Source organism: Toxorhynchites rutilus, chromosome 2, assembly GCF_029784135.1.
Source record: "Toxorhynchites rutilus septentrionalis strain SRP chromosome 2, ASM2978413v1, whole genome shotgun sequence".
NCBI classification, from domain to species: domain Eukaryota; kingdom Metazoa; phylum Arthropoda; class Insecta; order Diptera; family Culicidae; genus Toxorhynchites; species Toxorhynchites rutilus.
Window position 1 is genome coordinate 321498754 of NC_073745.1, and position 72089 is coordinate 321570842.

Here is a 72089-nt window from a genome sequence, read left to right on the forward strand (position 1 = left end):
CAGTTAGTATCATATTTCCTACACACAATTAATGCTCTCTGTACTAGATTTAATTTTTTTCCCCCAACCGTGAATCACAATCTCCCCTCCACTGCCACTTCTCTGCGATCGACTTTCGGTGGACGTGATCGCGATTCGCGCGCGAACGCGGCAGAACTTTCAAGTCGAACCCCGCGCGCTTACCGCCGTTTGTGGCTCGAAACGGTGCGATAGAATGTGGCAGTGGCACGACGGCAGGAGGCCGCGGTCGGAGATAAATTTGCCAACGCTCTTGGCGGCACAAGAGGGCTGTTTTATGCAGCCAAAGACATCCGAAACCTGTTTCCAAGTGTATTTAGAAAGGGAAAAAGATCATTTTGAAATACGACACACACAAAAACAAAGATCGAATTGAAACTGAAGCGACATTGCTCTATCGAACAGAGGTGTTCTGTGCGGCCGAACACACAAATGGGTTTTTGATCTGTGAAATATATTTAATAAATTATCGCAGTTATTACCTGTTCTGTGTTTTCGTTTCATGCTGGGCGCGGAAAGTGCCCAAGCGCGAATGTCTTTCCAGCAACAGCAGTAGCAGCAGCTAGTGCTAGTGATTGGTGCAGCTAGATGGACTGTGTGTTTGTTGGGTACGCTAAACGACATTGTCACGATTGCATAATATTTAAGTTCTGTTTTTGTTTTATTGGTTTTGAAAACCGAAACACTTACATGACTTTCGAGGGTAGCATGATCTATAATTATAAATGGTGCGTTATTGAAAGTTTTATGTTTACAACATGCATCTTATCATGTATAACATTGACTCTGAAATAGAAATCTTGAGGAACTCGAGCATTAAAATTCTTGGGAGCAGTGCTTTTATTACTAACTAGCTGACCCGACGAACTTCGTCACGGCCAAAATAGATTTTGACGTAGGACTACGTCTTTTATTTCTATACTGGAGTGTAAGTTCAAAGTTTCGAAAATGAAAGCGTTACGCCGGAGCAACGAGATTTTGAGCGTTAATACCTCCTAAACAACTGAACGAAATGGTATGATAAACACTCATTCGAAAGATAAAATGTCTACGCGTTATATGTTTGTCACTTTTTGATCCAAAAACTTGTTTCAATAGTCTTAAAATTGCTTTCAAAACAGGCTATTGAAATCACCAATCGGTATAAAAGCGAGTGAAGCTCGGAAAATCCACTTAGTTATTATTGCGCAACGATTAAGGTAGGATCGCTGGAATGAATGGATGTTTCCTTAACACAGACTTCAAACCCATGGAGCCTGAGGAAACCGGCTTTGCAAAATAGATGCAAGGAGTGGGATTTTTTCTACCCGCGTGCATTTCTGCGAGTGAGTTTCTCGAACACAAATATTAAAAGCAATGACCCAGGGGAAATCAGCATTGCATAATAGATGCATGGTGCGGGTACTTTTGTATTCTCATGCATTTCTGCCGAACGGAATGAGTTTCCTTAGCACAAACTTCAAAACCATGGAGTCTGGGGAAATTGGCATTGTAAATTATATGCAAGCTGCGAGTACTTTTGTACTCGCTTGCATTTTTGCAAACCGGAATGTGTTTTCCCAACACAGATTCCGACACCAAGAAGTTGGGAAAATCAGCATTGCATATACAGAGTTTTCTATTTCGGGCTTCCGAAAGTATACAGCCCTGCGCTGACAACCGTTTGACATAGCTGTCAACCAAAGCGTCATATCGTTAGTTGAATGTCTGCCATTTTACAATATGGATCGTTTTAGCATCGCACAACGTGTTAATTTTGTTAAATTATACTATAAAAATGATGAAAAACCGGCAAATGTTTTTCGAGCATTACGGACGGGTTTTGGTCGTCATGGACGACCTACAGAGCACACAATCGCTAATGTAGTGCGTAAATTCGAACAAACTGGATCCACAGCGGATATTGTGAAACCTGTGCATCATCGTAATGTGCGTTCGGCCGAAAATATTGCTGCTGTTGCTGCCAGTGTGGAGGATGACCCGAATGTTTAGATTCCACGGCGTGCTCAGCAATTGGGTTTGTCAAACACATCATTGTGGCGAATTTTGCATTTGGACTTGCACCTACATCCATATAAAGTCCAACTGGTACAAAAATTAGAGCGTGGTGACCATGGAATGCATCGGGCATACGTCGATTGGGTGAACGAACAACAGCAGCAAAATGCTGAATTTTCGCATCAAATTTTCTTCAGCGATGAGGCACATTTCGAGCTCGGTGGCTATGTGAACACCCAAAATTTCCGTATATGAGACTCAGAAAATCCACACGTGATTGTTGAGAGGCCATTGCATTCGCCAAAAGTCACTGTTTGGTGCACATTATGGTCTGGTGGAGTCATCGGGCCGTATTTCTTTGAAAATGAAGACGGCGAGACGTCAACTGTGAATGGTGAGCGCTATGGCCGCATGTTAACCGATTTTTTTTGCCACAAATTGAAGATATGGATACGGATGACATGTGGTTTCAGCAGGACGGCGCCACGTGCCACACAACACGACCGAACATGGCCATATTGCGAACGAAATTTGAGGGACGCATAATTTCGCGTTTTAGTGATGCCAATTGGCCGTCCAGATCATGCGATTTGAACCCGCTAGACTTTTTTTTGTAAGGTTATGCGAAAGACCGTGTCTATGCCAACTCTCCGCAAACTCTTGATCATTTGAAAGACAACATTCGTGACGTTATGACCGAGATACCGACCCATATGTGCCGAATAGTCATCGAAAATTACCTGTTCCGGATCAAGGTGTGCGAGGAAGCCGTAGGTGGACATTTGAATGATGTTGTATTTCACACATAATGGCATAAACCAAACTTTAATTTGAAATAAAAGTTTCATCGAAATTCGAATTCTAAGTGTGTTTTATTTCAATTTACTTTCGAAATTTAAAGTTGGAAAACCCTGTACATGCAAATCAGCAGTACTTTCATACCCCCATGCATTTTTACACTCCAGAAGTCGTTTTGCAAACACGATTTACAAAAACGGGTACAAATGCAACGCTTTGGCTCGATTATTCTAGACTGCATGTGGCTCATGTGACTTATGTGACATACCGTTTGATGATTAGGCAAAATGTTGATAACTATTTGTTGCGATAACCACTACCATAATGCATGAATTGACCTAAATTGGGATTGGTTTGCCATTGAATTCGTAAATTGTTTCATTGATTCACTAGTTCAATCAATAATTCAGTCAATACAAAGATAGCTCTGCGCAGCGGCGATATCCATGCTCAATGAGGAACCTCCGAGGTGAGATTTTTTTTATTTAATGAAAAAAACACAAATGATTACTAAGCCAAAGGCAGTCAAGCTTGCGGTCATATCATAGGTATAACCCACACAAAAATGGGTAGGTTATGACCCATATTCTGTATTTTGATTTGAATACTTTCGAACATCCACGTTTTCTTACTAAGTGAACGTTAGTGAGTCCAATCACTGAACTCTTCATTAATTGATTACCCTTTGACCCTCTACAATTTCCTTTTACTATAAATTGTCTAGTACTTCTACAAAAATTCGTCCTTATAATATAAAATTATTTTCAGACACAATTCTCGTTCAAGATTCTTCAAGCATTTGGAAATAACATGTTTCTCCGTTGCATGGAATACATTTTTGATACAGAGAATATCACAAAATGAAGACAGCTCAAATCGGACCATTCCTTCCTCGGGTTTAGGGTATGCCAACACATTTGGCCTTCCATTTTTGTTTATATGGATAGAAGATATAGGAATGCGTTATTCCGTCTGAAAATCTTTTTCCACTTTCGAACAAAAATCAATTTCGTTAGCGCGAACATCAAATGGATTAACAACGCTTAGGTAATTGTAGAACATATGGGAATTCAATTTTCCGAATTTTCCGATTTTTCTCCCCGCTATATTGATCTACGGGAAGAGACGAATACAACGAAATATAGATAACTCAAATTGAACTATTCCTTCCTCGGGCTTTGCGCTTACCAACACATTTGGCCTTCCATTTTTATTTATAGATATAAGATATGGTCGGTGTTAAGTCAGAAGGGACCAAGTCGCAAAATTCAAATTTTCGAGTTATTGATTACATTTGGTTAAGTATTATGTAAGCTACATACCACATTTATCAGATTTGGAAAAACACGCATGCAGCAGGAATAACGGATCGAAATTGTTATGATTGATCAACAAAAATCCCTCATAGTATGCAGTCAGAGCGGACTATGTACCATTTACCATGGCGAAATGTCTCTATATCATGTGCAGACAGAGTGGACCAATGTGACAATCATTTGTATATTGAATTTAAATAATATCCCAGCGCTGAATTGAAACCAAAACCTTGTCGAAATGTCCTTGAACCCGTTAGTGTAAAATATGCACATTCTGAGTATATTGAAAAATAAGCTTGGTCCACTCTGACTGAACGGATCAGTGAAAAATGCTGGTCTTCAGTGTGAATGATCGCAAAATGTACTATTTCAGAGTGCGATTCAGGCTGTAGGGACGACAATGAATTTAAATTTGACGATTCTATTGACGAATACTGTCTTTGATGATTGAAAATGGTAAGTTTATGCTTAACTTGTTTACTGTGCAATCATATTCAGATGGCAGAGACTATTATGCTGAACGCAAACAAATGTTTATGCAGTTCCTCATAATCCTTCTCGCTCTAATTTTCATAGCAGAATGACACACTTTGACTCACAACTGTTAATTGATTGAAAAAAAAAATTTTTTTTATCCAAAATATATATTTTTATTAAGGCTCATATGGCGTCAACCTGACGGGGCCGGGAGTTCAATATTTCGACAATGTTTGCCTTATAACTATGTTAGTAATATGTAACCGATTACTCGCGGTTGGCTCGAGGTTAGTATTACAAGTGTTTTCGTAATTGTGATGTTGCTGTCTCCAATGCTCTGTACCTGTGCCCGACACGGGATACTTCCTTTTGGGATGCAGCTGACCATTAATCAGCAACGCCCCCTAGTCTGTACCCCATATCTAGCGTGGTGCGTCTTCTCGACTCGAGGAATCCAGGATAGAATGGTCACTAGCCGGCGCAAACATCAGCTCGTGTAGAGTTGTCATGAGCGGTACAACCTTTGGCTCTTGTTGAATGATCAGTGGACTGCACAACCTTCGGCCCGTGCATCTGTAAAGAGTGTGTGTATGTATTGCCGCGACTAAGTAAAAGTTTATCGATCGGATAGGAGGGATATGAAACGGGGACACAACGAAGGAAACATCATTAAACGTTGACATCGGCGTTTCTGAGGAACAGGTATAGATGAAGCAGAAGATCAGGATCACGGCTACCTAAGATATCCCGGCCGGGGATATCCGATTGTCTCTTGAGAGCTGAGAGCGCGCAGCATGGAATCGGATACACGACCAGACAACATGCTCGATGTCGTGGTAGCCATCGCCACAATCACAAAGATTGTTTGCTGCGAGCCCAATGCGATAGAGATGCGCGTTTAGGTTGTACTGATTGGACATAAGCCGAGATATCACGCGAATGAAATCACGACCGACATTCAATCCCTTAAACCAAGCTTTCGTCGAAACCTTAGGGATAATCGTGTGTAACCAACGGCCGAACTCATCTTCACTCCACATGCGCTGCCAACTAACGAGTGTGTCCTGACGAGGAATGTGAAAAAATTCGTTATAATTTTCCTTTCAAAAAGTGTGCCTTCTGAAGCGCCCACCTTAGCTAGCGAGTCCGCTTTCTCATTCCCCGGAATCGAGCAATGAGAGGGAACCCATGCTAAGGTAATCTTGAATAATTTTTCGACCAAAACACTCAATAGATGTCTTATTCTTGTTAGGAAATAAGATGACCGTTTATCAACTTTCATTGAACGAATTGCCTCTATTGAGCTGAGACTGTCTGAAAAAATAAAATAATGGTCGATGGGCAATGTTTCAATGATCCCTAATGCGTAATATATCGCACCCAGTTCTGCGACATACACGGAACAAGGATCTTTGAGTTTGAAAGAGGCACTGGAATTTTCATTGAAGATGCCGAAGCCAGTGGACCCGTTTATGAATGAACCGTCAGTAAAGAACATTTTATCAGATCTAACTTTCCCATATTCTGCCGAAAATATCGGCGGAATAGAATCGGAGCGTAGGTGATCTGGGATTCCATGGATCTTTTGTCACATGGACAGATCAAAATTGACAGAGGAATTGCAAAAGTATGGGAAGCAAACTTGGTTGGAGATGCCCGGTGAAGGGTGCACGTCGTGGGTAAGGTACTCATGGTATAAAGACATAAAACTTGACTGAGGAGTCAGTTGGAGTAGATTTTCGAAGTTATCAATCGCCAATGGATTCATGATCTTGCAACGGATGAGAAATCTGTAGGATAATTCTGTGAACCGAAGAGTGAGCGGGGGTACTCCTGCCAAAACTTCGAGACTCATCGTATGTGTCGAATGCAAACACCCCATGGCTATACGCAAGCAACGATATTGTATTCTCTCCAGCTTGAGAATATGAATCCTGGCAGCTGATCGGAAGCAAAAACTGCCATATTCCAACACTGATAATATCGTTGTTTTGTACAACTGAATGAGGTCTCCTGGATGGGCACCCCACCATGTTCCGGTAATTGTTTGGAGAAAATTTATTCTTTGCTGGCATTTCTGTTTCAAATACGCAATGTGTATTCCCCAGGTACATTTAGAGTCAAAATATACTCCAAGGTACTTGAAAAACATCGAGTGCCTGGTCGCTTTACCGGATAGGTGAAGCTGGAATTGGGCGGGATCGTGCTTCCTAGAAAAAACGATTATTTCGGTTTTCTCCGTAGAGAATTCGATACCCAGCTTGAGAACCCACGCGAACAGGTGGTTCAGGGTATCTTGCAAGGATTTTTGCAGAATGGCGGGATTAGTACCCGTGATGGAAATAACTCCATCGTCTGCAAGTTGTCTCAGCGTGCAGTCTCTAGTTAGACATTCATCCATATCATTGACGTAAAAACTGTACAAGAGGGGGCTTAGGCAGGAGCCTTGCGGTAGGCCCATAAAACTGTAACGAGAAGATTTTGAGTTGCCATGAGAGAAATTCATGTGCTTTTCTGACAGTAAATTGTACAAGAAATTATTCAGAATTGGTGAAAGTCCACTATTATGAAGCTTCTCTGAGAGAATTTCCATGGAAACTGAATCAAATGCCCCTTTGATTTCGAGAAAAACGGAAGCCATTTGTTCTTTGCGAGCAAATGCGATTTGGATTTCAGAAGATAGCAGCGCGAGACAATCATTTGTCCCTTTACCTCGGCGGAAGCCAAACTGCGTATTTGACAGCAAATTGTTCGCTTCAACCCACTTGTCCAAACGAAGTAGAATCATTTTCTCTAACCATTGAGATTGAGAAATATGTCGAAATTGTTCAGTCATAGTGATCCAACTCTTAAAAATTGCTTCATTTGGTTCAGTCAGAGTGGACCATGTACCTATAGGCTGCCAAATAACTGCCTTTTTTGGCATGATACTTGAGGTTTTTTTACAACTATCATACGTCAAAGTATTGCCAGAGAGTAGCTAACATTTCTGAGAACTATATTGGTCCGGTCTGACTTAAGGTGAAGGTGGAAGCTAGCCACAAATGGCTGCCACAATGGCGCTCATTTCTTTCATCTCCCTCCCTCACCCCTCGCCAGAAAATCAATAACTTTGCGAAACAGTGTGAAGAAAATGATCATTTTCGCACACTTCCTATCAAATAATATCAACCAAACTCTAATCGATTACTCACAAGATATTAAATTTTCATCTGCTGTCGCACTGTATAGTGAAAAACGTCGGAAAACTCGAGCAAGTGCTCTGAAAGTTAAATTTTCATCTTTCAATCTTCGGCAATGGTTTTGTTTGTGTTGGTGAAAGCATCGTTATTTTTTCGACACTGATGCCAGACAACATCAGCGAAACTGCTATAGAAACCACTCAATAAAAGACGGGTGGGTAATGTCGGGGACATAACCGGAGTGACGTAGGACTATACAAAGGGGACATCTTTTGCTAAATATATTTTTTAAATATATTGTTTTATTTTCTTCTCCTACGTGAATACCCACCTATCTACCTGAAAAATAGATTAGTTTACTGTTTACTCTATTTGAACATGTTGGGGGTTCTGAAAAAAACCTTTTGTGTTGTGTTTTTGCTTTTTTTTTACAAACTTTCTCAATTTTTTCTCACTATCTCATAGTTGATTCTTGATTTTTTTCTGAAGGCTTTGTACTTATTAAATGTTCAACGCCGGGCATCTTTTGGCGTATACACATATCGTACAATCAAAATGATGGTTGTGATAGTGAATGCATAGGTGGTCATCAGCTCATTCACTATCATATATTTCACTATTGAGCACATTACCGTACCTTAAACTGTGGTTTCGGAGACGAATGAATTGTAAGATTTGTATCTCCGCAAACAAAGTAAATAGAAATGAAAAAGAACTGAGGTTTTGGAGACGAACTCTACGATCTGTCGAGAAATAAACGAGCTAGAAGCGTTCTGAAAAACCAACAGTAAATTAACACAGGATTCCTTTAAAATAAGAACAGAGCAGCAGGAAATACATAGCTCATCATGTTGCTCCTTAGTTATGTTTCTATACAATGCAGATGTAACGTCAGTCAATTTTCAACATAAGTTATCAACCAAAGAAAGCAGTTCTTGCTACCGAGAAAATTCGTTAATGCCATCCTGCATACAATGTGTTGTAATTTGAAGCCACTTTTAATTCGGAAACCATGCATGGGTTTGTGAAAACTGAATGATCAATTTAAAAGACCCCAAACCAATAAGTTCAAGAACAAGCATAAACAAAATAAATCAGTTTATATTATATGTCATATTATGTCACTTTAGAATGCATTGGTATTGTGAAAAACTTTTAATAACTCTTCTTTGAAAGGTTTAATGGCCCTGAAAAGCGCCGTGTTTTACGGTGGCTGGTTTTGCCACCAAAACAGTGTGTATAAACAAACTTTTTCCTTCTTCTACCTGCTGCCGTTTTGCGATTGCGTTTGCCACTCGCTGAAACTAGTTGTTGCCATCGAACCGAATGTGCTCTGTTCTGTAGGCTGGTTTTCTTATTGTCGTGAGCAGCTTCGCAAGCCAACTCGAGCCAACTCGAGCACAACCACACTAATTTACGGTTTGAAAGAGAATGAGATATTTTTCAGCGGATCCGCGCATTTTGTACTTTAGCGGTACACGGTCACAGGATAGAGACAAATCGGCAGACTCAGTCAAAGGGGCGAGTCCAACGAGACGAACAAAAGAGCGTTAAAAGGCAGCGATGGCAGAAAAATACATTCATTACGATTTGTTCGCTCGTTGGATTCACATGCAGGCTAAAAAGGGTCCTTTTCAGGATCACAAAATTATCTTTAATTTAAAGAGTTTATTGTTTTGTTATCACTCGATATCCCCATCTTGTTCGACTAAACCTTCCTGTTTAACGATTGCGTTTACCACTCGCCACAGCTTTCACAGTTGGAAAATTTCTTCTCTTCCAGCTCGTGACATGTTGTACAGTAAATTATATTTAATGCGACGTGCCGAAGCACACCTCAGTGTCGCATTGGAGGCGATTTTAACCTGTAATTGAACATTTGCGATGACAGTGGTACAGTGTCGACTTTCAATGTGGGGTCATAATTTGGATCTCTATGTTTACAAAAATGTCCAACTAAATAAGTCACATTACATGTCCGTCCAATTAGCTAAATTTCGAACTAATTGTAAATTACTGTACTTTCAATCTGGAAACAATTTAAGAATTGGTGAAAATTGAATAATCAGGAAAGTCCCCAACTATCAATAAGCTCAGAACAACTGCCAAATTCACATACTCATCAGATCCTGGCAAACAAATTATGAAAAAATCAATTTGTTTTATTATTATTTTAGATATTATTTTAGAAAGCATTGAATTGTATTTCCTAAACTCTTTTTTGGAAGGTTTAACGGCCCTGAAAAGCGCCTTGTTTTATGGAATGGTTCCAATTTAGAAAACTTAGTATTCGTGGTTTTGAAAAAAAAACCATTTCGAACGCCCTCGATGCCGCCTTGTTCTGGATTTGCCACCAAAGCAGTTTGTATAAAGAACAAACTTTTTTCTTCTGCTACCTGTTGCCGTTTTGCGATTGCGTTTGCCACTCGCCACTCGCTGCAACTGCCTGTTGTCTTGATGTCCACAGAACCGAATGTGTTCTGTTCCGAATGCGGGTTTTCTTATCGTCGCGAGCAGCTTTGCCAGCTAACTCGATCACTTCGGCGGCCGAAACTATATAACGCCGGCTAGGTGGACTGGTGCACTGGTACTAACGCGCTCGGCCTAGCTACCCTTGCGGGGAACTCCAGATCAACACGGTTCGAGCGGGATTTTGCTTTTCCCTTCACTTTTCCTCCTTTGTCATGTCCAGACTTGGCTGCTTGGGTTGGTTTGTTGATATGTTGTGATGCGAACTGATGTGGTGTACGGTTTGAATGAAAATGATCGTTACGGCAGCGGAGCGGGGATTTTTAAGCTGACTGGCTGGCTCGAGAATTACGCATGAGTGAGACAGCGACCAATGTTTCCTTCATTTTTTTTTCTTTTTCCTTTCCAATCGTGCTTCATTCTATTTCGCTGCTGCTCTGGTTGCCCATTTTGGTCGGTACGATTTGGGGAGCACAAAATGGACCAATCAAAAATGGGCACATAGTGCATTTTGACAATGCTTGATATTTCACAATTATTCAATTATTTATCTCAAGAAAAATGAAATGTTATTCGTTATGATAGACGCGTAGATATATTTCCTATCAATTGATGCCAAAACCTTTGCGATCTATTGAGAAATGCTAGAGTTATAAGCGTTTCAAATCTTGCATTTTTTCCTACTTGTTCAGTGCCTAGATTTCCATTTCACCCCCTATATCTTCCGGTTAGACGTAGTCCTACGTCAAAATGTAATTTCTGAGTCATAGCGTTTCATGTCATGAAAATCAATAGAATAAAATTGTGTTGATATCAATACATTTTTTTTTTTTACGTTTAATGGGTCCATAATGTAAGTTTTAGAAACTTTAACATTGGATAAGAAAAGTGTATTGCAGAGCTCGGAACACTGCCACGGCTGCCTATGCTTTCAAAAGCAGTAAACGGAAAAGTATTACATTCAATCAAAATGCCACGGCCAACGAAGAGAGGGGTCATGGCTCTCCAAAGTGAATATGTGAAAACAATACCAAAAGAGCCCCAATTCGTATGTTTTATAAATTTGCTCATGTTACGCTCCCGTATAATCAGAATTTTACTTCATATGCAAATGCACCTTCTATATATATATTTATGTTTGCAATTGTTCATCGGAACATATCGTTCATACATTCTACTTTAGTATTGAATTGTTATTTTTTCATCAAATGTATTCAAGACTCGTGTCAATGATGCCCCACACAGTCTGATAAGTAGATTGATCTATTTACGTGTGCTTTGCTCTTCTCTCACAAACACTATTACGCCATTTTTACACGTGGGTTTACCTATACTACTACAATGGCTAGCTTCCACCTTCACCTTAACACCGACCATATGGAAATGCGTTATTTCGCCTGAAAATCCATTTCCACTTACGAACAAAGATCAATTTTGATAGCGCAAACACCGAATGGACTAACAACGCTTACTATGATGTAATTTTCGAACATGTGGGAATTCAATTTTCCGAATTTTCCAATCTTCCTTCAGGATTTTCCGAAAATTTTTCGATTTTACTCTCCACTATATTGATCTACGGGAAGAGACGAATACGACAAAATAAAGAAGGCTAAAATCGGACCATCCCTTCTTCGGGTTTACATTTTTATTTATATAGATATAAGATATGGAAATTCGTTATTTCGCCTGGAAATCCATTCCCACTTACGAACAAAGATCAATTTTGATAGCGCAAACACCGAATGGACTAACAACGCTTACTATGATGTAATTTTCGAACATGTGGGAATTCAATTTTCCGAATTTTCCGACCTTCCTTCGGAGTTTTCCGAAAATTTTCCGGTTTCTCTCTCCACTATATTGATCTACGGGAAGAGATTAATACAAAAAAATAAAGAAGGCTAAAATTGTATCATCCCTTCTTCGCGTTTTCCGCTTACCAACAGCCAGCCTTGCCTTACATTTTTATTTATATAGACTTCTTCTTTGGCCTACCAAAATTTTTAGATTTTCAATATCCAGTTCAAGTATTGTTCTATTTTACCTTACGTTGTATTGGATTTATTTGTGGTTAACGAGGTACTGTGTGGATTAGTGTTTATCAATTTTTTTCTGGTTATGAAAAAAAAGATTGGGTTACTAACAAATATGCACCCTTCAGGTGGTGCTCTTCCATAGCAAAATCAAGCTTGACACTAGGTTTGCTCTCAGGATCGGTCCTTCGCTGGAAAGATGTGTATGCATTAAATCCATAAGATTTTTTTTCTTTTTCTAACATAACTTAACCCTTTCCGTGCAAAATCGAGTCTCACTCATGCTGTACTTGCATAACATAGGGCGCTAGAACTCTCAGAAGAGTAGTGAATTCACTTGATATGTGACGTATTAAATAGTACGAGAAGGGTTTAACCTGTAATGGATCTGTGTGTCAATGTCAGGTGTGTCCTCCGATCGGGTTCCGTTCACTGAATGCTGGTAACAGCTGGTAATTACGCTAGACGCGAGTTCAATTCCCTTCTTCGGTTTTCATATGAAAGTGTGACATAACTTATTTCCTATTCCTGTCCAAGGCGCCTCTCTATATACCAGGTGAAACAATCATATGAAATGCATTTTCAACCATATTGAAATTGCTGTCGGTATTGTTTACAAACAGCATCAGAACGCTGCCGGCGGCTCTCTACGAACCGCTGCGACCAGCGTTGCCAATGTTCCAGTTTAAACTGGATTCTTCCAGTTTTTTTTCTCGATCCAGTCATCCAGTTGAACCCTAAAATCTTCCAGTTTTCTGGAATATCGTCCAGTTTTATCCAGTTTTTCATATGTATGCCCTAGTTTTATCCATTTCAAATAAAATAAATTTACAGTGATAAATATTATCTGTCCCTCTGTCCCTATTCCTTATGTAATTTTATTTTCTGACATTTATCATTCGACCTTGGATCGATCTCTGGCGAGGTTGTAATTCGGTTCTTTCCATTTTGTTCAATCCGTCGGTGTTTTGATATGAAATTTGATAATACCAAAGTAATACTTGAGCAACGTTGTTTGTGGTTATTTGAGTATTGAAATAACACTATTGAGTTGTTTATGGTATTTTTTTTTATATTTTACCTCGTATCTCATTCTGATCCGTACCTTTTTGAGGTATCGAACTATACGCAGTTTTGCTACGCTCTTCTATCAGCGATTTCATGGATTTTATGAAGCGATAATTACGAAACTCTTCAAGTTTTGCCCAAATAAAATCATCCCTTTAATATTGTTTCACAGTAATTACAGTTACAGTTTTATGAACAACATACAAATATTACACGAAGCATTCTATTTCTCAAGCATTAAAATTGGTAAAAAATTTATTTAGATAAATCATAGCCGGTCTTCATAAAAAATAAAAAGGTTTTACAGGATCCAGTTTTCTTCCAGTTTTTTTAAGAGCAATCTTCCAGTTTTTTCAAAAATATTATTGGCAACCCAGGCTACGAAGCTTATTCGAACGATGCCTACCATGTTCGGCTTTCGCGAACTTATGTGAAAAAGAAGGGATGATTTTGTAGAATTTCATTCTCATTTCCACTACTTTTGCATGTGAAAATGCAAAAAGGGCGTATCCTAGCAATAACAAAACAAACAACCCCCGCTCCACTAACCGTAATCCCCTTTTTGTTGAAGTGATGATGTTGCTTCACCTATTATACATTGATATAAGCGCCTTGTTCCTATCTCAATCAAGGTGTGTATATATTAGGATGCCAATGAATGTATGGGAGAAAATCGACCCTAAAATTTCGAAGTTACCCTATACAAAATGTTTATCACCTCGAAAAAACACCCTTCGCCAAATATCAGCTCAATCGGACTTAAGGGAGAGTGACGCAAAGCGGTCAAAGTTTGAATTTTTTTAAAAATCGAAAAATCACACAAGGGGGGAGTAGAGGAAATCGGGATTTTCGAAAAAAAAACTGTGGATGCCAAATGTCTTAAAATTGCATGAAACGTCGAGATCTAGTGTTATCTAAAAAAAAAATTTGTCAAAAATCGACACTCTGGGACTTTCGGTTTGATTTGCACGATAATATACCCTATGCAAAATATCAGCTAATTCGAAGTTCATTTATTAGTGTTGCAGGCATTAAAATTTGAGTTTTTTGAAAACCGAAAAATCATCGGAAATCGGAGTTTTCAAAAATTTTTTGATGCCAAATTTCTTAAAATTGAATGGCACATCAAGATTTACGGTTATCTCAAAAAAAAATTTTTTTTTAAATCGTCTTTTTAGGCGAAAAAACCACAAACTGCCAAAAAAAAATTTTTTTTCCATTTTTATTTTCGATGTAACAGTAAATCTCAACGAGTAATGCAATTTTAAAACATTTGGCATCAATAATTTTTTTTGAAAAGCCCCGCAGATTTTTCCTTTTTTCAAAAAAACTCAAATTTATACGTTTGGGACACTAACAAACGAAGTTTGAATGAGCTAATATTTTGCAAAGGGTATATTATCGTCCAAATCAACATTTCGCAACAAGTTCCGATTGAAAAATCGAGATAACTATTTCCATTGGTACCCAAAATCATACGTTTCGTTTCGTATTCCGAATAAAAACTACGTCCCAGAGTGTCGATTTTTGACAAAAAAAAAATTCGAGATCCCCGATTTCCTTACTCTCCCGTTGGGTGATTTTTCGATTTTCAAAAAACTTAAACTTTGACCGGAGTCTGATTGAGTTTATATTTGGCATAGGGTGTTTTTTCGAGGTGGTGGACATTTTTTATGAGGTAACTTTTTTGAAATTAGAGATGACCATTTTCATTGGCACCCTATATATATACTAAAGGTGTAACCGTGTCGTCAATAAGTACGCGAGGGGAAACGGTATAAATATACAGAGAATTGTGGAAAGGGATTTGACTACAAATAGAGATGTCTAAATTTTCCGTTTATTCGATTGACGAAAAATCGTGAGGTCATTTTTGAATATTCAATTCATTCGAATAATTGTCTTTCAGTTTTCGATTAATCGAGTGAATATTTATTTCTTGTAATCAAAAAGAACAGACATTTATAATAAAAAATATGATGTCATAATTATAAAAGTTACATTAAATATAATTTTGAAATAAACATGGTGCAGAATAATGGTATTTGAATGAGATGGTATTTCAGTATATAGATAAATTTACCATTTCATTATTTTTTGAGGACGATTGAAAAAAGAGCACAACATGAATATGATGTCCAATATTCTCAGTGTACCAACATAAATTTTTTCTGTTCAAAATTACCCGTTCTTCGAATGTTGTTGAAATAGCTGATTTGTTGGAATATTTCTGCTTGGTCCCTGTATTTAATTCAAAAGAAGTATATTTATAGAATCATTGACCACTAGTATGGTATATTTTCCTTGGCACTCTGAATTTGAATACTACTATTTTAGAACGGGAGCTGAGACCACCTTCTTCAAGTCCGCATTTTACTCCTGCAGACCCTGAATTCTTCTTCCCAGTCTCCTCCACCACCAGGGAATCATTTTTATGCTTCAACCGTAAATAGTTTAGCACATTCGATTAATTTCAACGAAACACCATGACGGTTAACACTTAACACTATACTCGTGCAAAGGTCTGAGAGACCGAGAAATCAATAATTCGTTCATTTCTCAGGAAACATCAACACTACGACATTGCGATTCTCTCTAGCTTCGTCATTCGTTGTTCGTCATCGATTAGCGTATCGTATGAGTTGGTACGAAGGGGACGTGTATCACTTTTTCACCACTTTCGGTCTGAGACACCGACGCGAGTATAGGAGTAACTTTTTTGAACAAATGACTTTTTTCCTATTTTAGAATATTGTTCAATAAAATGTATAAATTAATGTCAGTGGCGTGGAATATTTATTAAATATAATGCATAATATCATTTTCGGACTATTCTTATTTGATTTTAGTCCTTTTTGTCACCGGATTGAACGGATTCATATATTAACCAGTCGTCGATATATCCATGGTTAGATTCATACGTGTAAAAGTAAAGTACAAATGTTTCACATTCGTATAGTTGTACACTAAATCCAATGCTCACACATATACATATTTGTGAAATAATTACACTTGCGGAAGAATTGTAAACTGTAAACTATAAATTAATCGGTGGCTTATGGTTATTTTTACAGTTACAGCTTCGGTTTTTTTTTTCTATAATAGGGGAAAGAAGGTAAAGACGGACACCCTAAGGTGTAATCTCAATTTTTACACATATTCGCAGTTGTTGTACAAATTGAAACTTCAGGTCCTTTTCTATCATAATTACCGTTGATACTAGTAAATTTATTCCAACATTGATGTATTCTAGGTCATTGAAAAAAATGCATCGAAATACTATTTCTTCACATGATCGGGAAAGACGGACATCTGGAATGGGTAAGACGGACACTAAGGTGGGAAAGATGGACACTTACGGAAAAGTTGTAGTTTTTGTACGTATTTTAGTGTTTTCAGCATTGGGGAGTGTTCTTGAATTACGCTACGATTCGAAAGGCTGCTCATGTTGTTCCTGGACAGTTTCATCCTTGGAAGGTAACGACAGAAGAGGTCAAATACATACACTCCATGCAAAAATTTCTGGATTTTTGCGGGCCATTGTCCTCGCAAAGGAAGGAAAAGGATCTGAAATAGCCAACAACCTGTCCACGCATATTTTAAATGACCTCCTAGGAAGACGATAATTCATTTGTAAAGTTTAATGATACACTTAAAAATATTTCAAAACGAAAGTTTATTTATAAAGCGTTAAAAAAAAATCATCGATGGTTTAAGTTCATTTGAGTATTTAAATTAATTCAATTTTCAGTGGGAATAAAAAAACAAGAAAAAAAGAAGAATCAAGAGCAGATTACCTTAGCATGGGTTCCCTCTCATTGCTCGATTCCGGGGAATGAGAAAGCGGACTCGCTAGCTAAGGTGGGCGCTTCAGAAGGCACACTTTTTGAAAGGCAAATTGCCTATAATGAATTTTTTCACATTCCTCGTCAGGACACACTCGTTAGTTGGCAGCGCATGTGGAGTGAAGATGAGTTCGGTCGCTGGTTACACACGATTATCCCTAAGGTTTCGACGAAAGCTTGGTTTAAGGGATTGAATGTCGGTCGTGATTTCATTCGCGTGATATCTCGGCTTATGTCCAATCACTACAACCTAAACGCGCATCTCTATCGCATTGGGCTCGCAGCAAACAATCTTTGTGATTGTGGCGATGGCTACCACGACATCGAGCATGTTGTCTGGTCGTGTATCCGGTTCCATGCTGCTCGCTCTCAGCTCTCTAGAGCACTGAGAGCACAAGGCAGACAATCGGATATCCCCGTCCGGGTAGCCTTAGGTAGCCGGGATCCTGATCTTCTGCTTCATCTATACCTGTTCCTCAGAAACGCCGATGTCAACGTTTAATGATGTTTCCTTCGTTGTGTCCCCGTTTCATATCCCTCCTATCCGATCGATAAACTTTTACTTAGTCGCGGCAATACATACACACACTCTTTACAGATGCACGGGCCGAAGGTTGTGCAGTCCACTGATCATTCAACAAGAGCCAAAGGTTGTATCGCTCATGACAACTCTACACGAGCTGATGTTTGCGCCGGCTAGTGACCATTCTATCCTGGATTCCTCGAGTCGAGAAGACGCACCACGCTAGATATGGGGTACAGACTAGGGGGCGTTGCTGATTAATGGTCAGCTGCATCCCAAATGGAAGTATCCCGTGTCGGGCACAGGTACAGAGCATTGGAGACAGCAACATCACAATTACGAAAACACTTGTAATACTAACCTCGAGCCAACCGCGAGTAATCGGTTACATATTACTAACATAGTTATAAGGCAAACATTGTCGAAATATTGAACTCCCGGCTCCGTCAGGTTGACGCCATATGAGCCTTAATAAAAATATATATTTTGGATAAAAAAAAAGAGCAGTTCTGACAAATAGATGCAGCAGAAGTAAAGCATTCAGCGAGGAACCATGAAAGGCATTGTAAGTATATTGTCCAACCTGTTCCGAAATCTGAATCAGAAAACTGGCTTCCGCATTTCTTGCATAGATTATCAGATGAGGTGTCCCCTTTGCCCTTATTTTGCTTGGGCTTCTTCGAAGAGCGTTGTGTTTGTTCTTTTTTGATGGATCTAATGTCTTTCGATGCTTTCGCCTTCTTCAAAGTGTCAGCGTATTGAGCAGACGTAGCCGCCTTGATGAATGCAGGTTTCATGTCCGGTTGCGGACATGCACATTACTGCCGTAGCTGTTTCTCCGCGTTCCGCAGATGTAATACCACCAACCTGTTTTTTGCCTTTCAATGCCGCTACCTTCGACTTCTTCGGAGGAACGAAAGTATGAATAAAAAATTAAACTGATTTTTAAACTAACTACAATGCCAAAACAAATACTAACGGTACAAACACTAGTCTCATCGGCGTTCAAAACACGATCTGGCGTCAATTTGGGATCTTTCAGCGCTTCTTCCAGCAAATCGTAAAACGCAGATACTGCTGGCTTATTGAAGCCTCTGGCTCGGGCGGCAGAGGTAGCTTCAGGTTTACGGAACGATAATTTGGGATTTCGTTTCAGAAAATTGCTTAGCCAAGCTTTTCAAGCCATCTTGGTAGACTTGTTGAACAGGTGTGGCAATCCATTTTTTTCGGCCAGATCAAAAGCAAGCTTTCGAACATTAGTCATCGTTATTCCATAGAACCTCTTTTCCAAATCCAACAGATGTTGTACCAGCTCCTCTTCTTGTTGAGAATTGAATACGGAATCAAGAGGTCCTAGCCGAGTTGATACAGTTGGACTTGTGAGGTGGCGAATCAGTGTGGATCTTGGAATTGCGTAACTTCTTGCTGCTGTCTTCACCGGCGATCCACTTTTTACAGCCTTAATGGCCAACTGCTGAGCGGTCAATGACTGCCGGTTACTCTTGCGCTTGTAATTTGTAGGCATCTTTATAGTAAAACCAAAAAGTTTTGTTAAATACCCTAGGAAAATACTAGTGTCCGTCTTTCCTTACCTTAATGTATCCGTCTTGCCCGAACTGGCAGCTTTTTTTTCGAATGACCGTAGCTCTTCCTATAAGCGTTGAAAACCCTCTGATTTATCACAGGATAGTTAATGATGGACTAAATGAACACTTACCCGTTGGAGGAACACGTAAAAAACAAAAAATCACGAACTTTTCGCTATTTTCTACGGAGTAAAAATTACATCGAATGGTGCACCCGCGAAGATAATTTTTGTTTTGTTTACAAGCTTGACAGTTCGCTCGCTGGAAATCAACAGTGTGTCTCGAAAGTATTGATACACTTTATTGAAAGTATTTACAAAACTAAAATATTTCAAAAAATTTTAGTTAATGAAATATTAAAAGTGTCCATCTCACCCGCAGTGTCCGTCTTTACCTACTTTTCCCTATATGAGCTGAACAATATCGACGATAAAACAAGTCGCAGGAAGTTCCTAGAAATTTTTGTTAACCAAGAACACAGAAACAATGAACATTAGATATAGGAAAACTCGAAATTCCAGAACTGGTAACTGGTAACTATCTAGAAGGTTGTTATACGTTATTTTCTTCAAAAAAGACCCAAAAACACGCTACAACTGCAAATGTGAAAAATATCTTTGTCTCAAGCACGCAATTATGGTATGTTCTGATTCTTACTCCAATGAAACCACAATCGATCAATACGTTTTTATGTTATTTATAAAACTGAATTCAAACGGAGAAAACATATGTTCTGGAGTTTTTTTTTATTCAATTATACCCTTTTTTTCAAATAAATTCAAATAATAATGATTTTGCACGCGAGTACAGGAGGGTTAAGAGAGTTAAAGTAGCGCAGCGCCAACAAATCTTACCCTAGTAACTGTGTGAACTTTTATTGCGCTCATCAATGCCATCTTATGCCATCATCAGCGCCGAATTATTTTGCAAAAACTATGCTCAATCTTATAATTAAATACGGGAAAAATGACGAGAACACACTAAGATTGAAGGATTTTTTCAGACCAAAAACACAGATTTTATTATGGCAACCCTGACTCGCACTTCCCCTACACCAGTAGTACATTTCAGAATCAATTATGATATTCGGTTTTTGTTTCCCAAATTTAGGTCAGTCGTCATTGTTACCGTTTTGTCTCAAATTCCGACCACTTAAGCTTTGGTGGCCATTAAACAGTGTCTCATTCCTCAAAATGGTACTTTATCGCGAAATTGATTTGATTTTTGGATACAATAGAGCCTTCTTTTTCGTTTGACTTCAAAAAAAATGATTCACAAATATATTTTCATGGTGGAAATCTAAAACTTACATTAATCACATTTATCTCAAATCCCGAACAGCCAAAATGTATTTGTTTAAAAAATTCATAACTTTTGAACTACTGAACCGATTCAGATGATCGATATATCGAGTTAAAGTGAATAAGCTAGTCTTTCGTAGAAAAATATTTTACTCGCAAGAAAATTCGATTTGGTTTTCGTAATTTAGATTGTGTTCGATTTTTCTTGTTTACATGGTTTCGGGACCAAGGGTGCAATATATTTTTATATTTTTTCTTGAAAGCTGAGGAGTTTTTACATAACATATCCAAAAATTAGAGGTGTGTTTTTTTATCGCTTTCGATTTATTATTTTTCAAATTTAACATGATTTAGTCTTCGTTCGATATTCCTATGCGACTAAACGAGATCTATGCGAATAGGATTCCATTTTTTTTGCAAATTGAATATTTTTTCAAAGAAGACTAGCTCATTGACTTAAATTTAATATGTCGATTATCCAAATCTGTTAGGTAGTTCAAAAGTTATGAATTTTTGAAAAACGTCATTTTTGGAAAAAAAAAAAAAAAAAAAAAAAGGGAAACATGAGTTTTAGGCCAACGATTAACTTTGAAAAATTATAATTCAAAAACAAAAAACAACACGATTTTTGGATATGTTTTATAAAAATGTAATATAATAATCGAGTTCGCCCTGTTACTTCAGGACCCCGGTTTTGTTATTGTGGTTTTAGTTGAAGACCTGGCTAATAAAATCAATTTTACTCTCGTTGGTTTGCACCTGCGACCTGCGTTTTGCAAGGAAAGAGCATGCAAACATTTGTTAACAAATGTTGTTTTTATACTGTTGCACCAGAATTGGATTGTCCTTGTACCCTAGATTGTGAACTATCGTTGTATTTGCCGGAAAAAAAGAGTTCAAACATTTTCTTTCGAAATTCGATTCATATGTCGAAACTTGATTCAAATTACGAACACTACTTTAACGTTAATTTTAATAAAGATTTTCCCATAAAAGATTTTTTGTAACAATTTATAGTAGATTCGTAACGAGATTCTTACCGAACGAACATATAAACAGCAATTCAAATACAAAAATCGAAAAATTCACGATGCTTGCTTTCGACGGAATTTGCTAATGCAAACATTTTATCACTGGTTTTCGATAGTAACTTTTTTTTGTAAATGTTTAATATCATAAATTAAAGGCAGTATCTATACCTGTAAATGAATTTTAAAATGAAGCCTACAAACCAAAGAATGTTAGGGTTTTGATTAGGAAATTATTTATAACATTGAAATTCCCATTTAAAAATGATGTGTTCGGGATTCGAATCGAAACGTCGAAACTCGATTCAAATTACGAATTCTACTTCAATACTTATTTTAATAAATATTTCTGTATAAAATATTATTTTTTTTCATCCATTTACATTCTTACTTTTCTAGCACTTAACAGGAAAACAGCAAACAAAATAGTTGAAAAAACAACAAAAACTGAAAAAATAATGGCCTTTGTCTTTTACGGAATTTGCTAACGTAAACATTTTATCATTAATTTTGACTGTCACTTTTTTGCAAATGCTTAATATTATAAATAATAGGCTTTATCGATACCTGTAAATGATGTTAAAATGAAGCCTATAACCCATAGAATGTCAAGGCTCTCATTATTCAATTATTTGTACCAATAAAGTTTAGTAAATTTACATTTAAATGAAGTGTTCGGAATTTGAATCATGCATAGAAACTTGATTCAAATTCCGAACACTACTTCAATGCTAATTTTAATGAATATTTCTGCACAAAATGTCTTTTTTTTCATCCATTTATTGTAGATTCTCACCTTTTCTAGCACTTAACATGAAAACAGCAAACAAAATAGTGGAAAAAACTACAAAAACTAAAAAAAATTATGATGCTTGTCTTTTACGAAACTTGCTAACGCAAGCATTTTATCTTTGGTTTTGACTCTCACTTTTTTGCAAATGTTTAATATTTTAAATTATAGGCTAAATCAATGCCTGTAAATAATGTTAAAATGTAGCTTTTACATCAAAGAATGTCAGGGTTTCATTGTTCAATTATTTATAACATGAAATTGTAATAAATTTACATCTAAAAATGAAGTGTTCGGAATTTGAGACTGTTCGGAATATGGGACAAAACGGTATACGGGTTCAAATTAAATACACTTTGAGCATTCCCTACTCTGCAACACAACGAACTATTCACATGCGTCGCATTTAGGCGATGCGCAACAATCGAAGCACTCGATGCGACGTTGCAAATAAAGCGTTCCTTGGATACAAAGCAGGTTGCCTTTGTATTAGTTTTGATGGCCGAACAAGTAAGTATTTCGATGAATGTAGGCTCGCTGATAAGAAACAGCTGTTCGTTTCATGTGCTCAGATTCAACGGTTTACGAGGAAAATGACAGAACGTCATCTTCATTATCGCCCTACACGATGGTGATAACACTTCATAAAAAGTGAAATACAACAGATGTGTTTCAATATAGCCTTGTAAATCACGATTTTTGGAACATGCGTACCTTTGACATTCAGCTTATTCTCAACAATGAACAAGAGTTCCTGGCTAAAATGTAGCATGGAAAATTTAAACCCGTTGAAAATTTTATTAGAAAGCTTTGTGTAAAATAGACGACAGCTAAACTAATAAATTCAATAGAGTTTATCTACAATCCAAAATTGGCAATAATCGTCATAGGAAATGATAGCAATGTTTTGTCCAGAGCCTATATTCATTCAATCAAACGAGAATAATATGAATGAATATGCTCTATTATTTGTTGCCATAGTTTCTAACGTTTCTATCCATAATGATTCCAAGATAACGAATTACCATGTGTAGCAGAGTGGCGCAGTGGAAGCGTGCTGGGCCCATAACCCAGAGGTCCGTAGATCGAAACTACGCTCTGCTAATTCTCTTTTTTGCTACAATTCTCGTGCTACAGGAAAACCTTGTTTTTTTCTTAAATTTCCCTGTTTAATGCAAAAAGAGTCTTTCATTAACTGAAATTATTTTCAACTGACTCGGCAACGACAAAGCTTCAATGAGCCGTGTTTATGAATAGGGAAAATCTTCTGTGAGTAGAACTATGCAAATGTTGTTTCTCAAAAAGACATAAAAACCGTATCATCTTTCGAATAATGGTACAATATAAATAATCATATAACATTTCATAATAAAATATTATTTGAAGCTTCTTCTTGTCGATTTTTTGATAGAGATAATCACCTCCTACGAACTAAGGAATTATGAATTGCGTGCATCTGAGTATTTTTGAGTTTTGAGGGAAATCGTTAAAGAAAAAAAAGACGGGTGGGTAATGTCGGGGACATAACCGGAGTGACGTAGGACTATACAAAGGGGACATCTTTTGCTAAATATATTTTTTAAATATATTGTTTTATTTTCTTCTCCTACGTGAATACCCACCTATCTACCTGAAAAATAGATTAGTTTAATGTTTACTCTTTTTGAACATGTTGGGGGTTCTGAAAAAAACCTTTTGTGTTGTGTTTTTGCTTTTTTTTTACAAACTTTCTCAATTTTTTCTCACTATCTCATAGTTGATTCTTGATTTTTTTCTGAAGGCTTTGTACTTATTAAATGTTCAACGCCGGGCATCTTTTGGCGTATACACATATCGTACAATCAAAATGATGGTTGTGATAGTGAATGCATAGGGTGTCATCAGCTCATTCACTATCATATATTTCACTATTGAGCACATTACCGTACCTTAAACTGTGGTTTCGGAAACGAATGAATTGTAAGATTTGTATCTCCGCAAACAAAGTAAATAGAAATGAAAAAGAACTGAGGTTTTGGAGACGAACTCTACGATCTGTCGAGAATTAAACGAGCTATAAGCGTTCTGAAAAACCAACAGTAAATTAACACAGGATTCCTTTAAAATAAGAACAGAGCAGCAGGAAATACATAGCTCATCATGTTGCTCCTTAGTTATGTTTCTATACAATGCAGATGTAACGTCAGTCAATTTTCAACATAAGTTATCAACCAAAGAAAGCAGTTCTAGCTACCGAGAAAATTCGTTAATGCCATCCTGCATACAATGTGTTGTAATTTGAAGCCACTTTTAATTCGGAAACCATGCATGGGTTTGTGAAAACTGAATGATCAATTTAAAAGACCCCAAACCAATAAGTTCAAGAACAAGCATAACCAAAATAAATCAGTTTATATTATATGTCATATTATGTCACTTTAGAATGCATTGGTATTGTGAAAAACTTTTAATAACTCTTCTTTGAAAGGTTTAATGGCCCTGAAAAGCGCCGTGTTTTACGGTGGCTGGTTTTGCCACCAAAACAGTGTGTATAAACAAACTTTTTCCTTCTTCTACCTGCTGCCGTTTTGCGATTGCGTTTGCCACTCGCTGAAACTAGTTGTTGCCATCGAACCGAATGTGCTCTGTTCTGTAGGCTGGTTTTCTTATTGTCGTGAGCAGCTTTGCAAGCCAACTCGAGCCAACTCGAGCACAACCACACTAATTTACGGTTTGAAAGAGAATGAGATATTTTTCAGCGGATCCGCGCATTTTGTACTTTAGCGGTACACGGTCACAGGATAGAGACAAATCGGCAGACTCAGCCAAAGGGGCGAGTCCAACGAGACGAACGAAAGAGCGTTAAAAGGCAGCGATGGCAGAAAAATACATTCATTACGATTTGTTCGCTCGTTGGATTCACATGCAGGCTAAAAAGGGTCCTTTTCAGGATCACAAAATTATCTTTAATTTAAAGAGTTTATTGTTTTGTTATCACTCGATATCCCCATCTTGTTCGACTAAACCTTCCTGTTTAACGATTGCGTTTACCACTCGCCACAGCTTTCACAGTTGGAAAATTTCTTCTCTTCCAGCTCGTGACATGTTGTACAGTAAATTATATTTAATGCGACGTGCCGAAGCACACCTCAGTGTCGCATTGGAGGCGATTTTAACCTGTAATTGAACATTTGCGATGACAGTGGTACAGTGTCGACTTTCAATGTGGGGTCATAATTTGGATCTCTATGTTTACAAAAATGTCCAACTAAATAAGTCACATTACATGTCCGTCCAATTAGCTAAATTTCGAACTAATTGTAAATTACTGTACTTTCAATCTGGAAACAATTTAAGAATTGGTGAAAATTGAATAATCAGGAAAGTCCCCAACTATCAATAAGCTCAGAACAACTGCCAAATTACTCATACTCATCAGATCCTGGCAAACAAATTATGAAAAAATCAATTTGTTTTATTATTATTTTAGATATTATTTTAGAAAGCATTGAATTGTATTTCCTAAACTCTTTTTTGGAAGGTTTAATGGCTCTGAAAAGCGCCTTGTTTTATGGAATGGTTCCAATTTAGAAAACTTAGTATTCGTGGTTTTGAAAAAAAAAAAAACCATTTCGAACGCCCTCGATGCCGCCTTGTTCTGGATTTGCCACCAAAGCAGTTTGTATAAAGAACAAACTTTTTTCTTCTGCTACCTGATGCCGTTTTGCGATTGCGTTTGCCACTCGCCACTCGCTGCAACTGCCTGTTGTCTTGATGTCCACCGAACCGAATGTGTTCTGTTCCGAATGCGGGTTTTCTTATCGTCGCGAGCAGCTTTGCCAGCTAACTCGATCACTTCGGCGGCCGAAACTATATAACGCCGGCTAGGTGGACTGGTGCACTGGTACTAACGCGCTCGGCCTAGCTACCCTTGCGGGGAACTCCAGATCAACACGGTTCGAGCGGGATTTTGCCTTTCCCTTCACTTTTTCTCCTTTGTCATGTCCAGACTTGGCTGCTTGGGTTGGTTTGTTGATATGTTGTGATGCGAACTGATGTGGTGTACGGTTTGAATGAGAATGATCGTTACGGCAGCGGAGCGGGGATTTTTAAGCTGACTGGCTAGCTTGAGAATTACGCATGAGTGAGACAGCGACCAATGTTTCCTTCATTTTTTTTTCTTTTTCCTTTCCAATCGTGCTTCATTCTATTTCGCTGCTGCTCTGGTTGCCCGTTTTGGTCGGTACGATTTGAGGAGCACAAAATGGACCAATCAAAAATGGGCACATAGTGCATTTTGACAATGCTTGATATTTCACAATTATTCAATTATTTATCTCAAGAAAAATGAAATGTTATTCGTTATGATAGACGCGTAGATATATTTCCTATCAATTGATGCCAAAACCTTTGCGATCTATTGAGAAATGCTAGAGTTATAAGCGTTTCAAATCTTGCATTTTTTCCTACTTGTTCAGTGCCTAGATTTCCATTTCACCCCCTATATCTTCCGGTTAGACGTAGTCCTACGTCAAAAATGAAAACGTTAAGAACCATAGATCATTTATCAAAAATAAAATTAAAAGCATTATAAAAAAGACGGGTGGGTAATGTCGGGGACATAACCGGAGTGACGTAGGACTATACAAGGGGACAGCTTTTGTTAAATATATATTTTAAATATATTGTTTCATTTTCATCTCCTACGTGAATATCTACCTATCTACCTGAAAAATGGATTAGTTCACTGTTTACTCTTTATGAATATGTTGATGGTTCTGAAAAGAACCTTTGGTGTTGTGTTTTTGTTATCACTCGATATTCCCATCTTGTTAGGTTAAACCTTCCTGTTTAGCTATTGAGTTTGCCACTCGCCACAGCTTTCACAGTTGGAAAATTTCTTCCCATCCAGCTTGTGACATGTTGTTCAGTAAATTACATTTAATGCGACGTGCCGGAGAAACACTTTGCCACTCACTGAAACTAATTGTTGCCTTGATGAGCGCCGAACCGAAGCTGCTCTGTTCTTGATGCGGGTTTTCTGATTGTCGTGGGCAGCTTTGCAAGCCAACTCGAGCACTCCGATGGCCGAAACTCTATAATCGCTGTTAGGTATACTGGTGCTCCGGCACCAATCCGTTCGGCCTAGTTACCCTTGCGGAGCAATCAGTGAATGCGACCAACAGGGAACTGGAGACCTGCACGGTTCGAGTGAGACTTTGCCTTTCCCTTAACTTGTCCTCCTTTGTTACGTCCACGATGCCGATGCCGTACAACCACACGGGTTTACGGTTTGAAAGAAAATAAGATATTTTTTTGGGGTCCGCGTGTTTTATACTCACAGGATAGAGACAAATCGGCAGACTCAGCCAGAGGGGCGAGTCCAACGAGACGAACGAATGAGCGTTAAAAGGGAGCGATGGCAAAAAAATACATTCATTACGATTCGTTCGCTCGTTGGATTCACATGCAGGCTAAAAAGGGTCCTTTTCAGGATGACAAAATTATCTTCAATGTAAAGAGTTTATTGTTTTGTTATCACTCGATATTTCCATCTTGTTCGGCTAAACCTTCCTGTTTAGCGATTTGTTGCCACTCGCCACAGCTTTCACAGTTCAAAAATTTCTTCCCATCCAGCTTTGTGACATGTTGTACAGTAAATTACATTCAATGCGACGTGCCGAAGCACCACTCAGTGTCGCATTGGAGGCGATTTTAACCTGTAATTGAACATTTGCGATGACAGTGGTATAGTGTCGACTTTCAATGTGGGGTCATAATTTGGATCCCTATGTTTACAAAAATGTCCAATTAAATAAGTCGCATTACATGTCCGTCCAATTAGCTAAATGTCATACTAATTGTAAATTACTGTACTTTCAACCTGGAAACAATTTAAGAATTGGTGAAAATTGAATAATCAGGAAAGTCCCTGAGCTTATTGATAGTTAATAAGCTCAGAACAACTGCAAAATTCACATACTCATCAGATCCTGGCAAACAAATTATGAAAAAATCAATTTATGTTTTATTATTATTTTGGATAATGTTTTAGAAAGCATTGAGCTGTATTTCCTAAACTCTTTTTTGGAAGGTTTAATGGCCCTGAAAAGCGCATTGTTTTATTGAATGGTTCCAATTTAGAAAACTTAGTACTCGTGGTTCTGAAAAAAACCATTTCGAACGCCCTCGATGCCGCCTTGTTCTGGATATGCCACCAAAGCAGTTTGTATAAAGAACAAACTTTTTTCTTCTGCTACCTGATGCCATTTTGCGATTGCGTTTGCCACTCGCCACTCGCTGCAACTGCCTGTTGTCTTGATGTCCACCGAACCGAATGTGTTCTGTTCCGAATGCGGGTTTTCTTATCGTCGCGAGCAGCTTTGCCAGCTAACTCGATCACTTCGGCGGCCGAAACTATATAATGCCGGCTAGGTGGACTGGTGCACTGGTACTAACGCGCTCGGCCTAGCTACCCTTGCGGGGAACTCCAGATCAACACGGTTCGAGCGGGATTTTGCCTTTCCCTTCACTTTTCCTCCTTTACCATGTCCAGACATGGCTGCTTGTGTTGGTTTGTTGATGTGTTGTGATGCGAACCGCTGTGGTGTACGGTTTGAATGAGAATGATCGTTACGGCAGCGGAACGAGGATTTTTAAGCTGACTGGCTGGCTCGAGAATTACGGATGTGTGAGACTGCGACCAATATTTCGTTCATTTTTTTCTTTTTCCTTTCCAATCGTGTTTCATTCTATTTCGCTGCTACTCTGGTTGCCCGTTTTGGTCGGTACGATTTGAGGAGCACAAAATGGACCAATCAAAAATGGGCACATAGTGCATTTTGACAATGCTTGATATTTCACAATTATTCAATTATTTATCTCAAGAAAAATGAAATGTTATTCGTTATGATAGATGCGTAGATATATTTCCTATCAATTGATGCAAAAACCTTTGCGATCTATTGAGAAATGCTCGAATTATAAGCGTTCCAAATCTTGCATTTTTTCCTACTTGTTCAGTGCCTAGATTTCCATTTCACCCCCTATATCTTCCGGTTAGACGTAGTCCTACGTCAAAACAAAAAAGTTGGAGATGTAAACAATAAGATACACACATACCTATAATCGAAAGAATATGGACTTGAGAGAATAAATCAACGAAATAGCATCGAGATTACGAGTAGTCAGATTTTGGGTGAAAACCCATCAATAACTTTGAGTAGGATTAATATATTGACAAGTTCTGCATCGCAAAATGTTGATCTTGATAAGCTCTAAAAGTTGTCCGAAGACAATTTTGATGTAGATGATTTAAATATAGTAGTTAGAGCAATGCAACTTAGAAAAACGACGCTAAATCGATTATACTCAAAGATAGAAACATAAACTTTGTTCTAGAATGTTCATTAAAATAACTTGGGCTACAACATTGTCGAACTATGTTTATTGTGGAAAAATTGATTTTTTGCACCATCGGTTAAATTTGAAAAATTAAAACCTAAAAAACACCTCTCCGATTTTTAGATATGTTATGCAAAAAAAACCTAAATTTAAAAATATATATATTAGACTGTCAAAAAAGTCCTGCGGTATTTTTAGAATTTTCATTTGTTCATAAAATTAGTTACAATCATCTGTTTTAAGTCGAATATGCGCCGTTTTGTTCGATTACTTGTTCCCAACGAGATGCCAACTTCATAATACCCCTGTTATAGAAGCTCGCTTCCTTATTGGCAAAAAACTCGGATAGCCAATTTTCACAGGCCTCTTTTGTGGCTAACTTCTGACTACCTAGCTCGTTCGCCATGGACAAAAACAGGTGGTAGTCACTTGGTGCAAGGTCCGGACTATACGGCGGATGCAAAAGAACCTCCCATCCGAGCTCCCGGAGCTTCTGGCGCGTCACCAAAGAAGTGTGTGGCCTGGCGTTGTCCTGATGGAAGACAATGCGGCCTCTGTTTATCAAAGATGGCCTCTTCTTCATGAGTGCTACCTTCGAGCGGTCCAGTTGTTTGCAGTACAGGTCCGAATTGAGCGTTTGGCCATAGGGAAGCAGCTCATAATAGATTATTCCTTGACAATCCCACCAAACACACAGCAGAACCTTCCTGGCCATTAATGAGGGCTTGGCCACCGTCTGAGCCGCTTCAACGGGCTTCGACCACGACCGTTTGCGCTTCACGTTGTCGTAAGTGACCCACTTTTCATCGCCAGTCACCATCCGCTTCAGAAACGGGTCGATTTTGTTGCGATTCAGCAGCGATTCACATGCGTCGATACGGTCGAAGATGTATTTTTGCGTCAACGTGTGTGGCACCCATACATCGAGCTTCTTTGTGAATCCAAGCTTCTTCAAATGGTTAATAACGGTTTGATGACTTATCCCCAGCTCTTGGCCGATGCTACGGCTGCTACTATGCCGGTCTTTCTCGGCTAATTCAGCGATTTTGTCGCTATTTTCGACGACCGGCCTTCCGGAGCGTGGCGTATCTTCGACGACCTCTACACCAGAACGAAAACGTTGAAACCATCTTTGTGCGGTGGAAATGGAAACTGTATCGGGTCCATAAACTGCACAAATTTTATTGGCAGCTTGAGATGCATTTTTGCCTTTGTCATAGTAGTACTGTAAAATATGTCGGATTTTCTCTTTATTTTGCTCCATATTTGCGACACTATAACTCACGAACGACTTAACCAAACAAAACACTGTCAAGGACTATATTATAGCGCGCAAAAATACCTTTCCAACAAGCTATAGTATGACTCGATACAAGGAATACAACTAGAACTACGCGCTTACAACGACACCTCGCGGAAATACCGCAGGACTTTTTTGACAGCCTAATATAAAAATATAACCCCCATTGGTCCAAGACCATGTAAACTATCAAAAACAAACACAATTAATACGAGGGTCGTTCAAAAAGTAAGTTTCAGTGCCTCAGAAATCGCGGAAAAATAAAGTTAGAACAAAAACCAAGGTGATTGTCGTAATCTACATTTTATTTTCTATTTTTCTACATAATAGCCGTAACGTTCGAGGCGTTTTTCAAAGCGTGGCACGAATTTTTCTATTCCGACGCATCCAACTTCTTGAAGTACGATGTAACTGCGTCACGAATTTCTTCAGTGTTATCGAATCGATGACCGCCGAACGCCTGTTTCATCACCAGGAATAAGTGATAGTCGCTAAGGGCGAGGTCTTGGGAGTAAGGAGGATGCTCAAACACAGTCCATTTGAATTTTTTCAATTGCTCTTGAGTTACGCGAGCAGAATGGGGCCGCATTATCGTGGATGAGGAACACTCCTTCCGTCAATGAACCTGGCCTTTTGTCCTTACTCCCCAGACCTCACCCCTAGCGACTATCATTTATTCCCGGTGATGAAACAGGCGTTCGGCGGTCATCGATTCGATAACACTGAAGAGATTCGTGATGCAGTTACATCGTACTTCAAAAAGTTGGACGCTACGCACTTCGCTCTCGGAATAGAAAAACTCGTGCCACGCTATGCCTCGAACGTTACGGCGATTATGTAGAAAAATAGAAAATAAAACGTAGATTACGAAAATCACCTTATTTTTTGTTCTAACTTTATTTTTCCGCGATTTCTGAGGCACTGAAACTTATTTTATGAACAACCCTCATAATTACGAAATTAAAATCCATTGTTTTTGCAATTGTAGTATTTTCACGTGGGACTAGGTCTAACCGGAGTATATGGGGGGTAGAACGTGCAGGAAAAAATGAAAGATTCCGAATGCTTATAACTCGAACATTCCTTACTGGATCGGAAAGATGTTTGCATCAATTGATACGGAATATTTCTACGCTTCTATCGCAAATCACAAAATTTTATTATTTATTAGATAAACAATTGAATAACTGTAAAATGTTAAGCGTTATCTAAACGCCCCAACTACCTCGTTTTGATTGGCCCGATTAACGGTTTCCCCAACACAGCCATCAAAATCAAGCAGCCTTAGGGAAATCGGAATTGCAAACACATGAAAGTATGAGGACTGTTGTTCGCACCGAAATGTGTTCCCTAACACAGACTTCAAACCCAAGCAGCGTTAGAGAAATCGGCATTGCAGATGCATGAAAGTCGGGGGTATTTTTATTCCGACTGAAATGTGTTTACCTAATAAAGACTTCTGAACCAAGGTGTCTGGGGAAATCGGCATTGCAAATTCATGCAAATCGAGGTCATTTTTGACTGAAATGTGTTTGCCTAACACAGACATCAAAACCAAGATGTCATACCAAACGTAAAAGGACCGTCATTAAATTTACTTGTAACGAAGAACATAATCTATTGCATGAATTGACCTTACATGGCATTATACAATCTTTACTTACAAAGCAAATATATTGAATTCAATTGAATTCGGAAATTGTTTCATTCAATTAAAATTTTAATCAATACAAACAAATGATTGCTAAGCTAAGGTAGTACCACGTCAACTTTGCGGTTGTTTCATAGATATACAGCCCTATTCTGTATTCCGACGGATTTCCATTTCGTTCGAGTTATAATTTTGCATTCCCTATTTCGAACGTTTTGTCCATTTGCTGTTCGAAGATTAACAGATCCAACGAAATACAGAATAGGGGTGATAACCTATCCATTTTTTTTAACTATGGGTGGGTTATACCTATGATATAACCGCAAGCTTGACGTAGGACTGCCTTGGCTTAGTAATCATTTGTGTTTTTATCATTAAATATAAAAAAATCGCACCTCGGAGGTTCCACATTGAGCATGGATATAGCTATCTTTGTATTGACTGAATTATTGATTGAACTAGTGAATCAATGGAACAATTTACGAATTCAATGGCAAACAAATCTCAATTTAGGTCAATTCATGCATTATGGTAGTGGTTATCGCAACAAATAGTTATCAACATTTTGCCTAATCATCAAACGGTATGTCACAGAAGTCACATGAGCCACATGCAGTCTTGAATAACTGAGCCAAAGCGTTGCATTTGTACCCGCTTTTGTAAACCGTGTTTGCAAAACGACTTCTGGAGTGTAAAAATGCATGGGGGTATAAAAGTACTGCCGATTTGCATGTATATGCAATGCCGATTTTCCCAACTTCTTGGTTTCGGAATCTGTGTTGGGAAAACACATTCCGGTTTGCAGAAACGCAAACGAGTACAAAAGTACCCGCAGCTTGCATCTATTTTGCAATGGCAATTTTCCCAGGCTCCGTGGTTTTGAAGTCTGTGTTAGGGAAACTCATTCCGTTCGGCAAAAATGCATGAGAATACAAAAGTACCCGCTGCTTGCATTTATTTTGCAATGCTGATTTCCCCTGGCTCCATAGTTTTGAAATCTGTGTTAGGTAAACTGACCAGACGGCAGTCCCGCATTTCAACAAAATGTCCCGCGCTATCAATATATTTCAATATCACAATTTCCATGTTGATTTTCTTAAAAAAACATAAAAAAAAACTTTTATTTTGCAGACTGTTCAAGAGCGCTTCAAATGCATCCAAAGATTAATACGTTGAGCTGGTTTCATCGCACCGACATTGGGCTTTTTGTTTAGAGAGTGTCAACTGGTAGCGACAACAACAAAATTGGAAAATGATTTTTAAAAAAGTCCCCTATCAACCCGCAGGGACCAACGTGAGTCAGACGAAAAGTTCATCTTTGGTTCCCTTGCTCGGTCGGGGCTTAACGTTTTAAATAAACCGGAAGAACTAGTGGGGGTCGTTTGTCTCTCTATTTTGGCCATTCGCCCAAAAGTTTTCTATCGGGCGCAGCTTGGGAATGTTGAGAAGGTTGGTAGTCTTTGCGACAATGTTTATCTCCAGCCGATCCATCCTCCAGTGATCTTTTGGCATAATGGGCTGATCCCAGGTTCGGCATAAAGACCACATCACCTTCCCAACTACGGCAAGCACTTCGTACTATATATCTCCCAGTTCACCATATGACTCGAAAGAAGAGCGGCTTGGACATTCCCTTCACGTCTGTCAGAGAAGGACCTTGTTCGAGAGCTTGATGTGAATGATATATTCGACGTCATTGCGTACGTGGGGAACGTAAAGTACCCGGGCCCCTGCCATTCGTTAAATTCTAGCATCAAGTACGTCTCGTCTTTCATTGTGAGTACGAAAAGAAGTTTTTCACTTCTTTCGTCGGAATGAAATTTTTCACCAGCACCTCAAGCTACTGTTTCTGGGTGATTGCCTGGTGCTCAGATACGGCCGGTCTCGTCTGATGCTTCCGCATAAAAATGTCCATGTTGGCCAGATTCTTCTCCACCGTTTCAATCTCCCGGCTTAAGGAGCGGCAAAGAGATGATATTGTAAATGCCAGATCGGCTGTATCTGGCGGACACAAAGTGTCTCAGGATGTCCAACTCCTTCGCCGTGGGGTGGGGCTTGCAGTATAGAAAAATAATCAAGTTGCTTGACAGTGCTGCTGCTGCGAATCAACAGCCTTGAATCATTTTTGTTGTAGACTTAATAAACGTAAGATTTAAAGAAAATTTGTTCCTATAAATTATCTTTCATCACCATCCGAAATTATTCCATTTTTTTTAATGCATACGTTAACACTAAAATCGACGAAAAATGACTCAGAAAGAAACAATACTGATCAGTTTAGACTCGCTAAACTATGGTTTATGTATATACATAACGTTTTGTTTTTTGTGTCCCGCGTTAGACCTCTGACCATCTGGTCACTATAGTGTTAGGGAAACATCCCAATTTGCAAAAAACGCAAACGAGTACGAAAATACTCGCAGCATGCATCTATTTTGCAATACCGATTTCCCCAGGCTCCATGGTTTTGAAGTCTGTGTTAGGGAAACATTGCAATTTGCAGCAATGCAAATGAGCACAAAAGTACCCGCTGTTTGCATTTATTTTGCAATGCCGATTTCCCCTGGCTTCGTGGTTTTGAAATTTGTGTTAAGGAAACATTTCGATTTGCAGAAATGCAAATGAGCACAAAAGTACCCGCTGCTTGCATCTATTTCTCAATGCCGATTTCCTCAGGCTCCATGGTTTTGAAGTCTGTGTTAGGGAAACATCCATTCATTCCAGCGATCCTACCTTAATCGTTGCGCAATAATAACTAAGTGGAATTTCCGAGCTTCACTCGCTTTTATACCGATTGGTGTGATTTTAATAGCCTGTTTTGAAAGCAATTTTAAGACTATTGAAACAAGTTTTTGGATCAAAAAGTGACAAACATATAACGCGTAGACATTTTATCTTTCGAATGAGTGTTTATCATACCATTTCGTTCAGTTGTTTAGGAGATATTAACGCTCAAAATCTCGTTGCTCCGGCGTAAGGCTTTCATTTTCGAAACTTACACCCCAGTATAGAAATGAAAGACGTAGTCCTACGTCAAAAAAGATCATTTATTTTTTTTATTTCAAGTCAACTAGCCAATAACCAGTCAACAGTTACACATTCATCGCTTTGTTTCGTACTCAACATCAGAGTCTCAACAAGTCTCCTTCTTGAAGATCAAAGTCTATTAAGCCTCTTTGGTTTCGGTGAATTAGACCAGACATAGAGAAGTTGCGGAAGGTCAACAGTAATCATTTCCAAAATGCATTAGCCCGATACAATAAGATAAGCATCTCGAGAAAAATCAAACAGCACCGTTGTATGGAATCAATACACTCTGCACACCAGTAATAAGTGTCTTTTCAAAGTCCTGACTATGGATTCTACTATACATTGTTCAGTCCGAAGCATTCGCTTGGAAGACAAAGCCTGTGAGATACCATTCTGCCCAGCGGTCATTGTCAAGAATCTCCTCAAGCGGTCAATGACATGCACAGTGGTATCTCAATTCCTGATAAATGTTTTGAATGCACTACTATAAATCTGTTTCTAATTAATATTCCGGGATAGAATGATGTCAGCCGGATAACATGTCACCCTAAGTCCTCACCAATGAAACCGCTTATATCGCAGTTTTGTTTAAAATGTTAATGAGTTTCGAAACAATCGATGATCATTCCTTTTTCAGAAGGACGATTAGTTGATGGGCGGGCACCCAAAGGCAGCTCGAATTCAAAACAATTAATAAACGCCCATATTGAGGCACCTTAGAAGCGGGTTGACATTTCCTTACCCAGCCAGAGAAGAGAGCAAATATGGCAAACTGTAAATAGCAGACACAATGTTTATGTTATTACATTCGTAAAAGGTTTAACCCGATATCGTCCGCTGTGTGGATTACGTTTGTGAAAAGATCAAAGATTAATTAAGCATACGTTTGTTGGAGAACTGACGCTGCGCTGATGTAACCAGCGTAAATTGTATGAATATAGCCTGAGACGGAGATAGTAAAGTAAAATTACCAGCCTCAAGTAATCGAATGCTTCAAATGCTGCCGATCCATTCCAAAATTTGACCTGCAATGAAACGTTGCGTTCATCGGTTCCATAGTCAGCAGAGGACCTAACAGGAGCCTAACAATTTTTATCGATTTGTCTAGCAGATGCCCGTTACTTCTGATGCAGCTTCCCGATAGATAGACGACAACGGTACCAGGAGCAATTCATTATACATATGCAACTGATGCAATTGAAGGCATCTTTCACTGGCCCATAAATTATAAATCATACGCGTACGTGGCGATGATAAATGGCTATCAATTGCTGCTTGTATTAATTTTCTTCTACTGATAGATTGCCCAGGCCCATTTAAAGAGTTATCTTCCTGTAAACTTTAGTTCCTACAGATACAGATTATTACGTCTGTGTTGAAGGTTGAATGGAAGATGTTTCTACCAAATGGCTGACTTCATCGAATCAAAAAATATTCGTTTGCAAACTGTAATTCATCAGCCTTCGTGGCGCAATCGGTTAGCGCGTTCGGCTGTTAACCGAAAGGTTGGTGGTTCGAGTCCACCCGGGGGCGGGATTACTTTTTATACACAACAAAATGAAATTGTCGTTGACTGTATCACCTTCTTCAAATAAATGCGGTGCACAATATTCATGACCAGGGAACTGAACTTTTGTTTTGCTTTTGTTTTTGCACTACTTTCGTGCTTATCGTTCTTGGGGTGACATTCCGCATTTCGAAACAAGAGATTTTTGTTCGTTTCGACCACTTTTCCGATTATGGATCTTGAAGCGAGATCGAAGCTCGAGTGGAACGCATAAGGCACGGGTAGTTTCGAGCAAAGTTTGGCATTACGGCATTACATTTTTAACTCGAAACGAGAACAAATGTCTCGACAAGAAATGTTTGATCATCGACTTTACATCAAACAAAATAAATACCAAGCAATACCAAGTAAAAAGTTTCCTTCTGTATTACATTAAATTTGTTACGACCAAAAACTAGAAGGCTCAAAACGGCCGCTAATTTTGAAGCTGAAGGAATAGCAGTGCTTCTGAAAGTTGGTAAGAACACGGTTGTATCCGAAATATTTTCAATTGCTTCTCGGCTAAGCCTGAAATACTGTGAAATTTTGAAACAGAAGAATAATAATTATCATTTATATCGAAAACGCAAATAAGACATTTGCGTTTAAAAAATGGACTTTTTTCGGATGGTGATAAAAAAAACTAAGACAGATAATTGAGTTTGATAAATTTCCCATGGATGATAATTATATTAGCTTACCTGCAAAAAAAATCTACGTCCTTGCGAGCAGCCTTCCAGCAGCTAACCGGAACATTCGTCGTGACGGACGAAAACATGCGTGTAGGTATGTTTTATTTTTTTATTTTTGCAATAGCCGTGCAGTTTGCCTTGTTTACGAATCCAAAAATTTGACATTTCTCTTCGAGACAAAACTTTGCTCTCAATCTAGTTCACTGAAAATATTAACTTGAAAGAGATACATAGTACCAAACTCAATTCGATCTCAATTCGATTGGAGTTTGAATTTTCTCGCACCGACTTACTCGTTCCGGAATGCGAAATGCCACCCCTGGTTCAGAGATTAACTACCTCAAACGACTTACATTCTGTCAAATATATGCCGGGAATTTGTAATTTTATGTCTTCCCACTGAACATTTTAATTTTTTTTTTTTGAAGTTACAATTTTGATTTTTTTTTTCATTCCTCGTCGATTATTTGCAAGAGACGGACACACATTGTCCGTCCTCCACTACAATATCGAAGCTGGAAAGTTTTTTTCCCCCTCCGCCAAAGTGATTTTTGGTTGTTGTTTTTTTTCTTTCGCCCATTGGTGACAAGTTAAGTGCCAACGCATCCGGAACAGCGCATCCCTGCTCCGCTGCCGTAACGATCATTCTTTGTGTGGACACCGACTGGACAACATCGTTGCTGGACGAGCTGGACGGCGAGGAATCGAGTGCCTTTCTCAAGGCAAGAGGGCGGAGGTGGTAGCGCTGGAGTAGAGTAATAGAGTAGAGTTTTCAAAGGGCCTTTCTCAAGGCTAGAGACGAATGAACTGCAAAAGTTTAAAGTCTCTATAATACAAGACCTTCCTTCCTTCCGTAACGATCATTCTCATTCAAACCGTACACCACATCGGTTCGCATCACAAAACATCAACAAACCAACCCAAGCAGCCATGTCTGGACATGGTAAAGGGGGAAAAGTGAAGGGAAAGGCAAAATCCCGCTCGAACCGTGTTGATCTGGAGTACCCCGCAAGGGTAGCTAGGCCGAGCGCGTTAGTACCAGTGCACCAGTCCACCTAGCCGGCGTTATATAGTTTCGGCCGCCGAAGTGATCGAGTTAGCTGGCAAAGCTGCTCGCGACGATAAGAAAACCCGCATTCGGAACAGAACACATTCGGTTCGGTGGACATCAATACAACAGGCAGTTGCAGCGAGTGGCGAGTGGCAAACGCAATCGCAAAACGGCATTAGGTAGCAGAAGAAAAAAGTTTGTTCTTTATACAAACTGCTTTGGTGGCAAATCCAGAACAAGGCGGCATCGAGGGCGTTCGAAATGGTTTTTTTCAAAACCACGAGTACTAAGTTTGCTAAATTGGAACCATTCCATAAAACAAGGCGCTTTTCAGGGCCATTAAACCTTCCAAAAAAGAGTTTAGGAAATACAGTTCAATGCTTTCTAAAACATTATCCAAAATAATAATAAAACACAAATTGATTTTTTCAACATTTGTTTGCCAGGATCAGATGAGTATGTGAATTTGGCAGTTGTTCTGAGCTTATTGATTTTCACCAATTCTTAAATTGCTTCTAGATTGAAAATACAGTAATTTACACTTATCTCGACATTTAGCTAATTGGACGGACCTGCAATGCGACTTATTTAGTCGGACATTTTTGTAAACATAGAGTTCGGGGTCCAAATTATGACCCCACATTGAAAGTCGACACTGTACCACTGTCATCGCAAATGTTCAATTACAGGTTAAAATTACCTCCAATCCGATATTGAGTGGTGGTAATGCGACGTGCCATTGAATGTAATTTACTGTAAAATATGTCACAAGCTGGATGGGAAGAAATTTTCCAACTGTGAAAGCTGTGGCGAGTGGCAAATGCAATCGCTAAACAGAAAGGTTTAACCGAACAAGATGGGAATATCGAGTGATAACAAAAACACAACACCAAAGGTTCTTTTCAGAACCATCAACATATTCATGAAGAGTAAACAGTAAACTAATCCATTTTTAAGGTAGATAGGTAGGTATTCACGTAGGAGAAGAAAATAAAACAATATATTTAAAATATATATTTAACAAAAGCTGTCCCCTTTGTATAGTCCTACGTCACTCCGGTTATGTCCCCGACATTACCCACCCGTCTTTTTTTTTCTCGACGATGTTTGATATGGATCTAGTGGTCAAAGATATTGGGTGAAATTTTGTGTTGAAAACAAAATGTTGCAGAATACATATGGTGACTCAACTATATCAAAAACACGGGTGTATGAAACCTTCATATCATTCAAAGGCGTTCGAGGAGGGATGAATGGATGAAAACATCGACAAAATAAAAGGAATGGTACTCGGAAGTCGTCATTTAAGTTTGAGAGAGCTAGCCCGAAAATTAAATGTTTCTCTCGAGACCGTTCGTCACACTTTGGTTGATGTTTTGAACATGAGAAAAGTTCCAGCACGACTAGTGCCAAAAAAGTTAAATTTTCTACAAAAATTTCATCGTATTCAAGTGACTGGAGACATGCTCCACTACTGTTGCTGATGTACACTGCTTCCTGGTTAAAATACGAATAGTCGAGGAAAGTGAATGTTTAAATCAGAGATCGAAATACTCGCCGAATTGAGACGAAAAACATCCGTTTTTACCCACAGCGAAAAATAGCTGAGCATACAAGAGGCGAGAGAATGTTATACGCCCACTTTGATTCTCGCGAGAAATTCAATGCTGATTTTTATTTTTCGTCGAGTTATGATTGCCGGAAAATGGTTTCGTTTTCAGTGACTCCTTGAAGCCGATAATGGTTTTTCACCTCTTCAGTACAGCTGAAAACATGCGGCAATATTGGTTTTCATCGTGAAGTGAACATGAGATGGATTAAAAATACAATTCAATACAATACAATACAATACAACGGAATACAATTCAGACGCTGTCCAAATACAGATCGTTTGGACGCTGTCCCAACAGACTAACGTTGGTAAAGTTAGCTTTGATTTTTCGCTCCATATAGAGATTTTCCACATCTCTTTCTCTCTCAAAAAGAATTTTCGATGAAAAGGGAGAGACGAAAATATCAACAATACCAGGTTAATCGAAAACTAGATTCATTTACTGAATATTTATCGCCCAGCCGAACGAGAATTTCGATCTCTGGTTTAAATATTTAAAATTTTTAATATTCACTTTTTTCTGCTTCAAATATTAGCAGTTCTAGCAGTTCTAAAATTTATTCGAAGCAAACGGTTCGCTACGCTGTTAATCGTTGGCGTGGTCAGCCTTATTAATTCAGCTTCTTCTTCCTAACTTCTTCAATTTTCGCACGAGTTTCAGCATCCCGAAACACTGTAGTACCCTTCTTCATTTTTCGCCTGACAATTGCCCAATATTTTTCGATTGGACGGAAAGGGTTGCAATTGGTAGGATTGAGGTTTTTTTCAATGTAATCGACCCCATTGTCGCAGTACCACTGAAACATCTTTCGACTTAAGTGCAGCTTGCCAAAACTTCACCGGACCTTTGTAAGCCTTACTAAACGGAAAAAGACGTTTCTGCAGGCACTTTTCTCTATAGGGGAGGTGGGGATAAAACATACATGTTAAGAAAAACTTCAATTATATCTTTGGAGACTCATGTTTCCCAAAACTTTGACGCAGTTTCTTGCAATTCAATATACTGTTTCTCTACCTGATTGGCCAAACTTTGTCAAAAAAGTGTCTTTCAATGTTTTTTACTGAAATAAAAAACAGATCGAAAAGTACAACATTTTTTCCAATGCGGGTAATATGGACATATAGTGGGGGTAATATGGACAGTTTTGTAATATATGAAGCGTAGAGGTTTATCGATCGTGAGAGGAATAATTTTATTCAACCAAGGTTTAAACTCATCATGAATGTCCGTTGAATGATGAAAAAATCGAATTAATCCACCTAGAAGTGATATCGTGCTTTTCAACAGTATGAACGAACAGACCCTCGACTATTTTGCTTTTGGTTGCAGTCAGCTTCTAAATGTCCACATTTGGCATGGCATTCTTAGAAACAGATTAAACAGACTTTTTACAGTCCATCTCACCCCCACTGGCAACTGTCCGTTTAATTTTCCACTAACAAATGAATTTACTTTTCCGTGCATACCTAATATCGCTTCTCTGTTAACTCACAACCCGAAATATAACCATCAGCGAATTGAACTTTGATATTAAACCACTCAAAATGCTTAATATCGAAGCAGCTCAAATTACATCCACACGCGGAATCATGCATGATTTTCGGCTTTTGTTTCCCTTTTCCACTTTCGATCAGTATTTATTGCCATAGGGTGGCTTAAATATTATAGAATAACATGTAGAAGATGTTTTCTATAACAGAAATCTGAAATTCAAAATGTAACTATACAAATCAACCACAAATCCATATTACCCCCACTGTCCGTATTACAAGCGGTTCCCCTACATTTTCGAGTCCGTTGTCTTGTTTGTGACAAGAACCTTGGTTTTCTGTCCACAGCTGCAAATCCCTTGCCAAATCAAGAACGTCTTGGCAAATTTATCAGCGAAAACAAACTCAAATTTTCTGAGGACATCTCCTCTGGCAGTGACCTTATAGAATTTCAGACCTGGGAGCTGCCCAAAATCCACCTTCAAGTACGTTTCGTCATCCATCAGTATGCATCTTTCGTATTTCGTCAAAACCTTGTTATACAGCTTTCCAACGCGTCTTTTGGTCACCAGATTTTGCTTCAGCGTTTGTTTGGTTGCTTGCAGGCACGGAAATTACTACAGGGATTCGCCTCTGATTCGATATCAAGCTAATTGGACAGACATGTAACCTTCAACCTAGATTATGTATTTTGCACGCTTTTCTAATGGTTATTTGTAAGATTTTCCATGATTTTCCTGTTTTGAGTTATTTTTCCCACTGTGTTGTGTTTGTTGATATGTCCAATACGTCTCGCACACGGATTCTCCGGATGGTACCTTGGTTAGTTTTTTGATCATGTTGTAGTCCGAGAGTCCTAGGTTTGCCTTTAATGTTCTCAATACAGCAATTGCTCAACTTTTACAAAATAAAACGGGTTAACGTTATTTTTTTATCGTCGAAATATACAGGTTTTCCAAACAATTTGCTGTCAACAGATTTCAGATACGCCTACTACGACCGCTGCTGTAAGAAGGGACAGTATTTCCGGATTATGTTTCAATGTTTCAATCTTCATTGGAATAAGTCGCATCTGTGTGGTCCCCTTATCAGTTTATTACCTTATTAGAGATGTACGCACCTTCCAGACAGCTCCACGAGAGGCCGCTTTCAACGGTCAAAACTCCCCATTGTTTACATGCTTCCGTATGTTTAATGATGATAATGCAATAAATAAAGTCTCAATCCGAACGCAGAACATTTTGAAATTTTTTGTTAATAATTATAGTGTGATGGAAAAAGTTCATGATGATTTGAAAAAATCGCCCTAGCAACAACTACTACTCCCTTCTCGGCTCGAACCACCAACCTTACGGTTAACAGCCGAACGCGCTAGCCGATTGCGCCACGGAGACACATAATTCACATTATTTTCGGATAACTGTCGAAAATTGTTGCAGAGACTTGATATACACAAATTCGTTTTCACAAGCTTGTCATATGACAGGTAGCAAATTTCTTATAATGAGTGTACCAGTGATGGGAGAATTCCTTCAACATACATTACACAATAATGTGATGCATGTTACCAAGAATTCAATTTCATTCACAATAATATTGTTCAGCTCGATTAATAAGTTGCGAGCGAATGCACGATAACTTGTTGCGTGAATGAATTCAACAATGTAGCGGCATCTTACTGCGCAACATCGCGTCAGCGCACTCGATGTTTCTTTATCGGTAAAGCAGAATTAAAGGTATGTCAGGAAATAGAACACTTATATGACTAAAAAGGACAACTTGCCTCAGCGGTTTTCCATTTTGTCACTAGCCTTACCTTTGCGAAAGGTCTAAACAAAAATTGCTTGGAAATTTCCAAAAAAAACTTAAACCTCGAAACTGTTTGTACGGTTGATTTGGTGTCTTCCGCATTGTTTTAGGTAATCATATATGGAGAAAATATGCACTGTTAAAAAATGTTTTATTTTTATTTCATACTAGCTGACCAGGCCACAACTGCATTTCTGATTAATATAATTTCGAACACTCACGTTTCCGGAAATTATTTCTTCTTCTTCTTTTTGGCTTTAAGAGAGTTTAAACTTTTCAGTTCATTCGCCTCTAGTAAAATTATTTCTCTGTTTGCGATCTATATTCGCTGTATATAATTTCTTTTTTGACATATACACCTGACGCAGTCGAGACAGATCAATCCTAATACTGACGGTTCAAATTCGTTGCCCCGTTTTTGAGTTAAATCGTGAGTAAAGGACACCAAATCATTTTTATTTATATAGATATACAAAACTTGCCAAAAAATGACTTTCCAATTTTTTTAACTTTCCGAATGGTTTTCATAATTTTCTTAGCACATAAGCGTTAGCGTTTCCTGACGCAGACTGAGACACTTCAATTTTGATACTGACTGTTCAAATACGTTGCTCCGTTCTTGAGTTAAATTGTGAGGAGCGGACACCAAATCATTTTTATATACATATATAGCCAAAAACATTATAGCCAAATAAAAAATACAAAAAAAAACGATCATCGAATTCAAATGGAATCGCTCTGTAGCTTCTTCAAATGTTATCATATTTTCAATCTTCCTACCGCATTCAACTAGAATTTTGACAAAGTTTTAAGGCCTGAAACAAGTAATCTTGAGATCATCGAATATCAGAAGTATAACGGCTCTTCGTATAGCATAGCTAAATAGAGTATCTTGTAACGGATTTTAATTTAAGATGACGGTTGAAAATCTATATTTTTTAGTAAATTACGCGGACATATCATTTCCAAAACAAATGACACGAAAATATCCAGAATCGGTCCAAAATCAAACAAGTTATGGTCGAAAATTCAAATCAGATGTCAGGTGCAGACATATCTGCCAACAAGAATGATCTTGGAATGTGTGTTTAGTTCTCACTCTAAGAATTTTCTTTCGAAAGGAATTTGTATCCGATTCAAATATTAAATACATTTATTCAGTGTGCAATAGAGAAACTCAATAGAATTCAAAATAAAAACAAAAAATTCTCTGAAAGCAATTGCTTTTCTTTACAGACATTATTTTCTTCGATAATGTCCCCGTATCATCTTTTCTTGCTGTTTTGTACTGCTTATAAATGTTGTTTTGGAGCAACTATTCGCGCTACTAGATAGAAAAGAGATATTCGCCGTTGTGCTAGAACGATACTCGCGTTGAGAAAGTAATAAAAATCTAGCTATACACTATTTGGTCTTCTTTCATTGGTGACATTTTGTGAGAAAGGTGTGTTGTACCTTTCAATGAAAGCTATAGCGGCTCCAAGTGAAGATCCACTGGTAGATTATATGAATAGATGATATATAAACATGGAACTGGGATAAATAACATCATCATCGCAGCCTAATAAACCTTGGTATATATCGTTATTTCTTAAAAATCTGATCTAACAATAGCTAAGCTAGTGATAATAAAATTAACGGTTAAATAACATCGTCGCGCAAAGCGAATATTGTTATTGTTGCCCTTCAAAGCTTGCTTACCGTGATGCATCCATCACCTGATGCGCCATCAACTATTTATCATTCGGCTTTTTGTCGCAGACGTTCCATGTGTTCCATGAGCCTATTGCGGCGATGTGCGTGCGGGATAAGCACGATCTTTTTGTGATTTCCAGAGGAGCTGAACATTTTCTTGAAAGCAGATTTGCTATCCTTGCTGCGCAGCAGCATTTCAACTCCATCGTTCAGTATCGTAATACTCAGCACTTCTGTCCACCGATGTGACCACTCGCACTGAAATCGAATGTGGTAACTATTTTATTGCTCAACTAGATGACTAGCTAACGGAATTTACCTGCCAACCTCCAAACAGTTCACTTTTGATCGCATAGATGATGCGACAATCTGTTAGAACGACAATATCCTTATTCTCAACCACGACGTCGTAGAAAACGAATGTATCTGTAGCGGTGAACTTCCCTTTATCGATTTCTCTGCGAAAAAAACAATAATAATAACAAGCAGACAACAGCAATATGACACAAACTCCAACTCACTTCAGCAGCTTGTTGCCCTCCGCTTCCCTCTTGTTGTAAGACCTCACAATTCCATCCTTATGTAGAAAACGAGGAGGTCTAAGCCGAATTGCCTCATCCGATAGCTCTGTAGCTCGTTTAACCGCGTCGAAGCTTCCACTAGCGAAGTCGGTCACGCCTGCGATGGGGCGTGCCACCAATCCTACCGCTCCTTTACCCAATCCTTTGAAGAATCCTTCAACCCCCTCCTCTTTGGCCCCACTGATCGGTTTGGTGAAAACACCTGTTACACCATCGAACACCCCCATCACTAGCCCTTTACCGCTACGAGCAATGCCCTCCTGCAGGGAGGCCGGTTTTTTGTTCAGTGCATCTCGCCGTTTCCTCTGGTAGTCATCGTCGAATGTCAGCGCAGCCAAACCTTTGCCCATCGCACCGGTGATTCTGGAAGAGTTCATATGTATTATTTGTTTCTCTCTCGTTTGATCGGTGTTAAGTCAGATCGGACGGTGTGACAAAATTCTGACTTCGAATGAATTGAACTCAAAGCTGTGTAGATTTGTAGCTTCCAATCATTCTCCATTTAAGGATTCAGGAGAGTGGTGTCCAAGACACGACGGCATTTTTCACGTACAACTACATTGGTAAGGACCGTCGAAAGAATGCTTTCACTAAGTGAGGGTCGCGAACGTTTCGCAAAGCAGTAAAACGCCAAGTAGATAGTACTACTCTCATACTCTCAGCATGTACTATTGAATGCTCGTTGTGACATTGAAACACAGAACTTATTGAATATCCAAGTAGTTTCCTAGTATCTCTTAACAAAATTACATCTTCAACGCTCCCAATGAACACGCAGAACGGTAACGAAAAATCCGAACTGAATCGGTTGTATAGTGGTGGTAATGGCAACAGCAGCCGCTGCGGAATAAATTTTCACATTCTGTTTCCCACCGAAGAACATAGCTCTCAGCACTGAAAAATACCTTCTTCACATCCGGCTTGAAATGCGTTGCAGTTTGACGCCACTCTTGATCTGGAAACAATGCTTGAATTCATGATCGGATAGAAGTCATCAATAAGTCATTCACGATTTATCAGTTAATGGTCTTCCACAAAGACGAGTGTTTAGTTCAGTTTCCCAATTGTCCTTTTTCAAGGCTAGAGGTGAATCAACTGAAAAAATTTAAAGTCAATTCTGAAAATCATGATCATTATTGTTAACGTTGAACTCGTGGTGCTAACCCCACGTACGATTAATTCAATTTGTGGAAGCGTGTTTGATAATCTGTGAATATAAGTCGAGCACAAATTAGTGCCATAAAAAGGCTTATTGCTGAACGGAATATCTGCACAGAAGAAGTACACTCTAAGAATTTCCGAATTTAAGTGATACACTTTGAGACTTTCCGTGATTGACTGATTTTATTCCAAAATTCTTGGGGTGTTTATACATACGCGAGAATGCATTTTTGCTATCTTTTTTTCTCTTTCTCTCCTAACGATGCATATAAGCCTATTTATAACGCGCGATGCAATATTTCCTCTATTTACATTAGACACACATACATATTGCATTCTATTGAGTCTGATTCTAGAAATTTTCTTTCAACGTGCTTCTTCGCGCTGCCTGCTGGAGAATTGCATCACGTTCTATTGAGATTGCATCATGCATTATGTATTATAATATAGCTTCTGTATGACTTATCGCGAACCAAAGAATCACTCGAAAGAAAAGGAAAACTCTCGACAAGAAAATATGTGTTCTCTAGAATTTTCTGGAATTGTGATGTTTCTCGAACCGTCACCGTAACAATCATCACCGATAAATCCGAATATGTTCCTAACTTCACACAAACACTCTTCCAGCTATTTATTAATTTTAGAATACATCAAAATTTTCAAAATAATTCTTCAGTCGAAAAATTCTGTGGCCCTGGAAAGAGCCGATGGGTAGTTTTGTAGAAGAAGCTGAAGATGGTTGATTTATGCTTAATTTTTGTTCTCGCGAGAAGAATACAATGTACGTACTGCACTCAGTATGCACCGCGAACATTCTTCTCGTGCTAGACGCAGTGTCAACAATCTCCAACTAACGGTGTGGACACCGACGCGAATGCTTTCACTGACAGCCGGTGACAAGCATCAACTACTGGCCAATCTTGACTGAGATGGACTTTCAAGCAAACTATTGAAGTCTCAAAAATCTGTAAAAAAAGGGTACAATTTTTTAGTAATTCAATAGTTTACTTTCAAAGCAATTTTCAAGCTATTAAAACAAGTTTTTGGATAAATAAGTAATGAAAATCACCCATACTCCTTTTATCTTTCGAATTAACCGATTTTCATACCACTTCGTTCAGCCGACAGAGAAGTATTGACACTCAAAACCTTGCACCTCAAACGTAACGCTTTTATTTTCGAAACTTTAAACTTACACTTCAGCAACAGAATCAAAAATAGAGAAGCACTGAAGTGATGCGGTGTCTCCACCGATCAAAATTGCACCACTATGTGCGATGATTTCTTCCATTCTTCCTGGATGAATTCGGAGCTTTAATCGCAATATTTTTGAAAAATTTCATTTCGAATGAGTGATTCACGCGCGCCTTATTCGCTTTGGCATATAAACAGTATGACTTGTTCGTTGTTCGTTATTGACAGCACGAATAGGTTAGCACACAAATGGGCAGAAAAATGGATAGGATAATACGAATGCACCCAATTTTCTGTAATTTAAACCATTTGAGAGATAGGGAATCGTAATGTAGAGCATATCACACAAATATTAGAGAATTTCCTATTCGATTGGTATGCAGATCATCAACATATGGTTCCAACAAAATAGTTATTAACGTTAAAACTATTCACCATTACTGAGAGACGTAATCCTACGTCAAAAAAAAGGTATTGATTTCTTAGGTTTTCGCGATTAATACACATACAAAATGGTTTAAAATGAAGTGAGCCACCAGACACCAGGTGGGCCAACCAGAAAGGCCCAAAGGGCCGCATGCAGATTGATACAGATACCAGATTCTTCAGTATAAAGTATTATTTCGAAGTCGGAGTCACTGCCTCATTCTGAAAATGTTTGTTTTCCGTAATTTACATTGAAGATTAACAATTTTTAATAATGTGTTCAATCAGAGTGAACCAAGTACAGTCAAAGCTCTCTACAACGACAATCTTCATAGCGACAAATCTCTCTATAACGACATGTCTAAATGTCCCTTCAAAATCGCATAGAAATTCTTTTCTTTATTGCGACATTTCCCTATAACGACACATTATCGCTTCTATTTACTAAAACATAACATTCCCTATTGCGACAATTTCAATTTCACTCCGCTCATAGTGTGTGTGTCAATGTCAGTGCCTACGAACGTAAATAGTCTATTTTTTTATCCAAAATATATATTTTATTAAGGATCATATGGCGTCAGCCTAACGGGGCCGGGAGTTCAATATTTCGACAATGTTTGCTTACAACTATGTTAGTAATATGTAACCGATTACTCGCGGTTGACTCGAGGTTAGAATAGTCTATAAAAAAAATTAATAGTCTATGTTGTGTATTATAAGGTTTAATCAACTTTGAACATCTGTTCACGCCCAATTGATTTAAATTTTCGGATACTTACAAAAACAGAAATTTAAACCATAAAAGATAGGGTAAGCTTATTTTAACAAATTAATCGAAAAATTGTTGTACAAGAATCCCGTCCTAGAATGAAATTGCATTAAAACTGCAATAAATTTAAAAATGAATGTATTGTTTGCGCAATTGTTATATGGATAAGACTTTTGATATCAAATTCAGGCACTAACATGAAGTATCGTAAGGGTACTAAATAGACAACATTGTTTAATGAATTCAATGTGCCGCACAATACGAATTCATTCATCATCAAAAAAATGGACTAGAGTCGTGAAAAGGGTAAAAACATTGGCTTCAATGATGTTCAATTGGTACATTTTTTCCGGCGATGAGATAAATAAAATTAATCATTCATGAAATCAGAGCCTGACGGAGCATTCAACAATGAAACTATAAGCCCACCCAGCAAGCAGATGCTTTTCAGATTATCTATGCTGGTTTATTAACAAAAAATCAATTAACAATAATTTTTTTCTATCTAGAAAAAAAATTCTACCGAACGAAAGAGCTGAATTTTATATTCATTGTTCAATGTTTTTTGTTTCCAGATGGTTAGACATCAATTGCTTTTGTCTCTAATATAATTTGATTGTTTTGCGTAAGCTTGGGCGTTTCTCTCCTTTTAGCGAAAAACTTTTATAGCGACAATTCTCTATAACGACGGTCCCTTGCGATGTCGCTATAGAGAGCTTTCACTGTACATTCCTTGATTTTCTATGAAAAATATATTTGAACGACAAAGTAATAAGGGTGATTTTGAAAAAGAGTACTTGCAGTCAATGAAAGACCACGGTTAGATTTAAAATTCATCATGAAACAGCTAGTAATTACAATATTTACACTCTGACACTTGGTCCACTCTATCTGAGCAAGATAAAATAAAAGATTTGATCAGATATATTGTGTTTCAATATACTGTTCCATATTCCTTGAAGTACAAGAACAGAATCTTCTAATGCAGAGAAATCCAACAATTCATTTGAAATTCTTTCCATTTTCTGGTTCTCAGAAAAATGTGGTTTCTCTCTAGTCGCCATGGTCGTATGCACTTGGTCCACTCTGACAGCATACTATTACAAGTTTTTGCTGATTATTCAAATAAATTTATGCCATAAAACTGGCTGCTTGTCACATTAGTGTGATCTGATAAAAGTAGAATTTTGTTTAAGAAATAATTGATTGTTCGCTACTACATACTTCGAAACAGTGCTCGACAAAGTCATCTTCAACTGAGGATCGTCAAGGGACTTCGCTTCAATTGGAAATGAGATCTGCTTCGTTCAGCAGTTTCTCTTTCAACATAAATCAAAAGTCATTCGGGCGCTTTCGTTGTTTTCTGATCCACGATGGTTAAATGACGGCATATTGAAATGATCCACCACCTAATTAGAACAACGAATACGTTCGTTGTGACTCAGTAGCAAGAGAGAGAAGGAGGTTTATGCAAGTAGTCCTGCTCGAAGCAAAGCGACTCAAAGAAGACTCGATTTTCATGTTTTGTCTTCGGAAATGTTGGACCTGGCTCTGGAAGTTCGAAAAATAACGGAATTTAGTTATTTTTTTCGAATGTTTGAATTAAAATTGGGGGTTGGTGATTGCTCTCTCCTAAAATGGTGGTACGTTATAATATAGAATTACGACATTCATTTCTGTACCGGGGTGTGAGTTCAAAATTTCGAAAACGAGAGCGTTACACTTGGAGTGCAAGATTTTGAAAGTTAATAAATATTTGACGGCTGAACGGAGTGGTATGATAATCACTTCAATCGAAAAATAAAATGTCCAAGAGTTATATGCTTGTGAATGATTGGTCCGGAAACTTATTTCAACAGCTTGAAAATTGCTTTGAAAACAAGCTATTGAAATCACATAAATCTGTATAAAAGCTGGCGCTCGCTCGGAAATTCATTTAGTTGTTTTTTGTGATGTGGATGATCTTGCTCACACGCCTATGCATTATGCTCTTCTCTTGCAATCCCATTTCTTTTCTGCAGCCGGACTGAACGGAGCGTTCAGTGAAGTATCGAAGTATCGATGATAATTCGATACAGATTGCGTACAAACAGTGTCAATGGCTATAGATTCGATAACGTTTGAAATTGTACAATCTTCACGATGCGATCAATCTTCGTTTCTCAATTTGTACCCACAATATGTTTCCGAAAGACGGACAGTGTTGGAAAGAGAAAAGTAAACAGCATCAGCAACAGCATTTATCATGATTTTTCTGGAAAATTCACCGCAATTGTATGCAAATTACTATACATTGTAAATGAAGCGATGCGGAATTCGATTGAACCAAGCGGTGAATAAGGCGATCTGGGAGAACCGAGGTTTTACGAGGCCTTCCACTTCCGGATTTCCGCCCTACTGTGCTCAGCGTATTATGCTTTTTCATGATTTCCGAAATCGCTCCAATCGAAATTTCACTCGTTTCTACCTTTCTCACGATACCGAAAACGAATCTAGACAAACAAAAAACGCAATGTTTTGGCAAATATTTCGACGAGATCGAATGATCCAGCCTTGTTTACTTTTTATTTTCCGACAGCAAATAGACAGAGCTTCGGATGAAATTTTCTTTTCGCGATAACGGCGGAACGGTGTCGACATCTGGATACGGCATTAGTTTGTTTGAATCTTGTCTTGTCTTGTTTAAGAAACAAAAGATAAACAAACAGCAATTTACACGCCTGGTGGCATTTTTAGAACGTAATTCTGACGTATCCAGAGGACGTTATTTGGATTAGGTGAATGCGCTATGGGATGTAATTAAGGATTAAAAATGTAGTTCCCGTAGGCCCATTGTAACATGGCGGAGGTTTACTTCCGATTGTCCTGAATGAACAGATTTTTTTTTGTTTCTATTTTTAGGATTAGACAAAGAGAGAGTTGCAACACCATAAAATGGCAATGGAGGCCACCGGCCCAAATACGATCATGATTGATTATGTTTAATATTGATTTGTTGATATTTTGAAGATAAAATAAAAACTGAAAAGTTTTTCCAACATTGCAGAGCTAGTTTTTTGTAATTCAAACATTCACAATTGGCAGACCAGACCAGAATCAAGACGATAGTTATAACTTTTTACGTTATAAATATTTTCAACGGTAAGTTTTTACATACATACTGAAATGAAAGATTATTAAAAAAGTGATAATAAGTTTCAAACAAGGAAAAAATGAGTCTATCATTGCAAAGAATTCACAAGATGCTGTTTTTAAATTCTTCTCTAGTTCTTTTTCCATGATTTTGATATCCGTCTAAAGAAAATCTGAATCACTTTCCGCTTTTGTCAAATTCCTTGAAACCCATCAGATGTTTTCTATGGGGATTATGCTTCTAGCCGACGCTGCTGACCAGTTTCTGTTTAAATAATTAAACAAAATTAAATGGGAAGGATAAGAGGATTAAACTTCAGAATCCCATATGGGAGTAGCTCAGATTATACTGATCGTGAGGTTGATAAATTCGGGTTTGTTCTGAGATATAGAAGTTATAATTATTCATCAAAATTGTAGAAACGGTTCATAAAAAAATATTCTAAATATTTCTCACTATTCAAACGAGTAAGACAAAGCTAAGTACAAGAGTATGCGAGATTTCGATTATTAAACATAATAGTCATGTTTTATCTCTAGCGTAAAATTACATTCCCATATGTTCAACAACTACATTATTCCCGAGCAACCAAATATTCCTCCTCATCTTTGAGCTAGCATTTGATTCAGCAAACTAAGCATCGAAGTATAATCGCAAACTTGTCGATCTAAAATATACGATTAATTAACGCTGTATTAATTTTACCTACATAATGTTCAAACGTCCGAAATTATGCAACTGACACTACGTTCAAACACCCGACATTATGCAACCAACATGTCACTTATAAACAGGAATGAACACTTTCACTTCACGGAGTTAATTTTTACACTCAACTGTCCATGACAATGAAGATAGACACAAAAAGATTAAGTGAAGTGTAAGTGACGTGAAAGCGTATGTGGCAATGATGTTCGTGATCAGGCCCATTATAATGATAAGTTTAGTGTGAAGCTAATCACGTATCCAGACGTCGACACCGTACCGTTGTCACCGCGGATAAGTTTCATTCCGTTTCCACCGTGAAGTGTATTCGAGAATCAGGCCCATAATTTTTATTTCAAAAGTGTGTCCATTTTTTCTGAAAACCCATATTGGCCCTGATTCTCGAATACACTTCACGGTGGAAACGAAATAAACGGCACGCCATTGAACTACGTTTTACGAGTTAGTGAAGTGTCGAAGATAAAGATGAGTTTTCAGGCAGAATGAGCACTTTTCAAATAAAAAATAATTAATGAAAATTAACTTCTTCGTATCAAACTGGTATTTAATATGAGTGGAAAACTTTGTTTTCTTCATGTGGTATAATAATCTCATACAAAAATTTCATCTGAAGATAATTTGATATTATAATGATAAGTTTAGTGGGAAACTAATCTCGTATCCAGATGTCGACACCGTACCGTTGTCATCGCGAATACGTTTCATTCCGTTTCCACCGTGAAGTGTATTCGAAGTGTTTTCGAGAATCAGGCCCATTGTCATGCAAACTCCCCCAATTTGTAATACGAAGCTCAATGCCGTCAACGCGGATCGCGTAAATATGCGTCAATAGGCAATGTAGTTATATTTATTGCATCAGGGAGTCCTGACTAGATTATGTAGGGATGATCAAATCACCTACTTTATTGTTAATATTCGAATAATCGTTACGAAGGGTTGTATCGTAAATATCGCTCTAAACTCATTTTTAACCTCAAAATCCATTTTTATTGATCAATCAAACAAGGAAATCGTTTGGCAATGTTTTATGGACCTTCTTTTTACAGTGTGTGAAGAATAACAAATAAAAAATAAGTATTGGAAAAACGCTCGATTTAACACCTTTCTTTAAGTTTTGTACAGTGGATCAATCGACTTTCTAGGACGCAGCGTTCCAGTTTTTCTTGAATTTCGCCATGGTATTATTGACCTTATCATCCCTTTAGATACGCTTGACAATAGTCCAGTATCTCTAGATCGGGCGAAGCAGGGCAGTTTGACGGATTGATGTCTTTTCCAACCAAATCTACATCATTACCCTTATACCACTTTAGAGTGATTTTGGCATAATAGACCAATGCCAGTTCGGCCAGGATAGTGGTGGGATACAATTCTTGTATAGTGGAAGCAACCTTTTCTGCAAACACTAAGATTGGTACATATCGGCATTTATTATTCCTTTTGTGTAGAAACTTAACGACTTCAATCCACATAGGCAGATTGCCTGCTTACTCCGCATGGTCACTCACATCCTCACCAATGACTATGATGTAAAATTATGGTTCCGGAAGAGCTCTCGAGTCCTATCTAACACATTAAGGACCGCACGTTTTGGGGCAAACTTATACGCTTCATTTGTTCGGATTCCACGAATGAGATCGTTTCCGGATTTCATACTTGTCGGATGAATACCGAAACGTTTTGCCACTTTATTCATTGTAATACCTTTCTCTCGCAACCATGTGTCTAAGCCTTTTTTTGATACGCGATATTCCGGAAGAAATGAAAAATCTACACGTAAACAGTGGATTCTTAGTGGACTCTCGACAGATTTAGATACTAAATACAGGTGAGCACAACTGCATTCATTTGCGCATAAATGGCCGTTATAGCGTATTTTCGATACATCCCTTAGTAGTGAAAGGAACCTGTTGTTTACCTTTTTATCTCCAATACTGTAATCCTACGTCAAAAAAAAAACACGAAAATCCGTTATTTTTCGATCTTCCAAAATAGGGTCCCTCTTAACTCATTTTTTCTTATTTTGTTACTTAGTTCGGTCTGATTCAACACCGACCATTTGTGAAAGCAGTTTTTTCTAGAAATTCTAACGATACTCACTTGGAAACTGCACCAGCAGCACCACCCACGGTATGCCCGAAAAGAGATCTCACTCCGAGCACCAACCCTTCGGCAAACTCGCCTGGGCCCTGGATGGCTCCTTGGAACGGCTCATAGAACAGATCTTCGACGCCCTTGGTAAAGCCAACCACTAAACCATAGGGATTTCCAATAACATCTAACCCAAGCACCAACACGTAAAGCTGCTTCACCGCTTGGCCACTGTAATGAGCCACACACTCCGAAACCAACTGTCGCTGGGTTAGGAATTGGAATTCCCGTTCGAAAAATGCCAACCGAAACACGACATCATTGATATCGGTTAGCGTCACGCCCACACCTTGAAGGATGGTGGACAGTATGCCCGGCAAGGCCTTCGATTCCGAGCCAGCCATCGAAAAGCTAACGTGAATCTTCAGTGGACCCAGATGAAGATTGTCGTAAAAATTTTTCACCTCCGCTTGCGATTGGATCGCGACGTGGGCATGTAACGGTTGGGTCTGCACCTTCAGGTCCTCAGCGAACAGACGTTTCTGAAACCGTTTCGTTATTATTTGGTTCTCGAGGGTGTGCATTGCTAATACTTACGGCTTCCGCTTCGGTAATATCCGTACTGATCATCTCACAGATTTCGTTGATAAACAACAGATCCACCTTAACGTGGAACTCTTGCATCAAAACTCGCAGATACTTGAATTGTTTCACATTGGAATGGGGAATGATTCGTTGCACCATACTCATCTCGATGAAGGGCTTAAACTCAGTAGTGGCGGCCACACTTTTCGGGGGTGGAATCGGTGCTAGCACTACTGGGAATATGCAGTCCGTCAATTGATTGTCGATTTGTATGCGATTGATTTTCGCGTGGAATTGCAACTGATGAGAGGATGATTTCATCTCGAGCCACACACCCGGATAGAAGGTACGTTTGATGGCTCGATCGGTGGATTTCTTAATAATATTATTGTGGAAATCGATTTCAATGCGTTTTTCGCCTTCCAGAAAATATTTCTTCTTTGACGACACCCCGATTTCCATGTCTCTCAAAAATTGCTGATAGGTGTTTTCCATGTAGAAGGTTTCCTGGATTTTCATCTGTTTAAAGCGACCGGATTTCTTGCATTCTTCCCAAATAACTCCGGAGCTAGCTATTCCGATGTACATGAGGTCACACTGTTTGCTGTTGTTCACGAGGGATAACCCAACTCCGTGTATTTCAATCTTGATCTCTTGGGTCACTTGATCCAACCGACTGGCACTGTGAACACCGTAAGCGATATTCGCATTGTCGGTAACCAGCAGCACACGCTGCGTTCCATTCAGGAAGGACACCCAGAAGATGTCCTTATCGGTGGGAGATTTGAATTCACTTATATCGTCCCGCCTTAAATCACTCTCAATCGAAACCAGTTTCGAACCGCTGTCCCAAACAATCTTTCTCTCGCCCGCTGGATTAATCCAGGTGTGCAAGACCATTTGATTGGGCATCAAAATCTTCCCGTTCACGTCACCCTTCTCCTTGAATGCAAACTCTTCGCTCGTGTGGTTCATTATCAGTGACGGAGCATCCCCAATGTGATAGCACGAGAAGGTGACATATATGGCACCTTCAGTCACGTGCACGTCTACGTTGATACCTCCGTACCGGTTCTTCAACTGCAGCAGGGTGCATTGCACCTCGGTATAAATGAAAGAAGCGGTAATTTCAGGATAACCATCTGCCCGCAACCGCAATGTTCGATTTTCCTCTGTCTTCGGCCACAGGGGAACACAATCGTTCACCTTAACCCTCGTCCATGGATCCCCCGGTCGCAGAGGTTCCTGCACATCCACGTCGAACTCTGCTCGATTGATCAGCACGAAGTATGGCATAAAGACGATCTGCTTTGTCAACGAATTGTGCGTCAGAGTGTTATGAACGCCAATCTGAAACGAAAGGAAAATCGTCTAAACAATGCCACAAATGAATGAACAGCACCCACCTGATAAGTCATATTATTAGCCTGACATAATATGACACCGCTGGAACCAGCCACATCAAGCGAGAACTTTTCGCTCCATTCGCCAGTATCCACTCGGATAGCCGCCTTCTTTTTGCCGAAAAATGCTTTCTCGCGGAAGGAAAACAGGATAGGACCATCGTACTCGGGTGGATGATACAATATGTTGGTATTCTCATCGTTGGTCTGTTTGACGTCGAACGGGAAAAATGATTAGCAATGATCGAGAATAGTGAATCGTTGGCATCATTGGTAAACTTTGAATAACAGGAAAGTGCCAAAATTATCAACACAACACAAACAAATGGCCTTGGAACCGAGCACCTGGTGCTATTATAACTAGTCTCTACCACCAACAACACATCTACAAAATTGGAACGGAGTAAAAAACAATTCAGTCATTCAGTTAATCTGGAAGCATAAAAACTTTTTGTTCAAACCTATGAAAATGATCGCCGAAAACTACGCACAGCGAACAGTTTTGCCTGCACACGGGAACTGAGTTCTGGAGTATCCCGCGTACACACTGAATGATACGTCATGCGTTGCATTCGTCGATGTTTTTTTTTATAAATATGAACAACGCTTAACAAAGCTAGGAAAGAGCTAATTGAAGCATGCGGAAACGAAAACATCAGGTGGGAGACATATGCTGCGATAAGTGGATAAGAGACGGTGTGTTTGAACGGAGATCATGAGCTGGATTTTCTACGTCTGTTCCCCCGGTTTGTGTGTTCACTTTATGAATCTACGGCTGGTTCCAGTTTTAGAAATGGATAACACTGAATGAACGGGTAAAATTTTGAATCCTTCGGGTCTCCTATGTACATTGTTTCTAGTAGGTATAAACGTGGGACGTTCGACAAATGGATATGAGTTGAGCGTTAATTTCATACATGACGTGTTCTTTTACGATCGGAATGAAAGACAGTAGCTTCTATCTTCTATAGCTTGATTGATAAATTTAATCCATTGCTACTATTATATATTAGGATAGGGGAAAATCCATTATTGTTTACGTAAAATTCAAAACTTTATTCAAGATGTTTCGCATTATCCAATTTCGGAAAGTTTCAATGTATACACCATATAGTCCGGACCTGACACTAAGCGATTGCCCCCCTTTTTTCGCATTGTAAAACTTCACGAGTGATAGGAAATTGGGTTCAAAAGAAGATTGTGAAAATTTATTACTAGAGTTTTACGCCAATCTGGAGCAAGAATTCCATGAGAGAGGTATTTTGAAGCTATCTTTAAAATAGCAACAAATTGTACAACACAACGGTGCATGTTTGGCCCAAATCGGACAATCCGAAACAACTTAGATAAAGTTTCAAATTTCACAAAAAAAATTGGATTTATCTCTCCCCGACTTAATATTAACCATACGGATAAAAATTATCATTCAGTTGAACCATGAAATACCTTACAATTAAATACATTATGGATCAACCAACCCAAAGCGTACTAAATATTAAAATAAATTCTTTTGTTTTTTGTATTAAAGGCAGACGGGGTGAAATCTTGGACATATTCACAACCATGTGGTATAGTCATGTCATGTCGATTGGGTTAGTCCTTGCGTTCCGAGAACGTTAGAAATCTGCTTCGGTTAACACTTACCGAACACAAAATGTTATGATAGTAGGAGTACCGGTAAGTTTCTTGTTCTTTCTTTCAAAAATTAATGCTTTATACTGCAAAAATGGTTACAAATTTAATATTCAAAATATTGCCCATCGCTAGTCACAACTTTTTCCCATCTTTTTGGCAATTCCCGAATCCCTTTGCGAAAATAATCCAATCCAATTTTTGACTTAATCAAAATTGGAGAAGTGCTGGTCAACCAGGCCATGGTGCATCGACCGAAAAAGGTAGTAATCGGACGGAACAATGTCTGGAGAATACGGCGGTGGGATAGGACCTCCCATTTCAGCTTTTCCAAGTATGTTTTGACCGGTTTCGAGACATGCGACCGAGCATTGTCGTGCTGTAAAATAACTTGATCGTGTCTTTGTTCGTATTGTGGCCGTTTTTCCTTCAGTGCACGACTCAAACGCATCAGTTGTCGTCGGTAGAGGTCCCCCGTAATGGTTTCATTCGGTCTTAGCAACTCATAGTACACCACACCCAGCTGGTCCCACCAAATAGACAGCATAACCTTCTGGCCGTGAATATCCTGCGCGGCCGTCGATGTTGATGCATGACCGGGGTATCCATACGTTACCAGACGTTCAGGATTGTCGTAATGGACCCACTTTTCATCGCCAGTAACGATTCGATGCAAAAAACCCTTGCTTTGATGCCGTTGGAGCAGTTGTTCGCACGTGAAAAAACGGCGTTCGACGTCTCGTGGCTTCAATTCATACGGTTAGGGAATCTTGGACGAACACGACTTTCCCCGAAAGCTGACAAAATTACTTCAGGCAACGTTGAACGGTGTGCGGTGTGCAGTGTGCGGATCTCAGACGATCTATCGAAATCGTTTGAGACTCACAAGGGACATCGACAAGGCGATGGACTCTCCTGTCTACTCTTCAACGTGACACTGGAAGATGTTATGCGAAGAGCGGACGGAATTAGCCGTCCCACAATGCGTCGAATCATTTCTGTAAATGTGAATTTAAGGAAAAATTGTTCCATTTACCAATTATCTTTTGTAGTTTTTTCTCAATGCCATCCGAAATTAGTCTTTTTTTAATGCATTCGTCACTCATCATACTCGTAGTGGACTCTCTTTCATGTTTGATTACTCTGACTAGTGACAATTATGGGAGAAGAATGTCAGCTCACAAACACATGGTCGTTTATTTCGACTTGTCTGGCTTTCGGTAAGTGGAAATAGAAGGAAATTGAGATCTTTACCAAGAAGCTTTACAGATTCAGCGATAACCGTCGGAATCCGACGACCTGTGGCCACATTCACGGATAATTGTCCTTTTTTCTCTCGGTCCAATTATCTGTTAACGGTTCACCGGGATACTAACACGGCGATTGAAATGTCTTTTTGCAACATTCGGGTGTGGGACAAATCACGAATACGCTACCACTTCGTCATGGTGCAACTGTAAAACTGAGAAAATCAGCTTCTTGGTACGAACGATGTTTAAACTACGCGACCCTTCAGGTGCAACATACTATTTTCATCTACAAACAGAGATAGTGGGAGTCGAATGAGATTTTCTTTGGATTTCACGTAATGTGATCTCCTCAGCAGCAGCGAGTTTCCTCTGGAAAAGCGGTCCGTAGTGAGGTCTATAGTCCTATGCGTCCATACAAGATTCAGAATAACCGGGAAATCCTATAAAATGATAGGTGTCGGCAATTCGTATTGATGCACTGTGCAGCGGTCGTAGTAGGCGTGTCTGAAATCTTTTGACAGTAAATTGTTTGGAAAAACTGTATCTTTCGAATTGTTGTGTTGTGATGAAGTTGTGCAGGCTTCCAGAGAGAAAAAAAAATGATTTTGGACACCCACTATCGGAAGCTGAGGTTGAAGATATTGAGAACGAATATGACAAATCCTATACTCTCGGACTACGACATCGATAAGCACAACTCTAACCAAAGAACCATCCGGAGAATCATTATGCGAGTTATGCGGAAGTTCTTGAGCTGACTACTTGACTCCTTCCGTTCATTAAGGCTCACAAAAATCCGGTGAAGTTTTGACCAGATTTGAAAAGCTTCCACTACAGTCGAGAGGTGATCCAGCGGTACCGTGACAATGGGGTCGATTACATTGAAAAAAACTTTAATCCTCGCAATTCCGCCCAATCGTAAAATATTGGGCAATTCAGCCATTTCATGCCAAACCGATATAGTGGTTTTCTTGTTTATGCCGATAAACTGATATGCTCGAAAAAGTAACTCAAAATTGGACTTAACGCATAGATCAGCTATGAACGTAGTTGTGGTCAACATTTACACGAAACATGGATTGATGTTTAACTCTCTATAATAAATATGATTTTTTTATAATTTTCCTGTATTTTTTATGTGAATAAAAAATCACCCTTCAGTTATTGCTAACATTCCAACATAGTGCAACACGATAGGCATATGGCTGGATCGAAGTTTGCCCTATTTTTTCTAAGGCAATAAACTTTTTTAACTCGTTGTCATTGTTTTTGTTGTGTTATATTTTGAGGCAACTTTTTTTCTTTGCCACCACAAAACGTGTGATGTGGACTAGAATCGCAATTCTGTAATATGGATAAACGTTATATTGTAGTTCAATGAAATATCGCATCTAGGATAATCAGCTTCAAACAATAAATCAAGATCAAGTCTAGTTTGTTTCATACTTCATACTGAAATCGTTTTACTGATTCCAGAATAATGGGTCACGAACAGCTCGTTTTAGCGAACATGACTGATCCTCTGATGGAACTGGATCGCTCCTCAGTGTACCACAAGACATGACTTTTGGAACAGTTAGCGATATAATTGAGACCACATCAATCTTACCGACGATGAAATGAATACTTGAAATTAATGAGTGAAAATACCCCAAATGATTCTGGCCTTTCGCGTCTCTGATTAACAATTTCTATGGGTACATACTACATACTTTCAACGCTGCGAATCCACAGTCAATCTTCGAGAGCAGCTCGCAAATATTTGCCCTTCGTACCTGGAAAAGTTGGGATTAGTCTATTGGGTGATGAATTTAGAAGAGTGCAGGTTTAATAGGACATTACGCGATATTTTCCTAGCTTGTTTTGTATTTGTTTTCAAGACGGGGAACGCAAACACGGGTTAATCACATTGTCCTCCCCCATTTAGAAAAAAAGAAAAATTTCAAAGCAGCGACAGCGAACTGCAACAAATTGTCAAAAGCGTCAAAACATCAGAAAAAGAAATCCTGCGCCAACGCCCATCGTTATAGTAGTTAGTTCTTTTGTGCATTGTGATTCGGAAAAAAAGAAGAAAAAGCGTTAACAATTCAAAAACCATTCAACAAGATGAAACAAAATAGGGAACAGTAAATATCGAAAGTAAAACATTAAAAAGAGTTACAACGTGAGCTTTACAAAATACCTTGTACGTGGTTTTGCCAGCTAACTCTTTCTTCTCAGTTTTTCGTGATTTCTTCATTTGAAAGACGATAATTGACAATCAAAAATGTGACGAAAAATAGGCACGATATTTAATGAAGATTGGCGAAAATTTGCGCACATTACCCGTAACATTTTAGAGATACACACATATGAAAAAGAATAAAAAGTAGAGAGATTAAAAAAGAATACAAATGAAACGAACTGTTGGAATATCGTTCGGCGGAAGTGGCAAACTATCAACACAGCACGAAACAACACCGGCAAATGACAGAAATAATCGATTTATGTATAAGAGAAAAAACATGGAATAAATCTATATATCATAATCTATCGATCGATTATTGGTCGTGTTCTGAAACTTGATATAACGATAGCGATACTTCTGAATCGGATGATTTTTCGAGAGCCTATCGACGTCGAAATCATCTGAATCAGTACATACAGAAAATAGAAATAATTAATCATACTTACTCTATAGCTAAGCATCAAACCCGTCTTGTTGAGCATCCAAAATGGACAGTACACAATTAGTGTCATGCCATCGTTACGATTCTCGTACCTGACGGATACATAAATATAATGGATAGAGGCGTTGAGATTTTCTATAATATATTATGCATACTTTACGCCCAGCTGCAGTGACATCACTTCAACGGAATCGTAAGCGTTGAATGTCCATACACTGAACTCCGGTGGTTCTGCTGGAATCTCTGTAGTGCAGGACCAGTCTTTTTCGAGGTAATTCACCAACTGAAAAAAATGTAAAAAAAATTAGACGCTTCCAAATATCTCATACGTGCAAACTAGTTTTTTTGTAAATAATGAAGATGGTTCTACCTCATTCCCCTGCAAATGTTTGAGCGGTAAAAATTATATTAGGGTCGGAAGTCTATTGTTCGTGCTCTATCAGCAATAATCGAAGCTGTGTTTTTTTTCCTTTTTCTCCGCTGGGTTTTTGTGGTTTTTAGTCGTTTTTTTATTCTTTCGTCTCAAGCGCACCAAAAACAATAGGAACAGCGAGGGAGCAGCACCTCCCTGGCGAGTCCAGATCGGTTGCCTGTTTATTCGTTCCACTGAATGCCGTTAACAAAACAGCGTGGACGCGCTATTATCAACCGTTCTCAAAGGCACCATGGATTGTTTTCGTACGGCCCAAAGTGAAATTGTTGAGAACTCATGACATTTCAAGAGATTTGCTGAGTGAATATCCGGATGTCTTGATATGTAAAGAGAGACCGGAGAAACTGCGTGTAAAAGCACCGATTTTTGATGTGGCAAAGAAGATTGTTGACCACGAGATTTTCAACAGTTACATCCCTTCTCGAGATGTGGAGATGGAAGGTGTAGTCTCCGATGCGAGTCTGAGTGTCGAAGAACTAAAAAAAGCTTGTGAAGATTCTGGATGTCAGGCAACTACATGCAGCATCTTTGGAAGACAACCAAATATATAAACCTTCACACTCGTTTCGGGTGACTTTCGCTGGTTCTATTCTCCCGAACTATGTGAAAGTAGATAGTGTTTTTCTGGTGTGATTATTTGTACCGCGGGTTCACAATTGCACCAACTGTAAAAATCTGGGACATTCTTCCAGCCATTGCGGCCACAAATTTCGCAGTGGTTACTCAGAAGAGAGATACAACTTCCAGAAATAGATTATATGGGTCTACCCAGAGGCTCATGTCTCAACCCCTTCTTTATATTGTTTTCGTGAAATATATTGACAGTTATTTGGCAGAACAATTTACGCTAAGAGAGCTTGCAGATGACGGTGTGGTTTCTGTAAAGGACCCACAGACCGAAAACTTGCAGGGACCATTGCAAAATTCCTTAGACAACTTGTCTTCATGGGCAAGGAATTTAGGGATTGAATTCTCGGATTGGGTAGTGTTTATTCGAAAGCGGTTCGGAGCTCAATTGCAACTTAAGCTTTTGGGCAGAAACATTATCCATTATCCAACTGTCTATTCTGGAGTACGGCTCTTTCTGTTTTCTCTCAGCAGCTAAAAGTCACCTCTACAGAACCGATTCTGGTAACTTTTTCTCAGAATACTGGTAAAATGAGGAGTCACAAACACACTTGTGATTGAAAACTTTGAAAAAAATCTTTATCTAAATATACAATCTCGGTTTATGGGAATTTATCACCAATATATTTTGTCAGATATTTGTCTTCCATCATTTACTCCAGACCGTGCTCTCCTCATCATTAGCAGTTGCTCAATTGAATACGATTTATCGATGAAACAAGCAATTCTTGAGATTCCAGATCAGCTTCACCCAATTTTCGTTCCTCAAATTTTTAATCGAATGTACCAAAAAGTCAGTTGCATGAAAAGACTTTACTGTTATGTCTCGCCTCAATGGATCCACTGGCTTCGGCGTTTTCAATGAAAATTTTTGCGCCTTTCGCAAACCTTGTTCCGTTTATGTTGCTGAGCTGGCAGCAATCGACTTCGCATTGAGTATTGTCTCCAACAAACCTGCAGACCATTACTTTATTTTCTCGAATAGTCTCAGTTCACTTGAGGCTCTCCAGTCGATGAAAACTAGTGGGCATTCATCTTATTTCCTCACAAAAGTGAGGCAGCAGATGAGTACATTATTCAAAAGATCTTATAAGATAACCTTTGAATGGATCCCATCTCATGGCTCAATTAATGGCAATGAGAAGGCGGACACTCTCGCCAAGGTAGGCGCCCAGGAAGGCGAATTTTTTTATAGACAAATTCCATACGATGAATTTTTCCAATCATTGCGTCAGAGTTCCCTCTTGAGTTGGCAAACCGATTGGGATACAGGAAGTCTTGGGCAGTGGTTATATTCGGTAATTTCAAATGTTTCTTCGAGAGTTCAAAGGTTTGGACGTCATTCGTGTAATGAGTAGACTTATGTCCAACCACTACTCGTTAGATGTGCATCTCCACAGAATAAATCTTGTTCAAAGCAATGTCAGTCGGTGTGGAAACGGTTACGATGACATCGATCACGCAGTTTGGCAATGTACGGATAATTACGCAGCCAGAGAGCCTTTTGAATACCCTTGAGGTCCAAGGAAGACAACCCTATGCTCGATAGTACAGTACTGGCAATAAATAAGAATACACTCTGTTAGTTCTAAAAATGTAATCAAAAGGGAGACGAATTCAAAGCAGTTATCGTGATTTTATTTTTCCATGATTATAATTGCATGTCATTCTTCCAAGTGAAAAGAAAAGCTCCGTTAAAGTTTGGTTTGTTCTTCGAAATAATTTTTTTTAACTAGCAATAATCGCACCTCATTGATTACGATATCGCCACTGCGCTAGGCTAAATTCAAAATAATAAAATGAATATTGATTGCTCATTTTGCTCTGGCAAATAAAAAGAATACATGTCGTGTATTCGAAACAAATGCATAGAAAACCAGTCATTAGTATTTCGTGTCCTCCTTTGGCACACATAACTACCTGTAGACATCGGAACATGCTTTCAACCAAGTTTGGCAGGTAATGTTGATCAATTTGTTCCCATGTCGTTGGAAGTTCCTCAAACAGCATGGCTTTGTTGGCCACCGTTCTATTATCAATTTTAGGATCAAGAATTGACCACAGATTTTCGATCGGCGAGATTGACGGAAGTTGGACATCGTTTTGTGTGCCGTATGATTTGGATTGTTGTCTTGCTGAAAAATTCAATCCTTCGGCAAACCGATCTTCCGTGCTCTTCAAATTGTGTATAAGGATATCGATGTATTCATTCATTCATCGATCTGAACCAAATTTTCACCACCGGACCAAGCAAACAAAACATACCCAGACCACGAATTTGCTTTCGTCTGACCACAGCACCTTTTTTCCAGAACGATATTGGCTTGTGGACGTATTTTTTGGCGAACTCCAAACGTTCGATTATACGGATTAACGGTCGTCGAAACGCAAACTTGCTCCTTAATCATTGCTATTGCAGTCTGCACTGTTCGTTCCGATATTTTCAATGACAAGCTTTCTTTTATAGTTCTGTTTGTAGCTCTTGGCTTTTTTGGACTTCTCTGACGATTCTGACATCCTACCCGATCGCAAACGGTACCAAGCTCTTTTTACTTCCTCCATAGCTTCTGTACTTGGCCGCTATGTTACGAAGGAATACACCATCCTGATGGTCCTTAACTAATAGTTTCAGCACAGAAATTCATGATCAACAAGAAAACACTTATAACAACTCACGAAACCGTATTCAGAATCAACAAACTTAATCTGGCTTTAGAGAATGATGGAACCCAAACAAATGACGCGCCATCTCCAGCTGAATACGAAAACTGTTCGGCTGTATTCTTTTTTTGTGACACATTCAAAATGACCGTTTCTACAACATTATTCATTTGTTTACAAATATAATCAAATCTGGCATAACCAATGTACAAAATCTAGTACAGTAATTCAAAAACAATATTTGTGGTGCTTACTGCTATTTTACTTATTTAAAACAAACGATTCATGAGCAAAGAGGAAAAGTTTTAAACAGTGTATTCTTTATTATTGCCAGTACTATATATGCAGTAGATTTATGTTTTTTGTTGAAAGGTATAAGAATGTAATGCCTTTGTGCTTTTTTTCGTTGTTAGTTTTTTCAGTCTTCTCCCTTGACAAAAGTAAAAAAAACTTACCCTCGCCACAATATAGGATGTCTCCGTTGCGGATCTCGCAGCAGTCTTGACTGTGGGAAGATGCAATAATTCTCCCGGACGCAGTAATTTCTCTCCGTAATCCAGGAAATCCTCGCCCACTATCGTAGAGGTGGTGGAAATGCTCTCGGAACTGGTAACCACCTCATTGTTTTGCTCCCGCCGTACAGAACAACCTGCAACCGATATGGTTAATCCGATCGGCAGAGCGTTTCTCAGCATCAATGGTGGTTTTAAGTGAATCTCGAAACAGGCACTCAGCATAGTGTGCTTTGTGGTAACTTCGTGGAACACATCATGTCGTTCGCGAACAGCCTGTGTTGAAAGAAACAGAGAAAAAACTGGAATTCGGGTACACAATATAAACCACCAACGAAATACGTACATTTATATAGAATGGCTCGAACGTCTTGATTGGATCGCACTGAAGAGCTTTGATAAGTTCAATATGGTTCGGTGATTCCTTCCAGCTGATACCCTGGGCAGACGAATGATAGCCCTTCATGGAGAAGTGAAGCTCTTTGCATTCGTTGTACAAATAATACAGCGGAACGTTGAAAAATCCACCCGGTCGAACTTCCCCAACTAGGTATTTTTCATGACAAATAAACTGATAGATGTAAACAGGGGCAGTGAAATGATTATAAATTTGAACAATTCCACGCAACACCACCAGCGTTGAGCCGTGCTCGATCTTGACCTCCGATATAATGGCCCATGGTTCCTGGTCTGTCTTTCGATACAGCGGGAAGTATCGCTTATCGGATTTATACACTGGCAGGGTGAGCTCTTTGTCCGAATCACCAATGACGGCTTTTATAAACTTCTTTTTTGCGCTGTTTTCATTGTCCTGCATCACCGTGAGCATCGAAAGCTCGACATCCTTCTCACGTGGTTCCAGATTCAATCTGCCATTCGGCATAATGATACAGCTCTTAACTTCCTGCGCACCAATCTGTTCGATGGCAATCAGCTCATCCTCTTGACCAGGTTGTAAATGGGAAGAATGAATTACAAAATCACTTCCAACAAAGTTGACCTTGATGTCCTGACCGGTATCATTCTGCACGGTATATGGGGCTTGAATTTCAGTCTTAACTATTCCTTCCCGTTTAATAGCTTCCGAAAATGCTTTCCCCAAGTTTTGAAGCACGTCCAGACAGGTTTTGGTAACGGTCATTTCCAAGCTGTCTTTAGAAGCGATGTTAATTTTCGTTGTAGGATCTCGAGAACGATCCTCATGATGATCAACTTCCAATTCAAAAGTCAGCTCCCACGGAGCACTGTCTACATTTCCGTTCGCTTGTTCTATCTCATTCGGTTCGATGATATATTCCCACAGTGCCAAACTCTGGTTATAATACGACATACTAAGACACAGCGAGCTGTTGATTTTCATATCCGAGCTCCAGTTCGTAACCTCCGCTTGCATGCTCGTTTCAATGAAAAGCATAGGCATCGTGTTAATACCGAGCCCGGTTTCGATTATCAACGAAATCGAGGGAACCTCTACCATACATTTCTCCTCCTTGATCTCAATAGTTCGTAGCGACTCCAAACTGAGTGCATCTTCGGCCAACTCGGGTCTTATGAACCAGAACTCATCTGGATCATAACCCTGAATATTCCACAAATCACTGTAATCCACCGCCCGCTGCGTTTCATCCAATTTGATCTGCTCGTTAGCCGACAGGGTCGTCAGGGCATTATTCATCAGCTCAATAACCGCCGGCGATACACTGATCTTAATGTTCGTTGAGTTCAAGCTGAGATGCAGTCCTTTACCTTCGGGCGTTGAACCATTCAAGCTAATCGAGCAAGGATGGATCACGAAGTGCTTCGTATCGTTTCGCGTTTCCGGATTGAACTCCGCGTAGTACAGGCAGAGATCCTTCAGTTCACCCTTGATGATCTGCCGTTCGCCAACCAGACGAACATTGAGCGAAATTTCGTTGTTCAGTATGAGCGCATAGCAGTTGATGTCATCCATCTTCTCCACCAGAATGATGTCTGGCTGTTCGATCTTGATGATCACCGTCATCTGACCGGCCTCAGATTTTTCGGTAGAAGCTGCAAGTTTATAAATGAAATCGATTAACCCATTAACGACCAGACCGTAAAAATGATTTTTTCCCGAAAGCCATTGGTGTAATTTTGATTATTGACGCTAAAGAAACCCCAATGTGCAAGAATTATTTCGTTCTCATTGTAACAGGTGTTCATTTTCCGGGAAATGACTGTTCGAAAAATCGAACATTGACCGAAACCCGCACTTTTTTTTGCAAGTACAAACATGTTGTGAACTAAAAGTCACTTCAATTAGCGAATATACGGCATTCATAAATGCATTAATTTCCCATTCCTGGACGAATGAGCAAAAGTGGAAGAAAGTTTCTAGGTACAGTAAACATTCACTAACTGGGCGAAAAGAGAAGACCACTTATCGTCATTCGCGTTTTAACTGGTCCGGCATGTTAAACGTCAAATAAAATCGAGGGAAACTTCAATGAATTGTTTGATTCGCTTAGTTCCTGTAATTGGATAAATAAAAGGATTCCAATGGAAGTTTCGCATTGAGTGCGACAACAGGTATGCCATATGATTTGAGAAAATTGTTTTTCTGTAGTTTAATCAATGTTTTTGTCGTGCGAAAATAATGTCAACTTTCATAACATTTAAAATTACATTCGAATGCCCCTCACAGCAAATCTTCCATTTGAATATGGCGTCGATTGTTTACGAAATTGTGCTTTTTAACTGGTCCAAGGACCAGTTAACGTTCGCCCAGTTAAATAGCAGACCAGTTAAACCAGGACCAGTTAGCGAACGATTACTGTATAAAGCTGAATTAATTTACCTATGCTGAGATGTGACCTTTCTTAGTTCATGTAGTTTCAACTTACTACCGGCAAGCTTTTTCATTCAAACGAAAGCAGTTGCTGTTTTTTTTGACGTAGGACTACGTCTAACCGGAAGATATAGGGGGTGAAATGAAAATCTAGGCACTGAACAAGTAGGAAAAAATGCAAGATTTGGAACGCTTATAACTCGGGCATTTCTCAATAGATCGCAAAGGTGTTTGCATCAATTGATAGGAAATATATCTACGCATCTATCATAACGAATAACATTTAATTTTTCTTGAGATAAACAATTGAATAATTGTGAAATATCAAGCATTGTCCAAATACACTATGTGCCCATTTTTGATTGGTCCATTTTGTGCTCCTCAAATCGTACCGACCAAAACGGGCAACCAGAGCAGCAGCGAAATACAATGAAGCACGATTGGAAAGGAAAAAGAAAAAAATGAACGAAACATTGGTCGCAGTCTTACACATGCGTAATTCTCGAGTCAGCCAGTCAGCTTAAAAATCCCCGCTCCGCTGCCGTAACGCTCATTCTCATCCAAACCGTACACCACATCGTTTCGATCACATCACATCAACAAACCAACACAAGCAGCCATGTCTGGGCATGCCAAAGGAGCAAAGGAGGATCGCGACGATAAGAAAACCCGCATTCAGAACAGAACACAATCGGTTCCGTGGACACCAAGACAATAACAGGCAGTTGCAGCGAGTGGCGAGTGGCAAACGCAGTCGCAAAACGGCAGCAGGTAGCAGAACGGTAACGGTAACGGTATTGAATTAAAGAGACTTTAAACTCTGAGAGTTCATTCGTCTCTAGGTAGCAGAAGAAAAAAAGTTTGTTCTTTATACAAACTGCTTTGGTGGCAAATCCAGAACAAGGCGGCATCGAGGGCGTTCGAAATGGTTTTTTCAAAACCACGAGTAAGTTTTCTAAATTGGTACCATTCCATAAAACACGGCGCTTATCAGGGCCATTAAACCTTTCAAAAAAGAGTTTACGAAATACAGTTCAATGCATTCTAAAATAATATCCAAAATAATAATAAAACAAAAAATTGATTTTTTCATAATTTGTTTGCCAGGATATGATGAGTATGTGAATTTGTCAGTTGTTCTGAGCTTATTGATGGTTGTGGACTTTCGCAATTATTCAATTTTCACCTATTCTTAAATTGCTTCCAGATTTAAAGTGCAGTAATTTACAATAATTTCGACATTTAGCTAATTGGACGGACATGTAACGCAACATATTTATTTAGACATTTTTGTAAACATAGAAATCGGGGTCCAAATTTTGACCCCACATTGAAAGTCGACACTGTACCACTGTCATCGCAAATGTTCAATTACAGGTTAAAATCGCCTCCAATGCGACACCGAGTGGTGCTTCGGCACGTCGCATTAAGTGTAATTTACTGTACAACATGTCACAATCTGGATGGAAAGAAATTTTCCAACTGTGAAAGCTGTGGCGAGTGGCAAACGCAATCGCTAAACAGGAAGGTTTAGCCGAACAAGATGGGGATATCGAGTGTTAACAAAACAATAAACTCTTTAGATTAAAGATGATTTTGTGGACCTGAAAAGGACCCTTTTTAGGGTTTGCTTCCGGATCAGCAGTCGGAAAACGCTCTTTACTTGGAGCTGGTATACTTCGTCACCGCTTTGGTACCTTCGGAAACCGCATGCAAGTTCATCGGGCAG

The 72089-nt window shown here is 38.8% G+C and overlaps 1 protein-coding gene and 2 non-coding genes across 11 annotated transcripts in view; 2 read left to right on the top strand and 1 right to left on the bottom strand.

The window, feature by feature from the left end:
• Nucleotides 1–23467: 23467 nt before the first annotated feature.
• On the top strand, nt 23468–23539 carry Trnam-cau (transfer RNA methionine (anticodon CAU)). The gene has a single exon. It is a non-coding gene; the product is annotated as a tRNA-Met (tRNA).
• A 13719-nt stretch (nt 23540–37258) lies between these two features.
• On the top strand, nt 37259–37332 carry Trnan-guu (transfer RNA asparagine (anticodon GUU)). Its single transcript has one exon. It is a non-coding gene; the product is annotated as a tRNA-Asn (tRNA).
• Nucleotides 37333–45135: 7803 nt separating this feature from the next.
• The window catches only part of LOC129764739 (intermembrane lipid transfer protein Vps13), a 75326-nt gene continuing 48372 nt past the window's right edge, over nt 45136–72089 (bottom strand). For 7 of the 9 annotated variants that reach the window (XM_055764175.1, XM_055764174.1, XM_055764177.1 and 4 more), the window contains 11 exons: nt 67898–69582; nt 67495–67827; nt 63474–63601; nt 63323–63410; nt 62362–62424; nt 57771–57974; nt 56377–57714; nt 55789–56321; nt 46217–46639; nt 46015–46153; nt 45136–45953 (listed from right to left, as the gene is read on the bottom strand). In XM_055764175.1, the coding sequence (XP_055620150.1) occupies nt 45741–45953; nt 46015–46153; nt 46217–46639; nt 55789–56321; nt 56377–57714; nt 57771–57974; nt 62362–62424; nt 63323–63410; nt 63474–63601; nt 67495–67827; nt 67898–69582 (5147 nt within the window). In that variant the 3' untranslated portion in view covers nt 45136–45740. Of the gene's footprint in view, nt 45954–46014; nt 46154–46216; nt 46640–55788; nt 56322–56376; nt 57715–57770; nt 57975–62361; nt 62425–62831; nt 62883–63322; nt 63411–63473; nt 63602–67494; nt 67828–67897; nt 69583–72089 lie in introns of all 9 variants that reach the window. The other 2 variants (XM_055764179.1, XM_055764182.1) reach the window with 2 other exon arrangements.